The sequence below is a fragment of the Sprattus sprattus genome, assembly GCF_963457725.1.
Source record: "Sprattus sprattus genome assembly, chromosome: 7".
NCBI classification, from domain to species: Eukaryota; Metazoa; Chordata; class Actinopteri; order Clupeiformes; family Clupeidae; genus Sprattus; species Sprattus sprattus.
The window spans coordinates 21,313,860-21,385,948 of record NC_137926.1 but is presented as its reverse complement, the minus strand read 5'-3'; the positions used below and the strand labels follow the sequence as shown (position 1 = coordinate 21,385,948).

General features: G+C 40.8%; 1 protein-coding gene across 1 annotated transcript; it reads right to left on the bottom strand.

The window, feature by feature from the left end:
* Positions 1–43,863: 43,863 nt before the first annotated feature.
* On the bottom strand, positions 43,864–50,936 carry nr2f2 (nuclear receptor subfamily 2, group F, member 2). The gene is made up of 3 exons (XM_080842470.1): positions 50,016–50,936; positions 48,444–48,971; positions 43,864–46,343 (listed from the first exon to the last, which is right to left on the bottom strand). The coding sequence occupies exons 1-3, from the start codon at positions 50,467–50,469 to the stop codon at positions 46,069–46,071; spliced, it is 1,257 nt and encodes a 418-aa protein (XP_080698596.1). The 5' UTR covers positions 50,470–50,936; the 3' UTR covers positions 43,864–46,068.
* Between the last annotated feature and the right edge of the window lie 21,153 nt (positions 50,937–72,089).

Genomic DNA, 72,089 nt, shown 5'->3' with positions numbered 1-72,089 from the left:
ATCAGGTGTCCAGCTACTGAAGCTGAAAGGTTCAAAACAACCAGAGGGAACATTGCATCTTTTCTCCAGTGCTGCACATTGCTGAGGGTTTCTGGCACATTAGTTGCCTGGGTAAATCACTTCATCCCAGCTTAGCTTCTTGAAAGTCACACTATTTCAGTGTAGCAGAACAGGGGCCGGGGGAAAGGGAGAGAGAGAGATAGAAAGAGAGAAGGAAAGAGAGAGAGAGAGAGGCAGTGGTTCGGTAAGTGAGATGCCCTGGGCTATGGTTGGAGGAGAGCCTGATAAGCTTTTACGAGGCACCCATGGTGATCCATTTCTAACGGATGATTGAGGAACATTACACTAAAGTCCTTGCAAGACACACTGGGCTAGGGAGATTTAGTTTTTATGTTTATTTGGCAGCGGAAACCGTGTTGTGGTTGTTTTTTTGTCTCTCTCTCTCTCTCTCTCTCTCTCTATTAAAGTCCTGTGTCTGCTGGGGAGCGGGTGTGGATGGATTGTGGTACGGAAGGGCAGCCTGGTCTCTTGCATGCTCTGCCTTCTTTTGTTGCCACCGGAGGGGATGGCTAACGTGACTGGTGCATATGTCACACCAGATAGCAGCAACATCTGCCACAGACAATGATTTATCTCAGGTCTGAACCTGATTAGGGAGTGCAAAGGCATTTGTTATCCAGTCTTTTTGCACCAGAGGCTATGTGGCCCTTATGTGGGAGTTAGGATCCACAGATAGGAATAACAATTCCATTATTTCATTGGAGAATACCTAAAGGTTGTTTTTATCAAGGCAGGGCAACAACACAGTTTGATGAAAAGCAAACTACAAATGCTAATATGAAACCAGCTATGAGCCAGAACATTTACAGATGTATACTGAAGTGGGTCTTTGATTGCCATTGTTTTCATTGTTTGGCTTTTTTTTATTTTTTAAAGTTCACAGTGTTGCTGAAACATCTGGCAGCATTAGAAAAGTAAGTCTTCTTCTGTAGCGGGAACATTTTCACCTTCAGATTTTGAGAGCAGAAGACTTTGCATCCCATTGTAGAAGGCAGGCGAAAAGCGGATCACTGTTTAAGTCTTGAATTCACAGGAAAGACTTTAGATAAAGTATCACATTAGCAAGAAACTCTGATAGATAAAAAGCAGAAGAAAAATTCCCCAAAGACTCTTAAGCCTTGCAAGTGCTTCTCCACACTCTGTCTTCTCGAGAAGTAGTGTGTGTTAGCCATTTCTCCATCGATAGATATGTGTGCCCAAGTTTGTGTGCATTAACCTGGACCCTGGCTTTCATTTGCGGTTTGATCTGCTGGGCTATTAATGAGCTTTAGCTACCCTCCTGCAAGCGATACTCTGGTTTCTCCATCAGCTCCGGGCATGAAGCCTGTTAAAATAGACAGTCAGGGATATCCAGACGGCATCTGTTCGGCATTAAAAAGCAATTGCGGCTCTAAGGACTGAGATGGTAATCGAAAAAACAAGAGTCGTGGAGGCAAGAGGCTGGCATCAGCTGACAGGAGTTGTCCTGATGGGAATGTTTTTTTTTTTTTAAAGGGTTTTGTAGTGTCAGAATATGGTTGGTTGATGGGTTTCTTTGCTTCTCTTGGGCATCTCATTGAAATAATAAATCATCTGATACTTTTTTTCGAGGTTCCTTCATTTTTTATGCAGTCATTAAAAAAGTTGCATGTCCACTTCACATATTGTACTACATCCACAGCTTCTCTTGTCAGTTATTTTCTCCTGTGATGTTGTCTGTTTCTCTAGCTCATCTTTCCCCTCAAATCGCTATTTCTTAAGTATCTGTGCCAGGGTGATATTTGTTTAGGTAAATCCATTATATTAAATCTCTGATATTATTTGGTGATAAAAACCCATGGCTTGTGATAATTTATTCAGTAATATGGAGATGTGTTCAGCGGCAGGGAGGCGAGTCAGAAGGCCATCTCTTTCATGCCCCCCCCCCCCCCCCCCTTGCCGGTTAATAAGGCAGTTCTACAGGCCTCTACTGTAATATATTTTACCAATAAAGCAGCTCCAAAGCCAGGCTGGCCTTTTGACCGGCACGGAGCACTTGGAAAGCAGCAGGCAGTCCCCTGCTAACTAGGCCTTCTCCTCTCTAATATTAGCTACCTGTCCCCCTGGTCTTGCCGAGAGAGAGGGGCTTAGCTGGGTTGATATTTTCATCTGGGCCTGCCAAGATGCGACACCCCTTCTTTAATCTTGTGTTGTGACGTTAAGCACAGTGTTCATGAAAGGCCTGGCTGAACTTCAACCCCGGGGTGGTGCTGTCACAGAGACGTGATGGCGCTGGGGTGTGGCACTGCCTGCTCTCTCCTTGACCTTTCCTATTGGGCAGCCAAAGCCTTTCCCCTGGCCTTCTTTAACCGGGCCGCTCGCTGACAGGCGGGATCTGAGATCTTCTGACACAAAGAGCCAGCGTTTGTCTGACTCGAACATAATTGTGCTGGCACCAAAATTCGTGGGAAAATATTTTTGGGGATATGTGAAATGGTAATTGTTTATTATGGCCAAAATGCCCATTGCCAAAAACATCATTAATTGCTTATGAAGTGAATTCCTTGTGATTAATTTGAAATGGCACTATTAATTGTATCTGATATGTCATCCAGCCTAGTGTGTGATATTCTCTTTTCTTTTGTGATATTTATTGTCTTTCTTTTGTGTCTTTTGTAATCTCAACATATGGCTTACCGATTATTGAAAACGATCAATAGTTGAATGATTGAGACCTCAACTGTCACCCCGCCTCCTCACACACACACACACTAACACACACACTCCCACACAGCAAAAATGTATGCAAAAGGCTGACATGAATGTTATGCTGTCAGAGAGCGCCCTGCTAAAGAGTTACTCCACCACACACAATGATGGCCCATCACTCTGATAGCTTCAGGCACCCACAGGCTGATATTACTGTGTTCTAATCCTGTCACTTACACTGATGGTGTTTGAAAAAAACATCTCATTCACTTCCCCCTCATCATTTAGCTCTGTCTCTTTGCCCAGCTGATTGATGCCGGAAAACCAATTGCTCACCATAGCATCCATGTCAGTCTATTACCCGCACTCTCTGGTAATGATAAGCTGTCCCTGAACTGCAGATTGCAATGGCGTGTCTCAAAGCCATAGAGAGAATACCCCCTTCTCCGCCCCATTCTGTTGCTTGTGTATACTGTCTCATTTAAGTAAGTAAACAGAAATCCTTTCACTGATGAGGCTGTCATTTCAGTCAATCCCTCATTATTACCGAAAATCCCAAAGTAATTAACTATTGATCCAAGTGTATGTTGAGAGAGGTGTTCATTAAAGAACATCACTGTGACACTTGAAAACAAATGAAAAAAGCAGTGACCATATATTTTTATATATTTTGATGCGAACAATTTCTTTTAAAGTATTATTTTACAATATAAGAACTGCAAATGTAGCTCTGAACAGTGATGACTGAGCCAAGCAGCGCAATAGCACCTGCGACACCCGGTACCGTCAGGAAACTAATGATTTGACCATTGACTCTGTGTTTCATTTTGAGTCCTTGGAAGCTGTAAAGAACACGCATGTTTAGTCTCATACCAAAACAATATTATTATGGAGTTCCTGTTACTTCCTGTTCCCTGTAGACTGCATAATTCACTGCAAATACTCATTTCATTGGCTTATTACACAGTTATGCAAGCACTTAAAAAATATCACAGCCTGCCATAAACCTCCACTGGACATATTTTATAAAAAGACAATAACAACTTTAGTTGCTTGATGGTCTTTGGTGCCTTGGCCAAAGAATAAATACAGCCGATTGAGAATATCTCTGTTGAAGAATCAGTATGCTTCTGATGTTAAATATCTTTCTGTTCCTCATTTCCATCTGAAATGATTTGCGTCAGCTGGCCATTTCATTCCAGTGCCTTGAAAGACAGGACTAATCATGTGTCACAATATGACCACACAGAGGCCATTACAGGACCTGGCGTCAGTCCTATTTGACTTAAGAGATGTTGGAGCTTTTGTAGATGTTCTCCAGGAGGGTAATTTCCCATTTCAGGCATGAGTGGCAATGCACTGGTGACAAACCTGTTGGCCCTGCATCATTATGTGGGTGAGGGGTCTTTTTCAAAGAGACTACTTTCAATTGCCTCCTCTCTTTTATTTACTGTTGCACCGCTATTGATTGTAATAGCAGTGAGTTCGCTGATGTTATCTCCATGCTGACCAACCATCAAAGCGCCAAAATGGCAGCCGCATTTAGGAGTGAACTTGCATACGACCACGAGATAAAGCATATTGCTATGACCCTCATCTTACACGACAAGCATACCGCCGCTCAAGTCTTTTGATCATGTCTCCACTCTCAGATGAAAACAGCATCCTCAGTATCATAAAGTGTTCCTCTGAACTGACTAATTGAAAAGAGTTGGCAAATATACTAATCATGAAGTAATGCAACCGGCATATTTCCGCAGGTTGACCTTAATCAGTAGAAGGTGTTGTTTATTTAATTACATATGGTAAAATTTGATTATGGGAAAATATGAAGGATATCAAGTGAAGTTCTGCCATGTCTTATATTGTTGCCTATACTTTGAGCTTTAAAAAAAAAAAAACAAGATAGCTCAAGAGTTTTGTGAAAACAAAAGCCACTAGTTTCTAATAAGACTTGTTAGTTATGCTAATGTATGTAAATGCTATTAATTACAGACACCTATGTTTCATTTAAGCCATTTGGCAGAGAAGCAATTAGAAACAATAATGAGAATCCTGTCAGTGGAAAAGCAAACATGATGAAAGGAGCCAGGGAAGGCATGAGAAAGTCACTTATCCTGGACTAGGCCTAGCCGTGGGCAACAGGGTCTCATTAGAGGCTGGGACTCTTTGTTGATCACCAATTAACCTGATTTGTTTCCGTTCTGATAAAGCCCTCTCACAGCAGTTGCTTCCCCTTTTTCCCTCTGATCGACAGGGTTTACAGACAATATGTGTCTCTGTCGCACACAAGAAAAAAGCAACATGAAGCAGCCCATCTAATCAGTTACTTATGGCACAAAACCCCTTTCTTTGTCAAGGTAGTGAAGCAAACTTGATTTGGAAAGGGGGGGACAAAGCCATGCGGATCTTTGTAGAAGGCAGGACAGTCTTTTGAACCCAGTGAGGAGGAGAACCCATGGCATGTATCATGTGACCTGTGGCAAAGGCTCAGAAACAGATAGGGGGAGATCAATCGCCCTCTCTCCTTTCTCGGCCCTCAGGATATTGACCTATCCACCATGAAAACCCTTCCATTTTAAACAGCATGCTGCTGATAAGAGAAAGTGAGGCGATCTCTTTAGTACCTGCAGCTGTAATTCCATGAAGCCCTCAGTGGTGAGCTATACAACTATTAAACTGGCATGTCTGCCCGGGTCGAACACACACTGACATGACTGATGCGACCAACAGGACAAGCTGTTAGAAGTGGTATCACTGGGATTTTTTCAGTTTCGGAATTTGTCTCCTTCATACGTATAATTCAAAATTAAAGTATGTGAAATCAACAGATCGTTGACATTTAGCTATTTAGTTTGCTATAGTGCTTAAATAGCTCTCTATATCTCTCAAACGTACACAAACTCTTTTGCGTTCACATGGTATTATCACCCATCCTTTGAAGACAACTTTTTTTTCTTCGTTTTATAGCAGTTTAATTTCTTTGCACCTGTAAGAATACCTGCAAATGAAGTCTTGTCAAAGCCAAACCCAAAGTCAATAAAGTCTACTTTTTTGGGACCATTCTTCCCTTTTCAACTCTTGTTTTGTTCTTCTAAACCCATCTGACTATTTTTTTCTTTGTTACATATAATTACACTGTAGATTGCTGTTAATCACTGTTCTTCCCAAATAATAAGGAGAGATCTGACAGACATGTGTGGCGAATCTTGGGAATACAATACAGTAAATTAAACATGAAATGAATGGGAGACACCTTTCTGGCCCCTTTGCTCAAGGCTGTAATTTGTGGTATTTAATGGGGAAAATCATCATCATTTGGTGCAGGAATGAGGTAAAGAGGTAAAAATTAGACCTAACTTCTGTTTTTAAACCGAATACTGAACTAATTACAGATCATTGTCTTATTTCAACAGGTTGACCGTTTAATCAAAGGCTTGATTTTACCACATGTGTTCCATATGTGTATTATGTCCTGCTGGGAGATCCAATCAAAATATCCAGATTTAATTTCATCATCTGTTAAAGATAACTGGTGACATTGAATTACTTAAATATTACTCTCACTCCAAATGTACCCGAGTGTATCCCCTTAGTTGAGCCCATTTTCATATAAAATGTGTTGTAAGCTATCTCTCTTGCTTTGGGTCATCTAAGGTTATTTGGTTTCTGCATCACCAAAAGGTCTTTTAGTAATCATAGTCTGGAAAATGTGATATACCAACACCTGTGTGTGTTATTTTTAACCAGAGAGTCCAAGACAAGATAGTCCATTTAAGTCTTGCATTGGAACACACATTCACCTTTCTGTTGCATGAGCTCATTTGATTGGGGACCCTTCAGTGGGTCTAACCACTCTCAGAAGACAAATGTGTCTATTAACCAGATAACGCACCCTTTTAAAAGCGTAAATATCTTATAATGCATACGTTGATGCTTTTGCCTTTATTTTGTTGAACATATACTGTGATTGGTGACTGAAGCTTGGTTTAAGATACATTAGAGAATGATACAATAATTTAGAGTTAATTGTTAAAGTCTTAATGCATACTCCTTTGTTTGATATGTCGACCATTTGAGGCACATTCACGTCCAAGAATCAATGTAAAGCTATATAGAATGTTGCCATAAATGAGAGAGTTTATGCTGAAGTATAACAATACAAGTATTCCATATCTACGTATATCCAAGATCTCAAAAATGTGCAAACCAGGCTTGAAAACTAGCACATTTGTGTTACCTAGCATTTTCACTTGTGGGAAAAGAATTTTCCATAATAAATTGATTTGAATTCGGGTTCAGCATGGTAAGCATTCTCAACAGCTTTCATCTTTCATTGAGCAGGTTTTTCCCCCCCAGTTGCTGGTATTAGCCGGTCAACACTGGCTCCACCCAAAAGTTAACAGAGATGTCATGCTGACAGCTTGTTCAAAAACATGCAATACTATCCTTCAACTGATGAGTGACAGCTCTATTCACCAAACATGCCACCTCCATTCACTAATAAGCTGATAACTCACGGCCTTCCATAAATTATGTTGGTGGCAGATGGCTTTTAGTATTTTTTTCTTTTACTTTTTAAACCAATTTGCGGAAGCATCCAATAGAATAGTGGAATGTTAAAAGCTTCCTGCTATCCCCAAAATAGAGATGCGAAAAAAACACAAAAAGATGGAAATTGCTTTAGATCATATTCCGCCCCTTGTGTTAACTTTCATTTCTCTTTTCAATTGAAAATATACCTATTATATGTGTGCATCTGGCACATTTTGAATAGGTTTATAACATCTAAAACTCAACAGTGTTACATCAGGAAGAACAGAAAAAAACAGGCAATTTGAATAGAAAATGCAAATGTTGAGGTCTATATTTAAAACTAGAAACGAAACGTTGCCTTGGAAGGTTATCCACCCAACGCAGCTCGAGGAGGAACCGGCTCTGGATCGATAAGGGTTTGACTGCATTTCCAGTTCATTTTCCCCAGCTTAGAGAGCCAAACTCCTATCTTCCTATTGATCGCACTGTTAATCCATAACCCGGCTCGTCCTCTTGCTATGTAACAAACAGGAAAATAAAACTGATAACAGGGAGGAACTCTTGACTTCATAAATAAGAGGATGAGAGATGTGAAGGATTAGGTCTCTCTCTTGTCTGAAATAGACTTCCCCAGTCTGAACTCTACTCCCCTTGTTGTGGTCAGCGTGACTGGCCATGTTACATGGCATGATTTACTCACAGTCATGTGGGCATTGGTGGAATTCAATCAAAGTCAGTGGATTGGACCAAAGCTGGTTTATGTCTTGACTGTCTTGTGTCTCGTGACAGAGAGTTGTCTATTTAATAATATTATGACTCATGAACACTACTGGTACATTATAGAAGAAGCAGCATTGATTTTTTTAAGGTGATAGATGTGTAAATGTAAATGTGTGTGTATAGGTGTGTGTGTGTGTGTGTGTGTGTGTGTGTGTGTGTGTGTGTGTGTGTGTGTGTCTGTCTGTAGATGTGTGTGTGTCTGTCTGTAGATGTGTGTGTGTGTGTGAGTGTAGGATGTTTCCACATGGCAGCGGGAAGTCTCATGAGCTCCCTCCCCATCACCGTCCAGCTCCCCAGCCTTCTTGTTTCGTCTCTGTGTTTTTCTTTTCCAGCTGAGTGACCTTCTCCCTCTGTGTAATTTAGGCATGACTTCTGACCCCTGGGGTCCAGCATTTGTCTCCAGTCCAGTAACCAGCAACAGCTTCCCAATCGCTGGAAATGTCAGCGCTGTGGAGCACCTTCCTTCTCCCCTTTGACCCACCGAGCCGCTCTCAACCTTCACAAATGGACCACTTTCATGGCCGCCCTGTCATCAACCCAGCCCTGATATTCTCTCAGTTTTCCCTCTCTTTCCCTTGCTTTTAAAGACAGGGTTTGCAGACAATTGCCTACTTGTGGAAGTCACAAGGACAAGGTGATTCGCTTGAGCTGGTGATAATTTTGGATGTGACACACAAAATGGTAGAGACAGATTGTTAATTCTTATCTTGAAATATTGTTAGAGTAATTAAAAATCTTTTTTATTCAAAACATGATGAATAAAAACACAACAACAGCATACACTCGCTTTAAAAAAGCTTACATTTTTAACAGAAAACAAAGAAATAAACTTCCCACCAACAGTCTCCTGCCAACTGTTGAGATTGATCCCTGCAAATGACCCAGTCCCAAATGGTGGAGACGCTGATGATTGCAACCGAGGCCGACTCTATTGTGGTGTAGCGTTTCATTTTCTTTAGGAACCGGACCTTAATGAGGCCTGTTCAGAAGGGCCCCTGTCCTCCTATCTCCTGTTTAGGCCTCCAGGGGCTCAGGCCCTGCGTTGCGACTCTATTGTTGTCTATGTGGGGGGGATAATGTCCTTATTAATTGTACCTCTTTGTAAGGTGTCAGCTGCGTGGCTCCGATGGAGACGGATGGATTCCGTGGAGTCTACTCCCCGACCCTCCTTTTGTCAGCCACCCAGAGAGCCGGACGGGTCTGGCACGGAGCCGGCTCAGATGAGGGCCAGATGCGCTACAGAGTCGGCTTCCATCTGGCGTCTTTTTTTTTTTTTTTTTTTGCTATGCCACACAGGTGCACCATTTCTCATCCTGCAGCAAGGCAGTAGGCCTGAAGAACATGCTTAAATATGACTCAAAGTGAGACGTAAGACAAAGCAAAGGAGCCACAAATTAAAGCACACATTTCACTGACTTTAGGGTGAATGGTTTGTGAACAAATGCAAGTGTCCTTGTGGAATTGTTTAATTATTTTGACAATAAAAGAATACTTTTTTTTATCAATGCCATTCATTGATCAATATCTTTTGTCGCTTTTCAAATACAATAAAGATGACAGAAAAATACAAAGTATATCTGTGAAAATAGTCATCTGTTGTGAATAATTTGCAATATCTTAATTTAGCTGTATGCGGCACATGTAAAGTGTTTTATGTTAGCAGATGCTGTACATAGGCAAAAGCCGGCCAAGCCATGAACATTCTTTTTGCGACAACCATTTGTGCTCTGATGTACTGAACTAATGTTTGCCTCTAAAGCTATGTTTCGTTCAGCGGTATATCTTCCCAGCCTTTGAATCCATTGCCTTGGCTTGTTAATGAGTGAAATTAGAAGGGTGAAGAGAATTAGCAACAACTAATATGCCTCCATGCTCATCAGCATCGGTTTTTCTCCTTGCAATTAGCACCGGTTGCTTTCATTCTAGTTGACTTTGACGGGGAAATCAAAGCGAAGTTTGTTTGCAATCGACCTCGGACCACTTTGAACAAGTGGAACGGTGACTGTGTGTTAGTGCAAGCACTCAGATGTGCAATAAGCCTTCACATCTGTCAAAGCAGATCAGCGAAGGGGAGAACGTGAACTGTGATCCATAATAACTTCCAAATGACCCAGCTATGAAAAACATCAACGTGGATGTTAAATTAGTCAACATGACCTAAGGACATCTAGTCTTCTCAGGATATGACTGCGGGGGAAACTAACACAGAGATGAAGTTATATTAGGCTGGGTTGGAAACTCCATTTAGCAGATGACTCGAAGACGGATGAGGCCCAGATAGATGACCGGCGCTGGCCCAGATGCATTCTAGTCAGCTGCTTGTCTGGGACATTTTAAGGCATCACATGGTGTTTCTGAACGACGAATCTCTCTTTACAATAAAATAAAAAACACAAGAATTTCGCCTGTTTTACAAGAACATAATTGCACATAAAAATGTCAGAATGTCCTGAAGGGCCATAACTTATGAGTCATAATGCGCCCCCCGTCTCTCAAAGAGCGAATCGTGTGTTGAGTGATAGTCACATCTGTTTTAAGAATATCTGAGTGACCCAGTGTCCAGCTATGCAGAATGCCTCCAGAAATCCTGCTGGACATTGAAGTCCCAGGCTCCTTTGTTGTATTTGAAACAGGATGGAAAGATGTTGGGTGGCATTGGATAGTCTGACTGAGATTATTTGTTTTACTGGACAATGGAGCCATTCCATGCGTCTCAAGTTTGCTTAAATGAGAGGCTGTGGCACGTGAGAAATGCGTTGAATTGGCAAGCGGCAGCAACAACCAGGAATCTTTCATGAACATCACCTATTGCCATGTTCTGCTAATTGTTATAGTAGCTACCAATGATGTTGCAAATGTCATGACATCCTTTGCTGAGACACGAATATTATAATGAACTGAAGATTAAATCCAGTGCGAGACTGAGACTATTTACTAGCTGTGCGTTATTTGAAGGACAACAACAAGCCGAAGGCATATACGTATGGATATGCAACAGGTCAGGGTTCACATCCATTTGAGAGTCAGCAAATATCTGGGAAACTGAAAAGGAAAACATCTGGAAAAGAATCCAGTTCACATAGGATGCAAATCTGGAAAATAATCCAGTTCACATAGGATGCAAATCTGGAAGAAGAAAAAAACAGTTCACATTGGATACAAATCTGGAAAAGTTCACATAGGATGCAAGGGACTTTAGTCCAAGCTACTGACCTGCTGAGGAGATGCAATGGTGATCACTTGATGAAACGATAATGATAACGATTTTGCCAAATGTGTGAATGAATTATGTACATACTGTACATACTGCACATACTGTACATACGTGTATTCTTATTTATCCTGTATTTACTCTTCAACTTAATCTCTGTATATTCATATTCATAAACTTTATGAAAGTCAGATTAAAGGTAAATATAGTCTATTATACATTATCAGTGCGACACTACCTATAAGCACAGTGAAGATCATATTTTACTTATATAAAACTGTCAACTGCTCTTTAGAAGTGAACAAAAAGCTTTCTGTTTATAAAGTTCTGGAATACCTCCACTCCGATGTCACCATTAAATTAGATGTATCAAATAATAATTGTTCATATGATCATGAATGTTTCTAATATTATTTGGAAGTATGACATCCAAATCTACAATTTAATTATATGTCACTGATATAAGTGTGGGCTAGCTATTCTCCATTGATGAATGAGTAACAAATAGAAGTTTTTCCACTAAGTTTGGAAATTCTGCTCTTAATTTACGAAGGCTGCCCATTGTAAACCTTCAGCTCACAGCAATTAACAAAGTAAGGATAACTGTAATATCTTGCCAACAGCCAGCTGATATGACACAGTTTGATATCCTTGGTGTAATCTGAAAACCCAAAGGCATCTGGATAGCTCCCTTGACTTTGTTGTATCTTGTACTGTGGGATATGTGTAGTTCATATGGTGTAACATTTTAGTTCATTCACACCTAAATTCTCCAGGTCAGTCAAATACTCACTGTGTTCAGTGCTCGGATCGTGTATCCTGTACTGCACTCTTTGGTGAAGGGTGTTTTGGGAAAGAGAGGACGTTAACACATTAGATCCATTGATTCCTCTGACATTTTGGAATAGGTTACATAAGGTCTATGCTGTACCTCGACTAATTTGAAAACAGCGAGGTGACCAAATATGGCATAAAGGTCAGTTTCGGTCCAAAACTGTTTGATGAGTTACCGGCCTATTGACAGAAAGTGATTTTTTTTCTTGCCTTTTCAGGAGACTACTCATTAGATAAATACAACATTCTCCCCTGGAGTCCCTTTCACTCACAATTAGTCCTGATTGCATTTTGTTACAAGATGTTCAATCACCCATTGTCATTGTACTTCTTCAGTATGTGTGTGTGTGTGTGTGTGTGTGTATATATATATATTACCATTTTTTTTAAACTGGAGAGAGCACCCAACAAAAAATTGAATATGGGGAGAAACTTTTTTCTCCTCACAGCTCAAAATGAGGAGTCAAAGGTTAATTTTCTGTTTCGAGTAATTGGCCTCCTTGTGATCAGGAAGCTATTTTCTCACCAAGTACAAAAGGTCAATGACAAATTCCATACATAGATGATGGTGAGTAGCCTATGTTTCCACAAGGCAGGGAGACTTGGTAGGATGAAGAGACTCCAACACTTATTTCTCCTCAATTACTGGACTGCTCTTTCTTTAAAAAAAAAAAGCATATTATTTTAATTACTTCTGGCTTTTGGGCCTTTACTAATAGCTAGTAGTAATGAAATATCTTTCTCATTGATTATTTTAGTTTGTTGAGAAAACACAGTTAATTAAGTGGATTGAAGCCTCCATGAGATCACCAGCATTAACATCAAATCCTTTTCTCCTCATTAAAGGAAACACAGTCAATTTAATTAATGCATATTAATCCCCACCAATGCTCATTTTAGCTTTCAAAAAAGAGAGAGAGACCTAAAAAAATGGAGCAGGGCTTGCCTGACTTCAAAATCATTCCATTTCAAACATGCAAGTTTGATCGTTGCCTGAATTTTGTGGGCACCACACACAGGGGCCTCTCTCTGAAACACTCGGCAACCTTTTGTGTGATCTTTCCCTCAGCTAATTAAAAAAAGAGGATTAATCAAGGCTTCCTCTCGCAGACATCACCAGCCATGATCCTGAGAGCGATGGGATTCCTAGCTAAAGCTGGGGTGTCTGTGTCTTCCGAGCAAAGGCTCTAATGCCAACTCTGTTGCTGGAGACACCCTTAAAAAATAACTTCTTTAGATCCTTCTCCTTGTGTGCTCATGGTCTTTTTTAGCTATGTAAACACAGGGTTCTAGAATGCACCATGGATATTCTCCCCATGCCCTTAGGAGTCATCTGAACTGAGACCTTGTGTGTGTCTCCATTTTCTTCACCAGCCCGGTAGAGCACACGTCGAGTTCTGTGGAATGGCGCTGTTAACCTCGCAAATATTTACACCTTTTTCGAGCAGGTTGACTTGCCAAGGCTTTCCCTCTCCTTGGATGTTGTGACTGTCTGGTGCCAGAGGTTATCCACTGTGCCCTTGGTCCGTGTTTTGAGACCGAAGCCCTTTCCCTCCTGCCAACACATTACCCTCGCTGCTGATAGACGAGAGCAAATAATCCACTGCCAGAGGCAAATATGACCAGGGCCGACTCTCAAGAACATTGATATGCGGCAACCTGGCCCAACGAGCCTGATTTAGTTCTCTCTCCTGTTTTTTTTATATGGACTCTGTGAATGATCAACGAACTATCGAGACACAGGTGTGGGAGTCAAACTGAACCGGTGGCTCACTCACTGTGCACTGCGGCAGAGTTCTGCAACCAGGATAAGGTTGTGCTCTATCTGCTGGCCATTTTGCTGAACGAAGGTTTAGTTAAACAGTAAACACTGGTTGCTCTGTGGGTCATGATAAGGTTGTTGGAAGTGCAGCAGAAGGGGTCATTGCTATAGTTTCATTGTTTTGCTTCATTCCTGCGAGCTTTATTTCATCTTTAAAGTAGGTAAAAAACACTGATAAAGGCATATGCATCACTTTTATTCAAGAGTCTTTTGTCATTACACTGGTGTTTTTTCCCCTGGAAAGTTGTTTGTTGGTTTGTTGTTTATTGATGTTGTTTATCTTTGGTGCTCTGGAGAGAACATTCCATACCTGTTTTGTAATCTATGGAACAGTTTGCAACTCTTTTATCCAAGTCTTTCTTAGTCTTTGGTATTCTATGGAACAGTTAGCTTATCTATAGATACCTATATTTAACAGATATTTATAGCACAGTTAGCGCTCCCTCTTACTATGAAACCTAATCAGGTTTTAGCCTTTCAAAGTTGTTAGAAATAGAGTCTCTATTTTTCATCAATCAGAAATGGTCAGATGATTTGCTGTGACAACTCATTCATGGTGGTTTGCACAAATATAGCAGATATACCTTAGCAGGTGTAATTATCACCACAGGTATTAGATGATTGGAGAATTACTCCCTCACAACCACTTTTAACATCTCAAGTAATGCTGACGTGTTCACAATCCAACCGTAACAATTTGATGCCATCTTGTATATCTGCCTGTGCGTCTGTCTCGTCTAAGATTGGAGAAAGGTTTGTTTAGTTCCCTTGCTGCCCTTTGACACAATCATATAATTCGTGAGACACACTAACTAGCTGACTAGCCGACATCTCTTAATTTCACAAGAGTACATAAAAATAGCCCAAAAAGGGCATTTGAAGACCAATAACCATTTGCTTGCCATTCCCACAGACATCTCATAGATCAGTATGTACGGAAGCCTCTGCGATGACAGAATGGGGATAAACCATAAAGCGTGAGGAGAGAAATAGGGGAACCAACCCCTTTCAGATTCCATTAAAGGAGGCTCTGCTCGTGTTTTAGGTGTCAATTGTTTTCGGTCCCTTGAAGTGTAGATGGAATGTTTGAATTCCTGTATTAAGCGTAGAACCTGCTGAGTTAAATTATGGTCTGTGGGTTGTGAGGTGGGAGTAATCAATAGGGATACACAGGCCAGTGTGTAATGTGTCTGATCCTAGCAGCAGGGGGACTGCCCCCTGCCTGCACTGCCCCCTCAGCAGGTTAAATAAATATGATACTGAAACTGGGCACACTGGATTATTCAATATCAATGTAGAATCAGGAAAGTGCTATTACACTCCTCTGCCTACTGTGAGCACTATTGACAGATGTGGCTTTGAACATGACTATGGTGGATAGAGTCCATGACACTCCCCCCACCCCTCTCTTTCATTTCCTCTCGCTCCCTCTCTCTGTCTCACTCTTTTTCTCTATCTTCCTCTCTCTATTTCTCTCTCTCTCTCTCTCTCTCTCTCTCTCTCTCTCTCTCTCTCTCTCTCTCTCTCTCTCTCTCTCTCTGTCTTACTCCCTCACTCTTACACAATGTTCTCAGTGGTGTAAATTTGCTCAGTGACACCATTGGTACACAAAATAAATCTTTCTACGTAAAAGCCAATTCATGGTAAAAAAAAAAATACAACCTTGACAAATGGAGGGACTATTGATGTCTTGTTTGGTAATATTTGCAACTATATTTTACTTCATTCAGAGGCATATTTGTGCTTTCGTTGCCATGAAAAACACGCTATACGTTATGCCTAGCCTTTATGTGTCTATAAATACAATGAAAGCAAATCAACAAAACATAGCAAGAAATCATGAAATGATAAACAATCAAATTGTATCATTGCAATTTCATGGCTCATTCAAATTCAACATTTTATAATCATGGTGTGACTACTTTTGATAAATATCCCACAATACTGTCAGGATATCATTGAGGCACATCAAGAAAGTATGAGTTCATTTCAGTCATTTGCTGTAGAAAATGAATATGCTTTACCGAGAAACGTTGTTATGGATACAAATCTGAAAATATGCATTGACCTTGTAATCCCAAATCTGACAAAGGAAACAATTTCCTGATATAATTAGGATTTCCTAACAATAATTTCATTTATATGATTATTCCATGTTGTGCTGACAATAATGTGAATGATTCTCTGCATGCACATTACATGGCATTCTCAAAGCTGACCTCTTCAACGAAAGGTCAGATTAGGCAAACTTTCTGTTCTTGAATATTTGTGTGACTGTGAAATGAAGAGTCTGTCTACCGCTTTTGGAATCCATGTGCTTTGTTTTCATACACGTGCCTTATAATCATACTTGCTGTCAAAATAATAACCTGTTACAAATGTAAAAAAAAAAACAAAAAAAAAAAGTTGCTCCAAGAAACGATCCTTGATATAATCTTTGATTATATGCCTTCATGCAAGTTACAGAGTTACAATATGCCATTGAATTGTTACTGTTAGAAACCCCTAATTCAACACTTTAATTGCCATAAATCTCCAAATGATGATTTCTTTGTATATTGCTCCTCACCACCCATCATCTGCAGAACATGTGCATGCTTATGTAATTCAGTGAGATCCTCTAAGTCTAAGGACACTTATTTTCTCCCATGTTCTAGGCAGTGCCTAACAAGATGTTAAAAAGCCACAGGGTGGATGGCAGCTGTATGAAAATGGTGCTCTGACACAAATAGGTTGATAAATGGATGCTCTATTTTCAGGTTGACCCTGCAAAGTGACAAACCTTAATTAGGCAGTTTGGTGCTCTTGGCCGGCCACCGTCAAACTGGCCATACAGTAACCCCATAGCGTTGATCCACTTGTGGTATTGATTAAGTCACTCTCTCAGCCAGTGAAAGGGATCAAACGAGGCATGTGTGAAAGGCTTTATCAGACAGCACTCCAGATAACCTGATCCAACCCGATACAGCCTTCTCCAGAGGCTGTAACCTCAGCAGCCCCTCCGGCCCTCATTAATTAGCATTCTCTCTGTACTTCTCTTTTCACTTTCAGTCTCTCCCACCCTCTTTCTCCTTTGTTTCTTCCTTGCTTTCTGGCTCTCTATCCTCTTGTCTCTCTGTTTGTGGATTTTATCCCCCTCCCTCTCTCTCTCTCTATCTCCTTCTCTCTCCCCACCCTTCTCTCTCTTTCTCTTCCATCCTTCATTTTCCTCTCTCTCTTCCTCCTTTGTTGTCTTTACAGTCCATAACAACTCATCTTAATTCTATTGTGGAGAAGTGCAGATGGGGAGTTTAACCCTGTCCTGATTTTCATTCATTTTCTTTTTTTCATGCTTTTTTTTGTAAGGAATTCCTCTGTGGCTCTTCTTCCACACTCTCTCAGCCCAGCCGTTCTCTGCCTGCCTGCCTGCCTGCCCGTCGTCGTCTCTGGGGTCTTGTTCAAAAAGAGCAGAGCAGGGGGCGCAGGCCAGGTAGGTGGCCTGCGTCTTGTTTGCGTGGTCAGGGGAACGTTTGTCATGAGCGACCCTCGTGAACCCGGAGAGACACAGAGCTCAGGCCAGCGTGGCGCAGACGATCGGCGTAAAGAGCAGCGGAGACCGCAGGGGAAATGGCAGAGGCGATTCGTGGCCCTGTGGCTGACACATGTGCTAACCGGTGTTGTTGTCTGAGCGGAGCACCACTGCTCTCTCATCCACACCAAACCCCTCTCTGAGCATGTGTGAGCTTTCAGTGCATTTCCTATCTGCAGGGTTTGTGAATGTGAAGAAAAAAAACTCACAAACACAAGCAGTAATACCTTGGCTGTATTGCTGAGAGCAGCAGCACTGTTTATGTGTGGAGTGTGGAGCATATCAACTGTTCCCTGCATTGCCCTCCGACTAACATGTGAACAGCCGTATTGTTTTTAAAGGACTTTTGAACAATCCAGTATGAAGTATATCCCTGTGTTCACTAAGGGCTCTCTGTGTTTGAGAGTGTAATATCAGAGCCTTTTTACATCACTGATTGTTTTTTTAATACAGATTTTTTTTTTTTCATTATGGCAGTCTCTGTAGGAGTAATTTCTTTTCACTTATTTTATTTACTGGTTTTTTAAATTATGCTTTGTACCATCAAAGCAGTGTGACAACAAGCAGTGGTTAGTGCATAAAATGTATAGAATATCTGCCCATTTCCAATTTCATGCTATTTCCTCTTCCAATGTGTGGTTGGGTTTAATTTAGCTAAAACAAGTGGAAATGGCATGCATGCTTTAGGAATTGATTACAGTGACTTGTTTAATGGTGACTCTCTATGGCCATGCCACATAATGGATTCAGCATTCAATGAGAGGCACAAGGCATTGGCAGCGGTGCTGCAGTTTGCACAAGGGTAATTAAGTGAATGAATACTTTGAATACTCTGTTTCACTGAGCTGATATGATCTAATAACATGCCACAAATTATTGCATGCCTCCCTTAGCTGAGCACATGTCTGATTGCTTGGTTGCATTAATGTGCCTTCATACAGCTTTTAGAGGTTTTGAAGAGATGCAATTTAGGAATGTCATTTGGGGGCGGCAGCTTTTAGCATCAAAAACGTCACTCAGTGGCGGTATGGGCAGCTGACATTTCTGTTGGTGTGCCTACATTTGTTGGTATAAAAAGAATTCCTTCCTCCGCATGTTGTAATGAATGCATGTTTTCCGTCATGTATTTGTATAATGCGTTGGTCCTGAAACGATACCTCATTCTTAGATTGAAATGCCTATGCCGTATCAGAGAACCATTTCATTGTGGCGTGGCGTCCTTGCTACAAGGTCCATCTTTTTTCTTTTTTTTGTCCTTTGATTCCTGTTCCTCTTTTCTCGGTCCTGGAGAATGGCCTGAATTTGAAAAAAGAAAGGCTTGGTGCCAGGTATTGCTGACACAGTGAGCGGAATTTTCTTCCCTCCCACAAAAGATTTGGGAGAACCACATTTGCATAAGGTCAGAGCCCAGCTCCTGATGGAAGTTGCACAGCATCTCTGTCTCTTAGCAACACTCTTGCTCTCTTGGTCCTTGCGTTAAATTGACTGGTCCTTTCCTTTCTTCCTTTTCACCGCGGCGCTCACAATAAAATGCCACCCTCCAACCTATGTCTGTCACCCAAAAGGTCATCCCTCTCTTTTTCTCCTTTTCTCTTTACCATTGCTTTCAATTCCAATTAAAAGATGAGTGTATTATTTATCTCATCTCTGTTTTTTTCTTCTTCTTGTCGTTCTCTCTTTAATATAGCTAAAATTGTGATGAATATTAATATTTCCTCTTTTTCATTCTTTCTTTGTCTCTTTCTTGCTTTCTTTTCTGCCTTTCTTTCTTTATTTTCCTTTCAGATCCTGTGCTTCTCTCTGTGTGTTTGTGTCTGTGTGTGTGTCTGTGTCTGTGTGTGTGTGTGTGTGTGTGTGTGTGTGTGTGTGTGTGTGTGTGTGTGTGTGTGTGTGTGTGTGTGTGTGCGCGCGCGTGTGTGTGTGTGTGTATGTGTGTGTGTGTGTGCGCGCGTGTGTCTGAATGTGTATGTGTGGGTGGGTGGGTGGGTGGGTGGATATATTAACATGGCAATATTGAGGCTCTTCCAGTACTGGAGATAAAGAGCAAATTGGAGGCACCTGCAAGACAAAAGGGCCACTGGAGAGCTACTAATGTGGCAGGAGATGGAGGAAGAGAGTGGGCCCTGAGTCGCCTTCTTCATCCAGTTAGTGGTGGCTGGGTTGTGCTCAAAAAGGGGGAGATAGAAAAGAAAAGACATTTTTTTTAAAAAAAAATTTACGTTGGTGTGTTCAGAAAATGAGTTGCCCCAGCAGCCTTGGCGGTGTGGGAATGGGTGACAGACTCCAGATGCTGGAAAGCGATGTTAATAGAGGGTCAAATTTGGACAATAGTATCCATCGCTGCTTTCAGGGATCTCTCTGCCATCCAAGTCATTTCTGACCGCTCTATCCAGCCGAATTGGAGAGATGATTCAATTATTATCTTCTTCTCTTTTTTGAAATGGCGGCTGTACACAATAATGTCATCTTTGCTACCGTTCATGGCATTTTAATCACCCTTCCCTTCATCATGGCCGCTTTCTGGGGTGATGATAAACCTCCAATAAAATGTAAGCTACGCTGATATCTAGAATGGTGCATCAGTCATGTGCTGCTGAATTGGTACTGACGAGATTCTAAAATGTGGTCAATAAAGAGTTAATTAAATGAAATGAGTTTGGAGAGGTAATCTTTGACAACAAATTAAAACCATTTGGGTTGGTGATTGTAATTATGCTAATTATACCGATTCTAACAGTGGTGGAGATGATGAAAATGGTGACAATAATGATGACAACAAGGACAGCTAGGATGAAGATAATGCCGATGACGATGACGGTAGTGGTGGTGGGGTAGTTCATATCAATCATAGATCGAAAGGACAGAAGGACTGCCAATCGCTGTTTACCATCATTATCTAAGCAAGTTTATTTTCCCTACGTTTCAGACAGCATATTTCTGACTGTTATTTGCGATTATATTAGGCTTCTTATTTAAGTTCTGCTCTCCAAATATTGTACAGTATCAAATAACCAAACGCTGGACACTTGAAGAGATATAATCAAAAGCTAGGCACTGATTAATTTGTCATGACCGTCAAGACAAATATTCCCGAAGCATGGAGTCTCAGTACTGAAATAAGTGAAGACCTGATCCTGCCTCTTGCCTTCCCGTCAACAGAAAACCAGAAGAAAATGTAAAAGTATATGCCGGCCCTACATCTGATTTGACTTCTGTTCTAATATGTACACCTAAACAACAATATTTGAATTCAATATTTAAATATTGTGTGCTTGTCTGATATAATGCTAAACCAGAAAAAGGCTGTATTGCTGAGAGCAGCAGCACTGTTTATGTGTGGAGTGTTGAGCATATCAACTGCTCAAACCATATCTTAAGAGTTCCCCTGGGGAAAAAAAACCCTGCATGGCCTGTAATGCAGGCTGAATCTATGTTTCTGGCACCCATTATTGTCATTCACGTAAGTTTGAGCATGCGTGAGCCATGATGGGCATGACTCGGATTGGAGCGCAGGATATAATTTTGTATATATTTAAAAGTTCCCAAATAAGGACGCTATAGTCTAGATGTTAATCATAGTTTGTATTCGGAAGGGATACAAAAAATATGAATTGCTAATTAAGTCATACCGATGTTTTTTTTTCCTTTTATCTAATGAAGAACAAAATGTAATGCAACACATATCTTGATATTAGTCAGTATATATGTCCAAACATATCTCATATATCTCTAAAACGTTTGTTGTATCTGAAGCCTGTGTTAAGGTATAGCTAAGAGTAGCCCTGACCAACCTTACGAAAGTTTCTATCACAGAAGGTATAGTCTATTTTGCTAAGCAGAGTGCCCTTTGTTGCTTAAGGTATAGGTGGTATTAAACAATGGGAACTAATTTCGCTGTCAATACAATTCATGTTAAATACAAAAACTCTATTAGGTCAAAATATGATATAAATGTTTTTGTTCACAACACAATATCACCTATGTTGACATATTCCCAAAAAAAACAATTACACGTTTGGCCCAAACAAAACGTTGTTTTTATTCGACATTTTAAAAAGGCATCTAGTGTAGTCTGAAACGCGTGAGTGCCTCAAGGTTCCGATGCGCGCGTGCGCGCGTGTGTGTGTGTGTGGAGGAAGGTAGCAGCCCAGCAGGTCAGGCATGCGGTGACAGAGGTTGCCATGAGGCTGAAATGTTGCCAGTGAAGGGGGGGGCATCATCCATGCTCCTTTCTTGTTCTTTAAGGTGGTTTAAGGGTCCCCGGCCAGCTGTTTGCCACAGCATTACACCTGTGAAGTCCGCTAATGCGATAGCTGCTGGATAGAAAGCAGCCCGAAGTCAGAACAGTGACCCCTTCAGATTTTAATTAACTGCGAGCAGATGCACTGAAGACGAAGGTTCAATAAAGGAGAAATTTGGGATCACGAGGAAATGAGAGAGGAAGGTAAAGAGAGACGTAGTCATTCTGATGGCTAGGCTATCCCTTTTAAACAAGGACTGTCGGCCTAAAAACCTATAAAGTAAACAAACACTGACATTTTGCAATCCGCTGACAAAGATTTAATTTCTGGTAACATTCCCTGAAAGACTTGTTTATGTGTGGAGACGTGTGGGCGTAGGCTGTTGTTCCTAGATGGCATAGCCTATCTATAGGCTTGAAATAACAAATTGAAACAGATTCCGTTCACACACACACAAATCCACTTGCACACCACATCCACCCGAAATTAATTTATTTAATGATAATGACAAAGATAAATTCTAAAATAAACATAACAGCAGAGTACTTGGGTGACATGCACATTTTATTGAATTGACTGTTGCATTAGACCTGAGAAGAAAAAATAACAATCATAAAAACTCTGAATTAATACTTCGAAATACTACTGAATATTATACTGTACTGGAAGTATTAGGTTGGCGCTAATCCATGAGAAGACGACGAATTTAGAAATATTCAGCTGGGAAAAAATATATAAATAATTTTAGAAATATTTGTAGACTGTGTGTTTGAATGCTTTGTCTTTATGCGCGGTGTCATGGACATTATGTGAAATACCAGATGCCCACAGATTGTGTTGTTCGGTCTTGAAAAATAGCTAAATACACCCAGTAAAAGTGAAACGAGAAACCCTTGCATAATTCACGCAGGCATGACATCCTAGGATCAAAGGGCGTTGGAAGGGCAAAACCAAACTACTAATTGCTACTCGGTAATGGTAAATTAATTGGCTCTCTTAGGCTTCTTGGTCCCACTCGAAATAAACCAACAGAGAAGTCTCAGGTTAAAGACCTTTGGTATAACCTATTGATTTTAGCGTTGTAATCGTATTGGCAAAGATATGAGCCAGTGTAATGCAGATTTGAGCGATGACTTATTGCGGTAACAAATAGCCCTGATATCTGAGCAACGGTGAGAATGGTCCCAGACTTCAAATACTCTGTCGGGATATCTCAATTTGATCGATATGAAGAGGAGGATGATGGGCAGCGGGTTCGAATTGAGTTGCTAAATGCGATATTGGCATCGCGTCTCCCCCCAATCTGCAGCGCGGGATAGTAGTGATGGAACGCCCTCGGACTAAGAGTGCTGATTACATCAAACAATCCCACGCTTATAGCTATCATCTGGAGTAATCTCTCGTCTTCTTTGGTCTCACTTCTAAACATCCACATCATCATGTCTGTTCCACTTGGCATTCTCCCCGTGATCCCTGTGTCTTCCGTCAGCCCATCATAACCTATAATAAAATGTCCATGCTTCATACGGAGCTGGAGACCAGAGGGCATCAGATTTATTTCCAAATGACAGAAGAAGGGGATGAGGAACAACCTTTCTGCTCAGGTCGCACTTTTGTTCTGTCTGTCTGTCTCTCTCTCTCTCACACACACACACACACACACACACACACACATATACACACGTATATATACACACACAAACGTTTGATCGAGCATATCTGCTTTATTTTTAAAATGCATCTCACATTTATTTCACCACGTATGTGATGTGCCAATGCATAGCACGCTGTTGTCTGCTTCATGTTAATATCTCCCCATTTTATAGTTCCCCTCCTCTTGACATATTTTGCCCCTATCCTGCAGAGATTTGGAGAGCTGCAAACTCCTCCCAATGAATCCCCTAGAAGACGCTGCCACTGGGAGATGCAGTGGCTCCATGGAGAGGAATATATCCCACACACTTAAGGAAGAAACAATGTCATCATTACTGTAAGACCCCCCGCTAGTTTCCCCCCACTGATAGGAGAATGAGCAGCTTCTTCTGCCTAAGCCTTTCTTTTCTGTTGAGCCTTCTTTCTTGCATTGCATTGCATCCTTTCCTTTTTTAAATTTTATTTCCTTCTTTCTTTCTTTTGTTTGTTCTTTATTTCTTTCTTTCTTTCTCTAGTCCCCCTCTTTATTTGTACTCCATATTTAATATGTATTTTTATCCCTTTACTTCAGATTAATGGTAAAAGGGATACACAGTAGTGAATTATTCAAGTTTGGTGAATAGTTCCATATGATTGCATATGATGGAAATGTGCAGTAATGTTGTCATTGGCTCAGAATGGCTTGTTGATGTAAGTGCTTGCTGTTATTTTTGTTTTGTTTTCGGAAACTGAAGCAAAAGTCAGGGAACACAAACAATGACCCAGTGCCTGAATGGCAAAGAATTCCAGCAAAGGCTGGCATTTACCTCCCTCTCTCTCTCTCTCTCTCTCTCTCTCTCTCTCTCTCTCTCTCTCTCTCTCTCTCCCTCTCTCTCTTCCTCCCTCCATGTGAGTGTTGTGATGTGTCTGCATCAGAGGACTGAAAAACATCTGTGCCTGTGCTTGTGCGTGGGAAGGCCCCCCACCCACTGCCTGTGACCCGCAGTGATAGCTCCTGGACCCGCGCCACACACAGGCTGGCTCGGGCTTTTACAAATGCCTGTTCTGTCACATCGTTTGCCTTTTTTTTTCTCTCTCTCTCTCTATTTCCATCTCTTTCTTTCTCTCTATCTTCCACCCCTTCTCTCTCGCACTCACTGTCTTCCCTTCTCTCTGTGGTCGGCAGCCTCTGACATAACCACATCTCTTCCTCTGGTTCAAAGTGAGGCATTTTTGCACGGTACAGAGACCTCCTCCCACTGACACACCTGACCGGTCTCTCCCCCCACCACTATCCAGATAATATCACTCCGCTGACTGCGAAACAATTCCCAGACCGGCCAGCACACCGCTCCACCATATAACATTTCCCCACAAAAGCCTACCGGAATGCAAACACCCAAAATATTTGTCCCTCGTTGTTTTGAAAGAGGGTCAAGCCGCTTGTGAGCATGATAGTTCAGGTTGTGTCCTTTAATTAAGTATTTATGAGGCAGAGATGGCAGCGAGGTGTGCGTTTACATAACACTGATCGCTCCACCCAGCTGCCCTGCCCCCTCTCTCACCCCTGGGCCCCTCCTGGGTAATGCTCCCCTTTCCCCCACAGGCTGGCAGGCCATCATTCCTTGTGTGTACTTCCAGCAATGATATCAAAAAGGTTTTTTGGTCAAGCCAAAGCGAGGTCATTCTAATAATACCCAAGGTCAGTGGTGGGAGCCAGCGAGTCTCCCAGTCATTTTTCATTTGTTCACAGAGTTAATGACAGTTGCAGGGGAAACAGGAACTTGGAGCCGGCAGGCATGTGATGTCACCAACACATGCCAGGGGATTATAAGGGCAGGCAAGGGACAAGGACTGTGGATTACAGCAAGAGAGAGAGAGAGAGAAGAGAGAGACAGAGAGTGAAAGAGAAGAGAAAGAGATATTTACATTTCATCATCATTTATATTGATGCTGTCCATCTTTACTTCAACACATACATACATACTTATCTAACACAAAATAACAATAACATTAACCAATTAAATGGATTTCTGTACCAGTCCAAAGTCTGCTTTCTTACCTTTTCACTTTAAGGTCACTTTAAATGGCAATGGTTTGGAATGAAAACTTAACTAGCATAACATTTCAACAGATCATGTCATTACTAAGTGTACAGAAAAGTAAAACTATAATGCACTGTCCAAAATGATGACAACTACATTTTGACTGTGCTGTTGCGTAAGTACAGACCGACAGCCCTGTCTGCAGAGTATGCATATAGCATAGGTTGTCCTGCACAAAGACCTCTGTATTTGGATTTACTGGGATTACTCCCACCAGTCTTAACACACAGGATACTGTATGCCTGTTGTCGTGACATTATGTCCACCCAGGGCAGATATGGTTCTTTTATTTGTGCCCAGATTGTTGCCGTGTTTCATTTTGCATCATTTTCACTCTATTCTATAATGAAATGATTGAAGTCTGAAATGTATATGGGATCATAATCGTATACGGGATCGCAATTGACCACATATGCGTGACAATTTGTATCATGATAATAACCTGGTCAAAAACCTTTTTCAGGGAAATGGACGACATTTAAGTTTAGAATTAAGAGGTTAATACAGGCATAGTAAAATGCATCTCCCAGTATTATAGAATCTGTTTTTGTAAATTCCCACACTTGTAAAACCAGGAGACACAGAGAATCTTAATTTTGCACCCAGGACCACAATTTCCTCTTGTTGTTATTCTATGATGTGCACCTCACGAGTGCACCAGTTAATTGGGGTGAACAGAGGGGACACTGGGATTGCTGCGGTTTTTAATCGTCCGGAAGCAACACAACACAAAAATTCTCAAGGAAAAATAAAACATAAGCCACAATTCTTCCAGGCAGCAAGGTAGCTGTAGCAACATTCTAATGCTCGGTGCCCCAGTGCAGAAACAGGAGACTAATTTGGATGACACTGAACTGTAAGAGAGCCTTGACATTTCATCGAGCTGGTAGGTCAGGACAAGAGGAATGCTTGCATCACCCTTTTGGGTGAACCTCGTTTGTATATTGGCTCAAACAAGATCTGTGATGGTAATTATAAGAATTATGGCTTCAGCTGTTGGGCAGAAGTAAAACTGGGGGACCAATAACATGTGTAAGGTCAACTGTGCTTTATCACTGTTATAGAACAACATAACCTACTGTGCACATGTGGAGTGAATTAATGGATCCACTTCATGCACGGATACATACACATTAACTGATGCATGCATTCCAACGCATGTAACCCACACACACACACACACACACACACACACACACACCCACACACACACACACACACAGACACACACACACATACACACACACACACACACACACACACACACACACATTACACATGTAAACAGCACACAGCACAAAGGCAGATTGGGACTCTGCCCTTCCTATTCTCACCCTGCTGTTTGATGCCACAAACCATATGAGTAGATTTTGCCTGAGCACATCCCCAACGCAGTCCCTGGTGCCTCTGCGTTCACACTACAGTTTGTCAAACTCTTTTGTTGCCTGCGCAATGACAGCAATGACCTAATTGTTGGCGGAGCCTAACGCATCAGGAGCAGTCTGGCCCATGCTGTCTTCCCTCTGCTTGAGCCTAGTGAACGAGAACGAGGACTTGGAATGAGGATAAAGGGGGACATTTTTGACAAATTCCTTCTGAAGAGTGATCCTCTGCTCTCTCTGTCCTCTACCCCTATCGCCTTGGTAGCCAACTTGGTCGAGAGCTGCTCTCGTTTGAGCACAAGGTCACAGAGTATAAATATGAATTGCATTTTGCATTACTTCCAGATGAGTGAAGCTGTCAGACCAATAATACCAGCTTTCAGTTCCCTGTTCTGCCACTTCTCCCCCATTTTTTGGCCAAGAGGTCATGTGCAAATTGAAAGTGACAGGCCGGCCTGCATGTCCAACAGACTAATATTGTTAGAGCAGTCTGTCATGCCATAGATCAGAGCACTCCAACACCAACTGTCTGTGAGGGGTCTCCGTGTTTGGGGCTGCTGGGATGACATACGACTAAGAAGGAGGCAAAGATGAAGAGAAGGGAAGAAAAGAAGTATTTTTCTCTCATTCTAGCCTTAAGGTATTCGCTAGGTCTTGGGTTATCTGAATCGCAGATGCTATGCAATTTATCTCTCTGGCAGTGGCGGTTCTAGCTTGTGTGGCGCCCTGGGCGAAACCCCCCACCCCCCAACCAAAAAAAAGCACCATCCTGTAACAGTAATGTTTATTAAGAAATCTGGAACTACACAAATAAATGATCGTAAAAGTTACCACCTCAAAAATATAAAAATGTACACAAACGTAAGACAGTAATGGCGGAAAGAAGTAACAAAAACAAATGGGAACTAATTCCTTCGTTGTAATCGTTTTGCTGCAGGCTAGACATTATCATGATGAAACCGTGTGAAATGACATCCAATGTTATGTAAGCTAGCTATGCTGTCGCCCGGTGTGTACGCAACAGCCCAATAAGGTGGCCCAATAAGTTTGCTAATAAGTGTTATGCTAGACTATTTATGACATAGCTGCATACCTTTTAAGCGTTTCTCCTCTTCTTCTTTCTTCTTTTTCTTTCATCTTCCTAAACTGGGCATAGACATTTTCTTACCCGTTTGGGTTTGCTGATTCGGCACTCGATCATCCATACATTACCCATCCTCCACTTGTCAAACAAGAGTCAACACAAAACCTATTCACCTTGGACCTTGTTTAATATTATTTTTAACGATTTCACACAAACCAAAATTAAAACAAACAATGGTGCTGTGAAACTAGATATCCACAGTATCATGAATTGATTTGGGTTTATTTGGTAGCATTTCGTATCAGTGTGACTGCTAATTGCTTTACAGTACAATATAAGAGGTGCACAATTTGATAGATTCCCCGTTCCCCTGCCTCAGGCTTCCAGTGGCTTCCACTGCCTAGCTCACAAGCTAGAATCAGGGCGCACACTACGATAAGGTTAATTGACCCACGCGGTGACATGATATCATTGACGTGACGTGCAAATGAGCGATAGAAACCCGATCGCGCAAATGTCACCATTACGATTTATTTTTTTGTGTCTGTGGGCGCCCCGTGCCGCCCCCGGCAAGATGCCTCCCTGGGCGGCTGCCTATGTCGCCCATACCTAGAACCGGCACTTCTTTCTCGAACAGGTGGATAACAAGCAGGCAGGTTGACAATCTCTAACTTATCTTGTCGTGAAGCCTGCAGCCCCTTCCCCACGCAAACATTCACATGTACACACACACACACACACAATTAAATGCATAAATATATCTACATACTATATTTTTTTTATTCATTTATGGTGCTTAATATCATGCACTCTTTTGGCCAGTCAATATGGCAATACTCAATACCATATTCATTTTGCAATTCATGCAATCTTTTGGAACACTTGTGTTTCTGCTAAATCATGGAAACGTTCAAATGAGACAGTTCAAGCACAAGTCTTTATTCCTCATGTGTAAAATAAATGACAGCAAACAGAAGCAGGAGGTGTGAGCCAGAGTGTCATCGGCAGGGAATCCATGAGCCCTGTTGCCCTGTCCCCTTTCTGACAGGGCCCTGCTCACTGACATCTGAAGTGTGCTCCTGTAACTGGGATGAGGCTGGCTCTGAGCAGATGGAATATATCACATATCAGTTCCTAATGCTATTCTCCCTGTCTCACTTCAGGTGTTTTGATGGGAGAAGAAAGTTGTCACTTCAAAGTGTTTCTTACTTTTTTTCTTCCCTCACACAAATATGATATCTTGTCATTTCTTCATATATGTGTCTTATTGTTGACTCCGAATTCTGTCAGGACTGAACAGGTCTCCATCATCTTGTTTTGGTTGAGATGATAATGTCACTACTGTTATTTCAAGTATACTTTGAATTAACAGGGAAAGAAAAGTGCCTTTGTCATGTTGAAAAATAACACCTACTGCCAATGCTGTCTGCCTGGAGTCCTTCAAATCATATAGTATTGCAGCAATGTGAAGACATCTGGAGTTAATAATGATTATAAATCACATGGACTGTCTGTTACTTTCTCTGCAAAGTAGGTAAAAACATGCAAATCATTGGAAGCAATGAGCCCTGTCACTGACTTAATGGGAGATTTATTGAAAAGATTTCACGAAATAGGAAAAATGGCTGATTTCTTTCTGGCACCTAGGCATATTGGTGTAGTTTTCAGATATAAAAATCAAACATGCCATTTTTCTGCGTTATTCAAATATTATTTACATTTATATGACGTTAAAGAACAGATGAACGACAGTACATATGCAAAAGACAGGCAACACAGCGAAATGCTGTAAGGCTTCCAGTGTCATTTCTTTCAGGCTTGTGCAAGATGCTATCAAAACATCAGAAGTAAGGCGCGCACAACAGGGTTGACAGGGGTCAGGGTCTACGTCTACGTCTTCACGTGTGTCGGGATAGGTCTGGCCAGAAGACCCGTGGTGTAAATGGGCCTCTACGCCTGTCATCCCCCTAATAGACTTGTCAAAGCTATGCCACCGCCTCCAGGAGCCAAGCTGGTGCTGCATTGTGCTCGGATCATATGACATATTATGAATTCACCGTGGGAAGAAAACATGAGGATATGTAAGAAGTTAGGTTAGATTTTGAAAAATCGATGTTTATATTTTATAATAAGCCAATGATATAAAAGACCGGCTGTCTAGTGAGTGCGCGTGTAGAATTATAAGCACATTGACTAGTCTATAGCCTATGTCTTAAGTCTTTTCAAGACCTTTATATTTCTGCTTTCTGATATATTAAAATAAAAAAGTGAGTAGACAAAACACGCTTTAAACCACAACATAATTAAGGTTTGTTAAGGGATGGTAAGATACTTGTTTGTCAAACACAAATTAGAGGTGGTCAACTCAATGTGTTGAGGGAAAAATTAAGCTGATAGGCCAAATAGCGTGTTCATCAAATATGTCTATGTTTTGTATAAGTTCAATGAAAGGAATAGCACTTTCAACGATGTATCATGTGACAATGACTAAGTTTGGTGATTGTAGTTTTCAAGCCACAATTTGCACAAATTAACCGATTCTGCATTGCACCCCGCCACCTATCATCGCAAAGATTTACTGGTCCCTTGCCTGAAATGTATCCAAAGTTACTGACGAGGTTTTGAAGAAGGGTGGGTGAGCTGACCATAACAAAGTTTGAGCCTTTATCACAACTGTGGCTGAGACTAGATAACCATTGGACCATGAGGATGCAAAATATAGCCAGTCCATTTAAACCCGTGACCACACCGAAATATACATATTACAATATAAAGCGAATGAACATTATCAATTTATAACATGGATGCTGTGAACTTTAAAGTGGTCAAGTGATGGCTTTATGAGCTGATCCATTGGGTATTGGGCCTCACTAAAGCTGGATTGTATTGGGTTTTATTGACAATGTCTAGATAGAGGTGCCAAAAAGAGTTCCCAATGTACGCTTTTCTCTCTTTTAAGCAAACTTGTAAAAAATCTTCAATGCGAAAATGTTTTTGTTAATGTAGCTCGTATTTTATTTACATTAAGTGTTCTGCAAACTGATAGGCACCGTAAAACGTGATATATTGCACCTGTGTTCATCTCAGTGGAAGGAAGTGAAGTCCAACCTCCTTTGAACCAGCCATATCAAAGCTCTCCATGGGATAGGTTCGACCCAGCCTGCTGCGGTAAAACACGGGTGGCATAAACCATTGGCCACGACTTTGTGAGTGGGTTTATTCCATAGATAACACAAATAAATGTAGCGAAACCGTAATGTTAATGTCAGGACCAGAAACTGGCTATAAATCAAACGAGGAGCTTTTAATTTGTTTCTTTTGGGTCCTTTAATCTTACTTCACTATTGTCAACTGATCCTGCCCAAAGGTATTGGTTCCCAAACTATTCTGCAGTTTATTGTTTCATTTTACAACATTCACTGGCATTCTGCTCGCTTTCTACTTAAATCATAGGAAAGAACAATGGTCCCATTATTGTATGAATAACAGATGATTTTCTCCTTTGTGACGGATATACAGGGAATGATCAATCCCTGTGTACAGAATATGCTTACTTCTGTCTTACTTGAGCCTTTCAAAAGACGAGCTGTCTTCACTTCATCCAGCCCATTGGTGTATCTCTAATGAGAAAGGAACATTTGATTTTCATACCACTTCAGTATATGGTTTCTCCTGTGAGACACATCCTGCCTTTCCATCAGGTGCAGCTAATTAATTAATTAATTTGTTAGTGCTCCACCCTTTTGACATCTTTCAGCACCTACCCAGACTCACTGAAATAGAACTTAATTAAAGACAGTGTTTCTTTTTTCCATTGAGCTGTATATATTTTTATACACGAACAACTGTACATGACATGAAAACAGTGAAATAAAACTGCTCCATACACCGACAAGAAATCAGGACTTGTCTTGCCTCCCAAAAATCATCCTCTGGCCTGTCCATACATCAGAATTCTTCAGCTCTGTTTTTTAATCACCCCCCCCCCCCCCCCCCCCAACTCCATTCTCCCCTCCCTTCTTCCCCCCATCTCTCTCTTTCTCTCTCTCTCTCTTTCTCTTTCTCACTCTCTCTCTCACACTCTCTCTCTCTCTCTTTTTGATTCCACTGATCTGAGCTTGAAATGCGAAGGCAGCACAGCGCTAAGCCTTCAAACGTGTGATTTTTTCAAAAGATCTCTGGAAGCAATCTCAGCCCGGCTGACCCCTGGCAGCTGCAGATCTCTTTATTTCTCTCTCTGCCGGCACTTCATTTGGTAGAAAAGCTCTCAGATTCACACCTCTGTCGGTCAGCACAAGTGTTTATTATGTGCATACACACAAAATATCCCATAGTGCTCCAGCCCTGAGCAGAAAAAAGAAGAAGCAGGCAGTCTGTCCCTAAATCTTCTGTCATGTAGCTAGTTCTTCATGTTTTAACTGTACACACGTCCATTTGATTTGGCTTGTTTTTTTCTTTTTGGATGATCATATAAGAACACTTTTCTCTTTGCTGTTGTCCCAGAGCCCAAATCATCTAGATTTAAGAGAGAAAAGGTATGGGTGAGATTAGGAAGTCTTGTCTTCTCCAAAGTAGGAGACAGGGCCAGAAGAAAATGTGTCTTTCATCAAACACAAAATATTGTCCCGTTTTCCCCCCTCTTTTACACATCCATTCACCTGTTTTCATCACTGTTGTGCTGTTTTTCCTCCACAATGTCTTTGTTTGATGAACAACACTCAACACAGTTTATGAATCTAGCTTTAATGCACCTGTCACAGTGAACCAGTTGGCGGCCATTTCCAGAAGGTACATGAACTAAGTTGATTGAAGGATGTTGTTGCTGATCCGTGTTGATGCACTGTGGTGTGGTGTGGTGGATGTCTGCACGCAATTACCACAGAACACACATTCACAGGCTAAATCAAAAAGTTGTGGACAATGCTGTGCATGTTTATTTGCAGTTGGTCTTGAATTTATTTGAATGTTACTCTCCCCTCCCTCTTTCCATGAGTGTATATTCTGCAGGTCCCTCCCTCTTTTGAAATGAGACTGCAGGCTCTGTCATTAGATCGGATGGCAAGTCTTTATACAAAGTGTTTTGCATAATTACATACCAAAGCCAGAATAGCCACCCTCAAATTTTATGGGTCACAAAGCATCCACAATTGCCACATTATTGTCCACCAAAGTCCAACCCCAGCAATGAGAAGGAATGAAAAAAATCTCATCTGCCTAATCTTGGTTTGGGAGATTGAATTTTCATTCCAATAAAAAAGTAAAGAAGATTATTTCCAAACTGACAACTTGTTTACATATAGTTGTAAAGTTCAGAGAACTGCCTGGGACTTCAACGGACATGATTAAAGGCTGCACACTCAGTTCACCATGATAATAAGGGACTGCTCCAAAAGGGCTGGGTTTAAGGCCTCTTTTCCAGCCCAAAGGTCCCTTTCCTTGCTTTGTTTGTAGGTAATTAAGATATTCTCCAATGACAGCTTGACAGATGATGGAGTTTCAAATAGTTCCTCACTGCTTAAAAGCATACATAGCATATTTCTCATTATATATTTAGATGAATGTATATATACACACACACACACACACACATATATATATATTAGCAATAAGTACATATATATAGTATATATATATATATATATATATATATATATATATATATATATATATATATATATATATATACTATATATATGTACTTATTGCTAATATTGAATGTTGATAAACTTTACTTACTTACTTACCTTGTGACGAAAAACTATGCAAAAAGTAGATGAAATAAATGTGCAACTCTTAGGTGTCACTTTACCTACCTACATACTCACACAGACACAAGTATAATCTGCCTTTCTCTCCTTCTATGTGAGTTTTGAGTTTGACAGCCCACTAACATTCTTACTAACATACTGGAGAAAAAAGTGTCAATATAGGAAGGCAAGGACACAGAAGAATACTTAATTATAAATATCCAATAATTTGCCAAGCAATTGGCAGCACATTGATTAAAAGAAAAGAAAGAACATTGTTTTAATATCTGAACTGATGATATGTCAATAAAGAATAATAGCCTACATCTCACATTTATGTTCAGAAGTAGGTGTATTCTCTCAATTCAAATGCATTTAACCATGTCTGATTATTGTTGTTGTTGTTGACAGGCTTTAATCTGAACATTAAAACTAGATGGATGAAAAACGTATAATGCCTCTGTGTATTGTGGCAACTTCTGGCTACTGCTAATTAAAATCACGACATGTGCATGTGGAGATGTAGGCTACTTTTATGGGATAAGATGGCATCAATTTAAGGTCATTTTTCATGTGTGAAGTAACTGCCAGACGTTAGAACATATCGTCATGATTGCTGTGGTGAAGAAGATTTTGTGAAGAATGTTTTCTATCTCCAATCTGTGTCTAGGTCGTTATCAATTTCCACGTCATTTCAAATGTTTTAGTTTTTTCATAGCACTTAAACGTCTATTTACAATTTCGATACTTATGAGCGCCTCCATTTAACAAACTTGTATCCGTCCTATTTGTTTCGTAATGTATATTCGTAAATTTGTAATACTGTGTCAACAGTGAAATATTTTAATTGTATTTCATTTAAAATATTAACCACTCAAAAACACAGATAATTGTTGATAACAGTGATTTAATTAAAATTTAGATTCAATGCTGTAAAGTCTTTGAAAGGTTATTGAAATGTTGGAGAAATAGGCATGCATGACCATCTATAATTAGAAAAACTAAAAACGTAATGATTCCAACATGTAATAAGTTAAAATGTCCATGTTTTAATAATTAAATAAATAAATGTGACAGGATAGTGTCAGTGACTGTTATTTTGTTTTAATTTCTGTAGAGGTCTTAGCACGTGAATCCAGCGATATCCATTTTTGAGTAGTATCCATTTTTTGGGGGAAAAGGTTAGCATAATGGTGTCACAAATAGCCTATCCAACATGCCTTTGCGATCACCGCCATCCTTGTGTCATAGTAACATGCCCTCTTCGTTTAATGTGACAGGTTAAAACTAAAACTAAAAAGAAAGATTATGTAGAACTAAGGTTTTACATACAGATAGAGACAATCCTCTTTTAACAAAATAAATAATAAAATATTAAGATCTAAATAACAAACAACAGCAACATAATAGTATATGATATGCTATAATAATACCACTACTAGAAGCAGTAATACTAATAGTTATAAGAGGAGCATTAACAGCTTATCAGTCAGAAAATTAGTGAGAGATTATTTTTGTTTGTTAGTTAGTTGATTTGTTTTTTATGAAAAACATCAGCGTAAAACTCAAACATATAAAAGGCAGCAGTTGTCGTGGAAGAGTAGGTGTTTAAAACAAATAGCATTTGCTGATTATTGTGGAAACAATGGCTGGTAAATGCAAGTGTACACGGACACAACATAGATTCACGTATGTAATTTCTGAATATATATAAGTTGGGAAATAAACAAAAGCGTTTCTGATTAAATATAGCTGACCATTTCTGAAGAGAGATCTCTGTCACACAACACTACAATAAATTACATATTTTAACTCAGATGTAACATTTTCCAAGTTTTTTCTTGGGAAAAGTGTATTCATAAAATACATACCCACATTTTTATTGAATTAAACCGACATAGTATAGCCTACTTTACATTTGGTTGTTAGAAGTTGTAGCCTACGTCGTGCATTATCTAGCGAACAACTGTGAGCAAAAGTGACGTCCACGGGAGCTCGAACAACTGACACACAAAACAGCGCCATCTCCCTCTGAAAGAGTGAAGTTCACCCTGTGGCTGCTTCCCTTTGTGAAATGACTAAAAAGCACTGGGACAAATCGTCCAAGGGATATGAGAATTCTTCTGAAACAAACTCATAGACAAAATGAGTAGCGGAAGAAGCTTTAATTCCGTAAATAGGCTAGTACAAATTTCAAATATTTTAGACCTGTTGAAACCCAGGATAGGAATGTACAAACACAAAATAATAAATAGATCGATTAAGCCTGGTCACATTATCAAACGGACTACAGAGGTAGATAGACAGGTTAAGGTAGATAGATAGATAGATAGATTGAGAGAGAGAAAAAAAGAGAGAGAGCGCGCGCGAGATATAGGCTATTATTGTTTTGTAATGAAATATTCTAAGACACCATCTCTGTGTGAAACTTCTCCAGGTTTTGAAGCACATACGGCTGTAGGCAGTGGAGGTCTGCTTTTGTAGTACAATCGTGTCTGAGCGTTCCAGTCATGCAAAACATGTAGCTGGAGGGGGCTGCTAATGATATGAGCGGCAGAAAAGAGAAAAGCCTGAATTGACAGTTGCATCCCTCGCTATCATTAAAGCAATGGCGAAGGTGTGGCTTTTCAAAGTGCGCCATCAGACAGGCTGTAGTGCATATTCAGGTACACCACTGGAGATATTAGCCCATCGCCCGCAGTCGGGTGCTGCCCTTTTATCACAGAGGCGGGCTGAGATGCGACTCCAGGACTAGGTCCAAGGGTTAGGGTTCTAACACTGTTCCATTTTCGTTTGAGAGATCCACTAACGGTACAACTGGTTGACAGTGATGATAGCAAATGCAGGGATATTACTGTGTATATTTAGAGGTTTGTGCAGAAGATGGATAGATACATAGATAGATAGATAGATAGATAGATAGGTAGATAGATAGAGGGATGGATGGATAGATAGATAGATAGATAGATAGAAAGTAATTACATTCAAAGTTAAAAGCACGTATGTGAACACATGTGAAAATGTGACAGCCTAAAGAATACAGCCAAGTCGCATAAATGGGCACTCGCATTTGTGGCGCGGCTCAAGGAGGGGCCAGAATCGGCTCGTGAGAGGAGAAAACAACAATTGGGTCGTCAGCAGATGGGGACAAAGATCCTGGAGTAGCCCGTTGAGTGACGTTTTAAAAGTAGGGGGTAACATGGCAGTACGGAGTGGTGGCTTAGATGGGTTGGTGGTGGAGAGTGTTGGGGGGGGGGGGGGGGGGGGTGGTCAGGTTCAACTCTAAAGTTCATCATGCTATGGAAGATGTAGGTAGTTAACGCTATACAAAGCAAGTCTCTGTCTCTCTCTCTCTCTTCTATGCGCGTGTGTGTGCGTGTGCGTGTGTGTGTGTGTGTGGGGGGGGGCCGTGTCTGAGTGTGGCCGTGTGTCTGAGAATAAATGATGGACAAACATTTAATATAGTTTAGTAAAAAACCAAGTCACAGAATAAACGTATAAATAACAAGTAACATTTAACCTCATATTAAACTTTATTTAAGCTAGGCGGCTGCACTTGAGTGAGCCCTATCATTCGTAGCTGTTCGTAACAAGTTCACATTTCCATCGCTTGATGACTGCTTTCTGTGTCGGATGTCTAATGTGCTGTTGCTTTGTTAGAGTCTCAACTGATTTAGACCTATTTACCCTATGTGTTGTTCTGCGTAAGGAGGGGGAAGAGGGTTGGGCAAACACAAAGGTTTCATGCATTCCAAGCCAACACCAGTTCAACTGATGATAATATTAATAATAATATTAATAATGTCGAATCAGTACTCTCCTTTACTATTGGCGATGTAGACCTAATGTAAACAAATGTGATCGCGTCTGAATTAGGCTATACGATTTAGGAGATTCATATATTGCAAGAAAAAAAAAAGATTAATTCAGGCTCTCTTCTTTCAGTTCAAGTTCATCAGCTCTTGATGTCACCATGTAACACTTCCGGCCATTCCAAGATGATGGCCACGTGACACTAAAATAATAATAAATACATCGTTGGCTATAATAGTCCCTGTTGATGGTACAAACGCTCATGTAGTTTGCATAGATTAGCCTATCTGTTCTACAATGTCCTAAGAATGAAACTGCTCCACCATAACTTTATCCAAGGCTGTTCTTCATTAAAAAAATAACAGTCTGAACAAACTGTGATGAAGATGATAATGAAAATAATAATAGTAGGCTAATATTATTATTAATAATAATGTCGAATCAGTACCATCTTTACTATTGGCAATGCAGGCCTAATGTAAACAAAGGGGATTGCATCTGAATTAAACGACTGAGGAGATTCATATATTGCAAGAAAGAAAAATTGGTTAATTCAGGCTGTCTTGTTTTTGTTCAAGTTCATGAGCTCTTGATGTCACCATATAACACTTCCGGCATTCTAAGATGTTGGTCACGTGACTCTAGATTTTTGGCTTATATAGCCCCTGTTGGTGGTCCAAATGCACAGATTTACATAGATCAAGCATTAGCCTTGTCCTAAGGATGAAACTGTTCCACCATTACTGTATCCATGGCTGTTCTTCATTTAAAATAGTACATTGGTCACAATAACAGCATCCAAGGATATACAGTATAACATATTTAATAAAACTAGGCCTATACATAATTATAATATATTCAGTGGTCACCATAGCAACTCTTCAAACTAAAAGACATTAATTTCCCCATGTTGTTTCAAAAGAGCTCCCACCGTATTGGCACTGACTTCTTTTTTTCTCAGCTGGCATCATTTATTCCATTCATACTATTATCATCTCCAGTATACGTGCCACATACATTGGCATAAGCCATTACACATTTAACTGGTAAAGACCCATAATTCCGAGCTTACAGTCAAAAAGCAGTCTCTTCAGTCTCTCTTCACGTAACCGTTCATTCATATATATGTACAATATACAGCAGGCCTACCGACAAACCCTCCATAAAAGCATGACCGGCGATGGAAATGTATTGGGCAGAAAATGAAAAGGTTTATTTTATTCTTGGGGTTAGCAGAGTTGCCCACAGCCATGACAAGAATTGCCAAGAGTCTGTGCCTTGTCAGCATAGTATCAGTTCAAAGAAAATCTTTAAAAAACACTCGTAAATAGTTCTACTACACCAAACACACTCTCACACTCTTACCTCGACTGACGTTGTCTTTTCTTTTCCCTCCTTTCTACTTCTACAAAGCCCTGTTCCGCTTTGTGAGACTGAGCAGATTTTTTTTACCCGATTGCCCCCCATCTTCACCATTTGGGAAGCAAATGCACAGCTAATGGATAAAATACAGGCGACGTGAAGCAATAATACTAATTAAAAAAATAACAGTATCATCGCACGTTAGAACAACAGAAGGCTAGTTATTTATCCATGCTCAGGATGAGAGCGTTTTTGAAATGTGGTTAGCAGCATCGTTACAAGACAAATTCACTTTTGTCGCAAGTTCACATTTTGGTATTGACTGTGCTTAAAACACGCAGGAGTCGCATTCACTCCGGATATTTGTCAGCGTTGCCCATAACCTTGAAAAAGCAGAGAACCCTATTGATGGACAATATTCAGCCTTTGTGTGTGGGGTGAGGAAGGACTTGGCAGATGTCTGCGAAGAATAGCCTACGTGCAAAAGGTACGCTAATAACCGCGAATTAACCCCTCTGTTTAGAAGCGCACTGGAGATCAATGTCTGACCTGGAAAAGCTGGCGATCTTCCACGAAATTAAACTAAGACAGTATAATCGCAAACCAGGGGCAACTGTAAACCCAACATGACAGCCTCTTCGGCTTGACCACCAAGGTCTGTGTAGGTCACTGACTGGTTTTGAAGGAGGGAGTCGAACGTCGAGGGAAAACTTTTTTAATATAGCCTACCAGTCACATATTTATTCAGTCGGTTGTAGCCTACTAGTCCTTTAAGAACGTGACAAGGAATGATATGAATTGGCCACCTTGATATAGTAAGTTCTCAAACGTCCTCAGACACCATTCAGCACCACACCAATAACGACTAAGGATGGTCTTAGTCCCATTTGCCGATAATCAAATCTATGAATTGCACAAGTTTACACAGAAAAAAAATCACCGCAGAGGAACTTAATTCATCTTCAATGTCGTGTTAGTAGCCTACTGATGATAGCCTATATCTGAAGTAGGCCTCAAAGCTATAGTTTTTCTTCTTTAGTGGCCAAAAAGTATCTAGCGGGTAGATTAAATTGTATAGCCTAGATTGCTAAATTGATTAGCAAATTGCAGGCTTATATTATTTTTGACATTAAAATAAATATAAACTAGCCTACATAATATTTTGAGAATACTGACACTAGCCTTACTTATAACAAGTTCCAATTTTGACGATGTACTGTAAAAACTATGCTATAGGCCTAGGCCGAGCAATAATGGCCAACAATAAATTAGGCTACAGTACACATTTCCAGCACTGTTTGGTGAACTCCGGCTCACCTTTGGGTCCGCTCAACTACGAGCAGTTTGAATGCGCCTGGCTGGTCCTCGAAGTGAATTAGAATGAGGTTAAACAATTCCAAATTATTTATTATTTTTATGTTATTTTGTCCGAAATCGGGCAAGGTCTTCACCAAAGTACCTCAAAAACACTCTCAGTCTGCCTTTGTGTTAACGTTGGCTTATGGTCTCAGGAGGTCCTCAGTGTGACAGTTCTTTGAATAGCGGGTAGATGGCACAATTTTCTAACATTTAGACTGAGGAACCGACCAAGCCGGGAGCAGCAAGTCCATTTAAAGTCACTTTATTCAAAATAACAAAGATAGCTGACAGACAGTCCAAATGCACATACATCTCAATGAAGTTATTTTGCGAGTATTGCAGACACCGGGTAGCCATGTTGCCATGAGAAAGTGATTTTGTGGGCGGAGAACACACACACAAAAAGGGATCGCTCGGGACACAAAGCAAATTATGCAGATGGAGAGCGGTATTGAAGGCTGTATTAGTAACCTATTAGGCTACGACTTATTATTATTAGTAGTAGTAGGCTATTAGGAGTAGTAGTCTTCTACTAGTAGTAGTATTATGCTATTATATCCAGTTTTCAGTTAATATCAGGTCTATAGACAGGTCCTTTGTTTGCATGGTCGTTCATAGACGAACAAGGGGAAGTTAAGGTCTATAAAATGTTTAATTTGACAGTGCAATCGAGACTGTGCGGCAGTTATTTAAAGGAAAGGACAGGCAAAGTAACCACGTCATGCCACTGGCACTTCAGCTGACCCCATTGCGCGGTCGGGTCAGGTTAAGGAATGGTTAAGCATGCCTTCAGATTTTGAGCATTCTGAAATATGGTATGGCTGCAGTTTAAACACACCATACAAAACTTTCCATATCCCCCTCTTTTAAAAAAACGGTCCATTATCTGCTCTCTTAGTGGGTCGCTATGGAAACCAGTTGCTTATGATCCGGCTCATCTGCTTATCTGAGGGATAGCCTAACGTGTGATGGCCTAGGCCTCAAATTTGTAGGTCTATGCTGTGGTCCTTCGAGTCCCACCACCAATGATAGGTAGGTGTGAAGACGTTTATTTTTGATATTCTGAGAAACCACAGCATATTGCGAGCACGTGATTCACTCAATGACTCTGGCGTCTTCGTAGCCAACCTCCTCATATAGCCCAGCCTATACCATCAGTAAACAGTAATAGAGATTCCTCATGAAAACCCTCGACCGCATATAGCTCTAGTCATGATCATGAACTACAAAAACTGCAGTTAATAATGATGCAGTTAATGCAGCAAAACCACCAACACACGTTTGCTTATTAAAAACTTCCACACATGTAGGACTTTTTTTAATCTAGCCTACGTAAATTCTCAACCCCACGAAGAGTGATGCTTTAATTCATGTCTTTACATTAAATAGTTGCCTACAGTAGCCAAGACGCACATTTGAAATATTTCTGTATAATCAATGCATGGCTGATTAGTTTATGGTGCTCAGCCATATCCCAAGTTGTTGTTTTTTTTTTACAAGAAATAAATAAAAGTGGCATTCTGCTGAAGGAGACCTCATTAGTTCGTTGTCCAACGCTAATAAAAGAACAGAAGTGCAAATTATAGAGTTCAGCCTCAACACACGCTCTGTCAACTAAAATCAAGCCGGTGAAGCCGTGATCCAAATTACTACTAACTTACTCCAGCAGGTTTAACAAAGCATAGCTTCTAGATAGAGAAGTAAAAGCGATTACGTTTCCCCTTTTGTCGATTTTTGGACCAAATATTGAACGTATGCGATAGTTTATAAGCTAAACACATGTCGTATCTAGGCCTTCCTTATCGTGAACACAATGCAATAATAGGCCAACACTCAATACATCCCCTTGCTAACACACATTGTCATAGCACTGTGAATTGCACTGTTGTGCAGAGCTTTGTGTACGATCATAATTCTATCCTCACTATTCTATATCAGCAGAGAGAAATTTAGCCTTCATTGACTTAGTAGCCATATATCATCGCAGACATCATCTAGACAGAGCAAAAATGACAAACACAAACACCTTTAAATGACTATATAATTAGATTCTGATGACTTTCACTATTAATTAGACAGAAGCATAACTGGACGCCTCTGAACTGTAAGTGATACAGTAAAGTCAGGGATATGGGATTCACAACAATGATAAATATCTCAGTGGCATCTACCCTTTCCCCGTCTAAAACAATACTATCAGTCTTAGCCTACTAGTTTACTTGTAGGCTAGCCTGCAACAACAACTACAACCATAAACAATCATCGTAATTCATCTTTCAAATGGTAGACATGGCAATTACAGATAGGCCTACTGAATTACAACTGCCCATAGGTTAAGTGAGGTGTAAGATAATACACATATATGTTGAAATGTAAAATTAGCAAAAGGCTAAGAATCCTCAAAATTAGTGTCATTGAAAATGATAAAGGGTAAAACTAGATCAAATGAGAACCATTCTGATTTAGTTTCTATCCAACCAACAGAAAACAGTTAAGATTGAAACACTGCTTCTCAATAAAACACCGGTTCCTTCATTCTTACATTTTTTTTCTTGAGACAATACTGCTAGTTCCTTTCGTGAATAGTTTTATAGAAGGTTCAGAGTCTCAACAGAGGGGTCTCTTTCTTCAGCAATGTGGTTTCTATTACGAACCACCGCTTTGCTCCGGGGAGCCGTAGCTTGCGTTGGATTGCAAGACGCCATATTGACTCAACTAATAGGACACCAAGTTAGAGGCGCGCTTTAAGGCACGGTTTCACACGCTTGATCTCCCATTACAGACAACACGAAATTCAACATATAAAACAGCACTTTGGTGCCTGAATTAAACAGAGGGCTGTAGCTGCAGAACAAAGGGAACGGTCCTTTTCATTTCCTGTTTCGCACTGGAAACAAGGGAATTCTAGCATTCACTTTGTCATGTATTATAGTGTCCAGTGTAGCGTTTCATTGCGATTCCAATTCAGTCGTGTCGCTACCTGCACAGCAGACTATAGGCAAAGTGACGGTTCTACACTTTCAATAGTAATCCGATATCCAAATAGCTCAGTTACCACGCTCTAACTACGCAGGATTTTGAAGTAATTTGATTGTTTGGAGAAGAGAGAGAGTAGATACTGTTTAATCAGCTCCTGCGTTGCAATACCGTTGCATGAGTTTCCAACACAAAACATTAATTTCTCTCACGGAACACATAGCCTACAATGTTTAATGTAAGTTGATGTACCGCACCAAACTTCATACCATGTCCCCACCGCTGACGGGAAAATCTATCTCTCTCTCGCTCTCGCACTCTCCCTTTGACAGACAGACACACACACACACACACACACACACACACACACACACACACACACACACACACACACACACACACACACACACACACACACACACACACACACACACACGAGCCATCTCTCTCTCTCTCTCTCTCTCTCTCTCTTACACTCTTATTCAATTACACAACAAAACACCAGTATGCAGGCAGTTCCCGTTCAAAAGGATATGCACATGACAGATGATAAATGAGAAAACAGGGAATACTTTTTGATTTCAAATTCATAAATTATAATTTAATACCAAGAACAAATGTACAGCAGAATGCTTGTTTACAATAAGCTAACACAAACAAACAAGAATTGTTTCAACTATAAACTTCCACACACACTCACGAATATCACTTGCAATTAATAATCATAATAATAATAAAAAAAAGTATCTATACGTTATCAATACCCTGCAGTAATATATTTTATATATTTTTATAAAAACGTGGGTCAGTTTAAACTGTTCATAATTACAATCATGTATCATTCTCTGGTCCATATGTGGCATGTGAACAGCCCAGGATAACTGTTCAATCAACTACACAATATGATCCCTTTTTATCCAACCACAACATGGTGTCTTGTGTGTTGAAGAAAAGCCTCAAAACAAGTACGAAATTGCAAGCTCACGCACGCACGCACGCGACACACACACACACACACACACACACACACACACACACACACACACACACACACACACACACACACAAACACACACACACACGCACGCACGCACGCACGCACACACAAGGCATCTGTTACATACCAAAAAGGAGCAGAACACTAAATCAAAATAGCTACCCCTCTCCAAACCAGCTCACCCTGTTAAGTCTTAGCCTATTATTGAACGATTTTGTTTCTTCTTTTAAATACAAGGGCTAATGTACTGAATGCACAGATTATATCTATACAGTCAAAAACATTTACATTTATATATATCAAAGGTAAAATAGGTTAGCGACCTGTGGCCATGCATTCACAGTCTAAATGAAAAAAAAGAAAAAAAAAACATTTTGTCGTAATATGTATATACATTACAAACAGAACTTTCAGTGCTACTAGCTAATTCTGCCACTCAATTTGAAGACATTTGTATTACCGAAAAAAAATGGCAACCACAGTTTTTTCTTAATCACATATACTTTGTATAAAGAAAACTGAAATGAATTGACCTATATTTACAACAATACTGCTTCTAATTGTTGTGTTTCAAGTGAAATACACAATCTTAAGACTGACTTTACCACCCTAACCGTGTTCCCGATGTTGTCTCTACTTAAATATCTCTCAATAACAAATGAGTCGTTTTTGCGCTTGACAGGCACTTTAATGCTTTAAGTGTAGAGGGGAACATTTCAGGGACGTTGTAATAATACTGTTCTTCAAAATATTCCAGACTCAGAATGTATAGACGTGATGACCCTTGACCTTCGTCCTGTTTGTCTTAATCCTAAATAGTCATTTGTTTCGATGATGTGTAGTCATATCGGTTCTACATGTCTCAAGCCTGATATTAGCAGGTGTAATCTGACATTAACGTGTAAGGCCAAAGTATGCAACAGTGCTGCTACCATAATGGCCTTGATGGATCGACAGTTGGTAGAATAATTTGTTCTATTATGATTGGTCACCAAGGTAGATTACAGTAATACTTTTGGATCGACCAGTTGTCTGCAGCGTAAAACTGTCGGACGACTGTTGGGCGACTGCTGTAAAAATCCAGGTCTCATTAAAGTTTCAGGCGGTAGGCTATGTGTTTCGGGTGTCCAAGAACCACGACAATGATATGAACAGGTACACCCAGCTGCATTAAGACAACCGTCTCAATTAGAAAGAGAACATATTCATTTGGTGGATCAGAAAGTTAACCTGAATCCCAATTTCAAAAAACCCTGCCAGTCTTAATTGTGGACCATCAAACGAGTAAGTGCGCTTGCAGCATTAAGCATAACCTTTTCTCCTATATTGCTGTGGATTACGTTTTAATTCTTGAAGAACGTTTTTACATTACTTAACTGTTTCATAGGAAGTCATGGTAATTAGAGAATAAAACAACTGCATACTACAGAATCACATAGGCCGGTTTGGAACCATAAAGGAGAAAGAAAAGAAAAGTACAAAACAGCTATAGATACATGGACACAGGACAATATAGTTGTTTGGAAAAGAGAAAACCCTTTCTTTTCCGCTAAATTTTTCCAAATTCATGTTTTAAATGCACTTTCGAGTTGCGTTTTCCCAAAGGATTATCAAAATCCAACTCATTTGTGTTTCCTTTTTATTCTTTTCTTCTCTTTTTTTTCCTTTTTTTCATTTTTTATACCAAAAAAAGGAAGGGAACAAGTTGTTCAGAATGACACTGGAGCTTTTGTCTGGATTTTTGAAAGTTCGCAGAATGTCTCATTTCTAAAATTCACAGTCATTTATGAAAATGTCTTTCTTCTTGAGAGTAAACTCGTGTAACAGCCGTTTCCTTCTACAAAAGAAGCGCTAACTAGTGTAGTCTCAGCCCCTTTGATCATTCCTTCTGCTTACTGAATGGACATGTAAGGCCAGTTAAAACTGCTCCCCGAAAGCAACATATCCCTGATGAGGGTTTCAATGGGGGTTTTACCTACCAATCGGACGAAAAATAATTGCTCTATGACCGAAGAAGAGACTGTGCGCAGCGAAGGCAAGCGAAGTAGTAACTTCCCAAATCGAGTTGGCTGGTTGGGGTACTGGCTCCGAACGTACTCCTCCAGGGCACACTGAGACTTCTCTTGCAAACTTTCTACATGCGCCACATCTGACAGGCCGCAAGCATCTGGAAGAGAAGGAGAACAAATGTTTAGCATTTCAAACGTATGTACCTACATCACATACACATTAATCACAATGCAATCAAAAACACCAAACTCTGGAGTAATCTTGTCATTGCAATTCAAGCACTGGGGGATATATGCATCAATATTGAAAGCTTGATTATTGTAGCCTATGTCATGTTTCTTTTTTTTTCATCTCAATTAAGCCACATCATGGTTAAATAGAGCACTATGCGGGTTTTTTTTTACAAACATAATAGGGACCTCTTACGCTATGGTCAAATTATTCATATAAAGCGGGTCAATTATTAGGCCTTCATCCTCGACGCGTAAAAATGTATTCATATTTTACTGGGTGTAACATTTTAAGCTGCGTGTGTTGCACTAATTATTACACTGTGTGGTCAAATGAACCATTTTGGTGGGTTGGGAAACATTCATTGTTAACACGCAAACAACAACAAAATATTTATCCAAAATCACATAATAAACAGTTAATGAAGACAAACGATTGCTTCATCGGCAAAAGGTGTTGACAGAAAAGTATATTGTGTACCACTTCATGCACAATGCACCACGTATACTGTGTGTGTGTGTGTGTGTGTGTGTGTGTGTGTGTGTGTGTGTGTGTGTGTGTGTGTGTGTGTGTGAGAGAGAGAGGTCTGACCTGACCTCTGTACTGCTTTTTGATTTCGCTTTAAGAACGACTACAACCCGAAGGGCAACCCCCTTCGAGGGGCAGACTGCGTTCAGTTGCGCCATGGCAAACACTACAGTAAATATGGCCGTCGCAGCCATGTAGCACAAAAGCTATGCATTGTTCTTTGATTAAGAGACACATCAGGCACGCTAATTTCGGATTAACAAACTCCTTAAAAATAAATACAAGGGGTTACTTCGAAGGCAGCAGTGTTGTTTTGACAGTGCTGTGACCCGATCATAATAAGTCATAAATACATGTTTTCATATGATTTCATGTGTATGTCAGTAATGGTTCACATGCAGTGACATATTCAGTATGCTTCGATGTATCGCCTACTGCGGGTAAGCATTTAGCATTTTTGTTGAGGGAAATAGGGATCCAACCATACTTGTAGCGTTGCTTAGGTTGTAAAGTGTTGTATTTGAAAAGCAGGTTATTTTCCACTGCAAGTCTGCAATATAAAAATAAAGAAAGGAAGCTTGGGTCACGACCCAGTTCTGGAACAAGTCCAGAAAATGTCTTGAATCCCTAGATCACCCTAACATAACAAGGAAGAACTGTGAGCCCCTCCACTTGGAATGAATCTCCTGCTTCTACACACACAAATCGGCTACTATGGTAGTTAAGAGATCTACATTAATTTGAAAGAAATACAAATGATAAAATAGTCTAGTACTGAGACCACCTGAGAGGAAATAGTCGGAAAGTTGCGCGGAAATGTGTGTAAATGGAACATTAGGCCTCTCTTCCCTTCCTCCTATGCGTCTCCCCTCCCCCTCCAAGCGTGACATCATTTATATCTGTCATTCCACATGAATACAAGTAACTGATTGTATACAAACAACACATCGTTTAGCACGACCACGTTATTATTTTAAATGTAATATTCAGGTTAATTTATTACTTGGCATGATTTTTTTAATCAATTTGAACAATTTCTGTTGTGTGTTGTGCATTTTAAGCTATACTGTAATGAACCAAAGTTGTGTGAACTGCACAGCCAATTCCGTTCACCTGCACTAATAGGAACAATCTATTAATTTTACAATTACAATGTCTGAATTACACACACACTTGCGAGTACTGAATACCGCAATAGAATTCGGGTTGGATTGGATTCTTTTAACATAAAACAATTTAATTTAATTATTTTCTATTGTTTATTTGTTTAGATGTCTTCCTGACTTTGAATAAATGATTACTAGACTGGTGCAACTTCATAGAAGCTGAAACTTAGACTAAAGCCTACGATAGACCTAACTTAACCTTTTTTCCCAAAATGGAAATACATTTAAGTTGTGTTTTGTGACCTCTGTGAAAAATACCTGGCAGACATCGATAAAATATGAGTTTTAAGAGGTAATTTGGTACGAGATTTCCGCAGTAATTTCAAACTTACCCGTGGTGAATAACACGATGGCCTTTAAGCAACTGTATTCAGCAGAGTCAACGTGTAAAGCTTTAAGCTTTTCCACTTGTTCTTGGAAGATCCTAATGTGGTCCATGAAGGCGACCACTCTGTCCGCAGACATAGGAGAGGCGTGAAGGCCAGCCGCCGCCAGAAGTGGAGCCACATGGAGCGGCATGGAGCACTGCGCAGCATTGAGCACAAACAACTCACTCCAGGTCAACCTCAGAAGGGCAACCTGGTCTGTAATCTGAAGGTCTGGGAAGAAAGGGATATTCCTGGCCCACTCCACCGCGCTGAAGAGCATCCTGGCCGCCAATTCACAAATGTTCTCGATGCCCATGATGTTGTTGGGTTGCATGCACTGACTACCATACCGGGACGTTGGGTAGGGTTCCGCTCGCAGCAGAAGAGAGATATATCCGGATAAGTAGGAATGGCAGTGCAGAGGGTCCCCATTTGTCAAGGCGAACTGACCATGGTGAGGCTGTGTGGGTGGCATCCGTCCCCTTTGCACAGCTGCGGTAAAAAGAGAAACTGCATATATTTAAACTCGAATTCTAAGGAAAATACAGTATGAGCTAATCCCAGAACATTTCATGACACTGTTGACCGTTTTTTGCACATCAGACTAACCTACCATGTAGTCAATGCCACACTTGTTTTGTTTCCTGATTTGAGTTTGTATAGTGATAGACTAACACACATTAACACGACAACAGAAATAATATTGTCGGTGGCTCATAGGGAGAGATCCCTTTAATAATTACAAAACAGTCTAGTGGTGCGCGAAACAATCCAACAATTGAACATGTGACAATGTTACCATGTTAACAAAGTGACTGCACGGGAAAGGGTCGTTGTATCATCTATAATACAGAATTATCGGAAATGGATATAAGTGTTAGTCCTCTTTCAAATGTGTGTAGGCTACAACATTACGTGGTATGGCAACATGAGCTTATTGAATACATGCACAAAGAAAGGCAGTCCTTTGATGCTAACCCTTAACCTACTTAGCTAGCTATTCAGTCGGGCATATACTTCAAATAACTATATTTGCGGATTATTGTATGAGTATGATTCAATAAAAAACCCCAACGTCTATATACATGTTACAATATCTTCGTTCGACTCTGGCTGAGAGCGGAGGGCTAGATACAGTCGATGTCGAGACCGTGTGTGTGTGTATCTAACACGCCGTATCCTCACACTCCCCTCGCCATTAAAAGCTCGGCATATCTGCATTTGTAGGCTACTATTCAAATCCATATGCATACAGTTTTAATAACAATCAATACAACCTTTTGCAATAAAACGTCTGTATTTTAACGTGTACACGTATGGCTGACTGATAAAACACTTAAGTCGAGAGATACAGCGGGGGTAGGCGATATCTACGCTCCGTCTAGAGCATTAATAAAGGCGGTTCCTTCGCATGCTCCGGTCGGGCAGCCTGAGGAAGAGGAGTCGGGAGAAGATGGGGGACGATAGCATATATTATTCATTCAATGCATAATACACAGACACAAGACTTCAAAAGGAAATATAAAATCCGAATACCTTCCCGTCTCATGCCAACTTTCAGGCATTTTTTGAGGCGGCAGTACTGACACTGATTGCGATGGTGCTGGTCAATGGGACAAGTCCTGTTGGCACGGCAAGTGTAAGTGAGGTTCCTCCGTACGCTCCGTTTAAAGAAGCTTTTGCACCCCTCGCAAGTGAACTGGCCATAGTGTTTACCGCTCGATTTGTCCCCGCAAACCACGCATTCTATGTGCTGTGGTTGTTGCTTCTCCGGTTGACTTTGCGTCTGGTTAGTCGGCGTAGATTGCGCCGTGTTGTTCGGAGGTCCTTGAACGGGTGTGTGAGGGGTCGGAGGGGCAATCTGAGAGGCCGTTAGATTCAACTGGCCTGGTTGAGTGTTCGGAAGAGATAGTCCTCCTTGGCCTTGCGAGAGAGTGCCCTGGGTGTCAGCCACATCGTCCTGGGAGCCTCTCCACACTACCATTGCCATATCTATCAGTCAACGTTAAAAAACTTTTTGTCTTCCGTTTTTGGTTTCGTGATGATGCGCCTCTGAAGAATGTCTCACGATATTTTTCGGTATGGGCGAAAATGAATTATTCACTGTCGGCAATGTGAAGTCGGATTGTCCTTAGAAACTTGCGCAAAAATGACAGTGCAGCCTATTTCTTTGTTTTCAGAACGTTGCCGAACATATGGTCAAAACTGATGCGAAGACGAGCCGAATAACAGCCTTGCTTTTGAAGGCCAAGTCCAGGGGCGCTTGCACTCATCCATCCAGGAAACCCATGAAGGAAAAAGGAAAAATAATTGCGCTGACAAAATGCTATGTTAAAGAAACAGACCAGAGACTTCGAGAAACGCGGTGAGGCGAAGCACAAAATCGCACAGCTGGCGTATGCAGAGAGCGAGCGACACTAAGTTCCAGCGTGAGTCTTGAAGAAAACCAACAACTGGCAAAATTATTGCAGCTTCTTCCTTTTCTTCAATTGAGGTTGCGCTTGCAGCAGCGCGCAGCTGAAGCCCGTGCTTGAGTCAAATATGAAGTCAGCTCTCCGGCAAGCAAGAGTGATAATAAAACAAAAAGAGCACAACCTATAGAACCTCCTTCATGCGCGTAAAATAAGGAGAAGATGAACAGAGAATCAAAGTGATCAAATATGTTAAAAAGGGGGAGGTTAGGAAGTGATTGCGATTTGCAGGCGCTGGGCTGGCAGAATGCTTTCTCTCTGATCAGCTCACTGAGCTCTCTATATAGTGAACTTTGACACGACTGCTGCAACTTAGAACACGTTACCATGGAGATGAGTTGCCATATATGGAAAGTGACTGTGTTTGACTGGTCAGAGCTCATGGACCTCCCCCTGAACCCCATTGGCTAGTCGGCACTTGTGCTACTTGGTGCTTTGCCAAAGCGAGGAATGGAGGTCGAGATACCGTGCGGTCCTAAAGGGAGTGTAGTTAATTTTTTCTGGGGAAAATCCTTATCAATCCTACAATTTTTCCACAAATGAAATGTAAAATATTAGAACAGCCTGAAAGGTATTTTTGAACGGTTGGTCTATGCATCATTCACTTTTATAAATAATTGTGCCTATACGACCGAGTATCACATTGACAATCTCCAGAGCAATGTGTCAATAAAATGGACTGAAAATTAACACACATCCCCAACAGTGTCTGTCATTAACACGCACATGAGACACAGAACTTATGATATCAGACTACTGTGAAGGGAAAATATTGCCACGAAGTAGTGAAAATGTTTACCGAGAGTTTTGCACCACTAGGAAAGACACTTAAACTCCACACTACTAGCTGGATACAAATAGTCAAACAGATCTCGCTCTAGGCTATGTAATGAATACATTCTTGGATAAAGGTAAATCACGAATGACGAGATTCAGTGTGATGAGTGCTGTTAATCAATATATTTCATTTTGTACTAATATGGCCAAAAAGGACATCACATATTGCATATCACTCAACGCAGCCTTTACGACGAGGTCTGTATGACATATTTTAAATCAGAATGACTCCTGAATTCAGTATTATATTGTTTAATGTGTACTAGGCCTGTTTCATTGTTTTATGCACACACAATGACAGACACAACTACTGATTAGGAAAACTGATACCCACATGACATTTAAATAGTTATATATGTACTTTCGTGAACATCTGAGCGTGCCAAGCTATTATGCCCGCTGTGAGTCAAAACATAGGAAATAATTTAGCTATTGCTCCTTGTATAGATTTATTTGAAGGTCTTGCGCTATCTCCACAATTTGTCAGCAACTGCTTTTTTAGAAGCCTACTATCAAGACTGGACATCCACACCTGCGAAAGCAAATGATGCTTTAACCGCACTGACAGCGCACCATGAGCTGAAACACATTATTGACCGAGGAAAACATTTGGAAAGGCACAATTTGGTTTCCGGTGAAACATAGCCATCAGTAAGTTTTATTATAGAATAGGGATACACTTGCAAAACAGTATATGAAAACCGGAATGCATCTTATGGGATTTAAATTGCCTACTAAAACCTTGCCTCTTTAAAAATATAGATTGAAGGCCTTTGAGAAATATAAAAAAGAACGACCCTATGGTAGCCCCTGATCAACCCTCTAGTAGCTGGTGTTTTATTTTTCCTTGAAGCAGGCAATTTGGAGTTTGTATTTCAATATTCTATCTGTACTTTACAGCACAGAAAGTACTGATTTCCCAAGTCGCCAAAAAAAGACAAGCAAGACTAGGATTTTGCATAGCAATGCAAACAATGGCGTCCCAATAGATAAAGACCGGGATCCGCGTATAGTGATTCCCTCTGCACCCTAAAGGTTGTAGGTCGGGGCATTTGTGAAGCACTTGCTAGTGGTACTTTTAGAATCACCAGTGGCTGTCAAAGTTAGGTCCACTGAAATTTGTACAGTGGTAAATCAGAGCATATGCTACCAGCGAGGGGAAAAGCCGAAGTCAGGATCTATTACAGTATCTGGGTGCCCCCTAGCGTATGGATGATTTCTGCCTGAAATCGCGCTATAATGTGGTAGAGCCATCTTAAATGGAAACGGCTTCGGTTGCTCGCCTCTCACATACACCAAACTAACATGCGCCCATTTTAATCTGATTAATGCTTTTGAGATTTCCTTCTAATTGACTTGGACGTAGCTGGGATACGTGAGTAGGTCTCCGGTTTATATTTCATTGTGTATGTTGTGTTTGAGCAGGGGCGATTTTTCTTAGTTGCCTTTTGTGTTTAAACAATATTTGCAAAATTCAGCCTGAGCGCAGCGCTTCTCCCATCCAATCGCTCCGGGTCATTAATTTACGTTAATCTGGTATTCACAGCCATTTATTCTTTCGATTAAAATACCACCATATGCAGGATTTTCTCGGCACTTCAGTGGTGAGTAATGACATTTTTCACCATCGATAAATATAGAGATACGTATCATTGCCGTTTGTAGTTCGGCATAGAGCGATCGTAGATATGTGCAGCACACTTTTACTGCAATACAGGACATACAATGTTATTAATCAGTACCCTACTAAAAGCAAAGCTAATTTCCTCGTAATTCAAAACCTTTCGGAGCATCTATGATAGAGATTCTGCAAAGTGCCGGGAAACAGCGCAGTGGTGGTAACGCACAAGCTTAATTGTTTAGCTACAAATGTTTGCGCTATATAGATTACAGTTAATTATCAACCAATGAGTTAGACTAGTAGTATGGTGGTTGGAGAGACAAATTGCAAACAGTTACAGTTATCTGCACTTGACTGTGTAGAATGATTGTGATGTTAAAGACTAACAACACGAACATACTCTCACAAACCTACCAAATGCATATGTTGCAGATTCGTCTTCCCCGGGATGCATCTTCGCTCTTACACAAATAGTGTAGCCTACGTAAGTCTTCTCGTTCTTTTCGTTTTTTGTTCAGTTGGGCAGGACAATCAGCGGTGTCTTTCCATCTGATGGTTTTACAGACAAAAATGCTTCTCTCAGTTTATTGAAGTGATTATGCAAAAAAAACTTTCGTGAGTCAAGAAAAAAATGAGTGCGACTGACGAAATTCGTTCAACTTTTGTTTAGAGGATAAACTTTGAATTTCTGTTCAGATGTAGGCTATATCTCCGTGGGAAGAAAAAGTGTGTGGCAGGTTGAAGAAACACGAATAATATAAGTTAAAAAAAAAGATGCCAGAAGATGCTCCTGTGCGTCTTTTTCTGTTCCACAGAAGGTACGACGCGCCTCAGCGCCACTGCTTTGTGTGGGCTGTCTGATATGTAGAGGGAGGGGGTGAAGTCCAGGGAGACACCTGTCTGTATGTAAAAAACAGGCGATGCTTTGTGTCTTTCTTACTGTTAAAGCCTTACATTGAAAAGTGAAAAATCATTGAAGATAATGTTGTTCATATATGAAATGAGTTTTGATCATGTTAGTGCACGTCAAAAACCGATGATTGAGCCAAGCGTTCTGTTTAATGTTATGCGACAATAGACGGACAAAACGTGTGCAAGGTCAGTTATTGCCTTGACTACATTAAGTTTATCCGATAGATTGTGTTGCTCAGAAGGCATGTAGTTTACACTAGGCCCAGCTAAATAGTTTACAGTAGGCAAAATACAGGTCACGAGAATTATGTATCTGCAAAACCTTATCAAAGGGTTCGGCATATAGCCTACATGTGCTATTTATGACACTGAAGAACTGCAACTGAACTACAATTAACGGCTTGCGGTGAAGTTTGTTATGTAATTTGTCCGCCGCCTTATTGGAAATGTTTTTTAAAACCATCCGGTTTCTGCTATGTTCTACATGGCACGGCGAACCTGTTTGTAAAAGGTACTCATATAAGGTCAAAATCTGGACTTCCACCAAGGGTTATCTTTTAAGTCAAGAGGGAACACCCTAGGGCAAGGCTCGGTAAAAACTTGGCCAACAACTTTATTCATATTTAATGTTGTTACCATTGCGCGTCCCCCCGCCCGGTCAAATAAAATGCTTTCTATTGTTCAACAACTCAATGTCTTCATATCTGCGAGAGAGAAAATACTATTTCAGCGAAAAAAGCATTTCAAACAAATTATCCGGTTGTCCGAGAGTGATGTTTTTCGTTGGCCTATCAGTCTAGACGCCCGTTGGCTAGTTGTACAGAAGTGATAGCCAACCTATGTTCTTTGGTCTACCAAAAGGAAATAACTGGTGGCAAAAATATTCTCCAGTAATGTTCACAACAATTAGGTAACATATTCACTTTCACACTGTTCATAAATGAGGAATGTTTGGTATAAGTAGGTCTTCGTTCTGTATGGATAAATAGAAAACATTATGAACAACTCAGGTAGACATGATTAAGTGAAGCGCACCTAGTAAGAGGCCATCTCTTAAGAAGCTCAGCAGGTGTCCCCACACAATAGCGCACCCCTATAGGGTCCTGCATCGATCAGGAGGAGACCTAGAGATGTCGCCACACTAAATATTTACTGATCACACACAAATAGCAGGGTCTGTAACGATTTCCCATGTCCACGGCGCGGAGAATGGGGCAAATCACTTTATTATTGTTTGTAAAGCAAAGAAAGCACTCTGGGACAGGGGGGTCTGGGATGTGCCCCGATCGGGATGAATGGAGTTACGTGAATCGATCGGACAGACACGCCAGACAACTGCAGGCAGCGTTCTCCAAAAGGGATACCGAGCTAGGTTTTAAAATGTTCATAAATGCCGAAACAAAACATGCAATAACGTTTATCTCAGAGGCTGTTTTTACTACGTCATTTGTCATAACAACTATGAAGCTTACCTGAAGCATAGATTTGTCCATATGTATGCTACTTGTGTGTGTGTGTGTGTGTGTGTGTGTGTGTGTGTGTGTGTGTGTGTGTGTGTGTGTGTGTGTGTGTGTGTGTGTGTGTGTTGCTGCAGAGGTGGCGTGCAGGTGAGACTTGGAGCAGGGGCGAGAGGGCAAGGAGGAAAGTTCACTTTAATCTTATCACTGTCTTCACCAAGTCCTTCAAGCAGGAGATAGAGGGACAGCGACCCGAGGGTCATTGAGATCTCGGCCTGATTAACCCTTCCAGACCCGAAAGAGAGCAAAGGTTAACCAGGCTAATCATCGAAAAACGGCTGATTTAGTTGGATGACGAGTAGTCAAGGAGAAAGACATCTCTCATTGTCTGATAAAATACACTATATAAAACGCGAAATCACGGAATTCTGACAGTCTCCTATATCATCCCCATCTATTAGATAAGATCAGATTGATTATTGTGATAAGAAGTGATAATATCTGACCCTGCCAATACGCGAGAAAGACGTTTTAATTATTTAAATGTGCACGTTTCCAATCGAATAAGTTATAATAAATTATCCAACACACATTATTATTATTGTCATTATTATTATTAGCAGTAGTTGTATTATTGTTTTTATTATTAGCCTACTAGCGGTGGCATTTTAAATGCAAATGAGAATATTAAATGGGGTGAATGAAGCAAGCCTTCATTTCTAGACACTTTACAATCAAATTGTCCCAACTTTTACAAAGTGAATTCCAATGTTGATCATGCTATTTAAAGTTATAGAGGATTATTTGTCTTGGCTAAATTACCTTTACTTAAAAGCCACTTGCTCCGAAAACTACGTTAGGCTGCATGACTGTGTCTCTTGTAGTCTGCTGAGATTTGACGGTCTGCTCGGTGCTCGACTGATTTGTCAGCAGCCGAGGCCCTGTAATACATGCTATCAGATCTCTTGACTCTGAGGTTCTAAGTCAACAGTCTCATTGCACTTGGTTGGTCATGGTGACCTGCATTCTCTTTATCTGAAACACACATAATTCTTAAGTGCCCTAAGGTGGTTTGGAGAGCCTGATTGCCTCATTGTGGAAAAAGGACTAATTTTGTGACACATCACTTAGGCAGTACACGCAGGTTTTATATGATCATGTCTTTGTGATTGCTTTATTGTATTGGCTCAGACCAGTGCTGATGACCCTATACGGCAGATGATCTGGACTAGGTCAGGTCCAGGTTTGCCATGGAGCTGCTGGCTCATCAGGGCCACATCCATCCCAGAGTCAACTGCCTGCTGGGTTACCGATAGCTATATGAAGCTACTGTGATGAGTTCTGTCTCAACAGAAAGACACAATCATGTTTGTAACAACAGCCATTCCTAAAAAGTGATTATATAAACTAATCTTACATATTGCATGTTACAAACATAATTTGTCATATGTGGTCCCATTTGTGAATGTCATGTCGTTTGAATATACAATAGGCTGATATAGTTGTGTTATCAAAAGTCTTATAAAACTCGTTACACATCCTAACCAGGCCGTTGCGTACTTGTTTTATTTTTGTGTACATCAAAACATTCCAATTTAGATGCAGCAATATTCTCTGTACTTTTTTTTTCCATCTGATGAAAATGTTCTGCTAGTGTTAAAGCATATATACCATTTACATTTCATTCTAATAAAGAAATCATAATGGTATTTTGTTTGTAGATATTTAAATCCATATCTTTAATGTATAGCAAGCTAAGTCTCAAAGACTCACATTAGTGTCTATAGTATCAGTTACAAGCAAATTGAACAGGATTATAGTTTTATTTCCCCCTGAAATTGGGCTTCATGTCCGGATAGCGGTTCCCAGATATAGAAGCTTACTCCAGAAAGGATCTGGTCTTGGTCTGACGCAACAGGGTTAGGATCCTGCCTGCAGTCAGGTGCTCTTCAGCTTGTCATTTGATCAATCATTAACCATCAGTCTTAAAACACCATAAAGTCCCTGGAATTTCAAAAACCTGGTTCTTCTCCCTGCAGCGACCTCTTCTTATCCAACTCACTATTTCAAATCATTTAAAATTTTAAATGATTAAGTTTTCAATTAAAGATGTCTAGAAAGAGATTTGTTTGATGTGAAAATGTGTACAGACTGACATGGTCTGTCTTGCAGTCAGCAAATTGCATTAAACTGTATACTGCCTAAGCCAATACCCACAGGGACTGAACTTCTAAACTTTACTAACTACACTTGTGCACTGCTCCCACTGTTGCAGACACATGTTCAGAGTGATTGCACGCTAAACGATCATAATCATTACCCTGTAGAAGTAACCATACCAGCTGTATGTATTTACGATCTCCATCACATTTAAACGAGACACTATGGTGTTTAAGCCTAGTAGTTGCTATGGCAGGCCTGGTAACATTTGCAGAAGGATCGGAGGCAGTAATGCTGACAGCGAACACTTATAATAACAAACCCCTTCAAACGTCCTGAGTGACATAAACAAGTGATGCGCTGTTTTATTCAATGCAGATATTCATCAGCAACCATAATCACAAGCATGAATCAGACTCATTCCACCTGGCCATCTATATGGACTGAAACCCCTATGTGTGCGGCTGGATATGTTCCACAATGCTGATAAGGCTGCCTAGTTTCCCTGGTAGTCGTGGCTCTGTAGTGAGGTCGTGGGATGCCAGGGAACCTAATGGAGTGTGAAGTGAAGTGCACATACAAAGTGCTCTTTTTGCTCATCATGTGCCACATCGCCTGATGGAACCTGCAACCTGTAAGCTGAAAAATACACGGTTCCCTATCAGCTCCATCAGAAACTGTTCTCACTTGAGTGGTGACCTCCTGGCCCTGTCTACATTTCAGTCTACCGTCAGATTACTGTAATACAGTTGAATACGGGCGAGCAAATGATGCATATAATGTCCCTGATAATCAGCGTGGTGCTACTACACAGGCCATCGGTTCAGACGGAGAACTGTATGTGACAGAGGCAGTTGCCTCCTAAAGCACAGCCCCAAACACAACAGCAAATCAAGGGAAGCAGTTTAGCAGCTAAATGCTATTGGGTTTAGCAAAAAAAAAAATGCACTTGATTGAATTTGATTCTCTCATTTAGTCATGCTGCATAAAGTGGCCATTACAGAAGTATAATTATAATCGCATAACCATCAGCTCACTCAATATTATTTAGTATTATTGAATTGTCAGATCAGAGGCTTTCTCATATGTTTTCCTCACTAGTTGCATAGGCATTCTAGAAGTATCTGAATAGCAGAGTCTAACAGCTTTTAACCTTTAAACAATGCCTGCAGACTCGGTCTTCCTCGAATGTCTAAATGTTGTGATATCCTGATCCAGAGAATAGATAAGGGCCAGAACCATTCTAGTCATCTAATTACCTTAACATTCAACTTGTAGCGGTGGGATACAACGGCGAATTTGGGTTTGTATCACGTCACTAGCCTTGCTTGTCACCTACACTAACCCAGGGCCACACTGCAGCCCTGTACGTCAGTGCTGTTGGTATTCCAATGTCAGGCCTATCAGATCCTTAACCTAATTTGGGTTCACAGTCCTGTCCTGTCCTGTCCACCACTCTGCTTGCACTGTGCTTTCTCTGTGTATTTCTACAAGGGCTCTACACGAGTTGTTCACTTGTGTTGAATCCATCTTTCTGTATTTCATTATTAACTTTTAAGTGAGATAACTCAGTTTTAGTGTTTAGCACTTCTAGGGATAAGCATTTCCTTGATTGTTGTTTCTAGATTTACTTCCTTAAAAGCAACACTATGCACCAATTCGCTCCTTTTTGAGGTATGTTTTCATAGGCAACTAGTTTTGGTATCATCCTCAATTTCTTTTATGATATATGGTCATGTGAAGGACAGATAAACACAACTGTTGTTCCCACCAGCCTTCCAGGCTATATACACTATATAGTTTTGTGTTATGGGAAGGAACACCTTGTGAAAATGTAAGAACAACTTTCACAGCAAGACATGGCTAATTATATCACCAAAAGACACCAGTAAGCATGTTAGCAAGCTTGTATGTGTGACAACTAGGTCGTTATGGTGTTTGCAAGGAGTTTGCCTGCCTTTCAGGTAGTTATCTTGCCAGTTTTAAACAAACCCCTTCTTACTGCTGCTTTAAAGTCTTGCTATTGTATTTGATCAGTAAAAACTGAGCTCCTTTAACAGCTGTGCACTTAGATCTATCTCACATGTAATGAGGTTTACTGTTACTTGTATATCATTGTCTGGAGTTTGGGGTAGTGAGGTCGATTACACAATACAATGCCATAATAATAATAATAATAATAAACACCACAACATTGATTTGAAACACTGAATTTCCTCTGAGATCAGACCCAATCACATGATACCAATGCTTCATATTAAAGTATTCTGTTAATGGTATGCCGTGGTAAAGTAAAACTGTTTCATGAAATGATCTCATCCAAGAATGTGCAGAAGAAATGCTGAGGGCAGAGCGTGTAGATTACACAGCTTACTTTATGTCTTTGCATATAAAGATAAATGAGAAATTAAAATGCTATTGATATTCTTATAACTCACTTTGATATATTTTCTTTGTTGTGTGAATGCTGCATTGATTGCTCTGTTATAGTGTGGAATTCAGACATGCAAAATGAATGACCAATTTATTGTATAAAACAAAAACAAAACAAAAATTTAAATAATGTGCTCAATTCTGACATTGTTGACATTTCAGATCTCCTGAAATCCAATGCATTTGTTTATGATTATAATTAACACGAAATGCCATATACATATATATTCCCACCATTTCTACAGTGATCAGATGGCGTATCAATGTGAATAGTTAATTAAGCAGACGCTGAATGTGTGTACTTTCATAAGGCTCTTTGTGTGTTTATGGCAATGGCACATCTACACAAACAGTCCTCAGCATGACTGATCCGCTATATCAGAGAATTAAAGTGTTGTTTACTACAATGAATAAATTGTTGATACTTGGATCTCCATTTCAATATCAGTGTTTAAGGAGAAGTCTGTGTAATATTTACTCATCTCAAATAAGTGTATAGAGTGAATCAAACAAGAGATGTCTGATTGTTTTGTTATTTATTCAAGATGGGTTGGAACATAGCAACATAAAGCAGTCCACAGTGACTGACCTTGGTTGCAAACTGTGTCTGATACTATGAGCATATTTCAGTTTTTCGGTACTTAATCCAGGCTTAGTTATCCTAGGATCACCTACCTTTGGTTAGATGACTGATTTCATTGCAGGTGAGATTGGGTATAAAGCTCAAAAGAGACTATGCACCGGCTATAGCATATAGCTAACAGCTAATGTCACCCATATGTCATAAAACCACACTACATGGTGACATGTTATGTATTTGATTTTATATAAGCTATTGTTTATTTTTTAAACTACTCTACTGAAATCATAAGGCATTCAAATATGCAGGTCTTGTACTAATGTCTTTAGTAATCTTGAGATAGCACTTAGTATTCACGCATAGAGACAGAATTAACCATTAACGCTAACGCTCCTAACGCTATAGGAAGAAGAGAAAATGGTGATAGGTGTATTAAAGAGGAGCATGTTGGCTTTGTGAAAAGACAATTATTTATGTTAAGTTTTTTTAAATCTCTATATGCATTTCTGTCTTTGTATGAGTGTGTGCAATGCATGTGTGAATGTGTGTGTGTGTGTGTGTGTGTGTGTGTGTGTGTCATATATCCATGTCCATGCATATGTGTGTGTGTATGTGTGTGTGTGTGTGTGTGTCCACATCCATGCATATATGTGTGTGTGTGTGTGTGTGTGTGTGTGTGTGTGTGTGTGTGTGTGTGTGTGTGTGTGTGTGTGTGTGTGTGTGTGTGTGCGCGTCTATAGTTCACTCAGCAGGGTGGGTTACCAACTACTCCTGTGTGCCCTGAGGGCCAATCTAAGCAGGCAGCAGATTTAAGATAGCTCACCGAGTTCGATTCACCAATGATGGATTACTGTGTCCATTTAAACAGCAAAGGATTAATTTGTTTCAATAATCTCTCCTTTAAACTGAGGGCCAGGCTGCCTCACTGTCGTCAGTCCTGTGCATGTTTTCTTTTTTTGTGTGGATACAGAGCCAGTCTGAGAATGCTGCTAATGGGGAAGCTAGCGTACAAATGAATGTTCTCCTGTTTTATGCTAATAGATGTACTTACTTTTGTCCACCATCCCTTTAATTACCCCCTCTCAACCTATTAGAAGAAACAGCAGCAGAAACAGTGGTATTAATATTATTATTATTATTAGTAGTAGTAGCAGAAGTAGTAAAAATGGTAGTAGTGATAGTTAAAATGACTGCTTTCCAATATGGCATTACATGTCATTGAAAATATTGTAACACATCTCCAAGATTTAGTGTGAAAGAAAATGGAATCTTAGCATTCTTTTTTTCAACTCACACAAAAAAAAGGTGTAAAGCCAAGTGTGTGTCTGTGGAAAACCGTATTTTCAGCCAAACACAAGCAGCCATGGTCCTCCGTGGGGACTGGGGGTTTATTTCTCCCCAGTCTCCGTGCTAATGAAGTTTGTTATTTTTGAGGTCAGAAAGCGGTACTGTGGGAGACGAGCGTCAAGTTCATGGGAATGCAACTACAAGACACCACCAGCCAGCCGACTCCGGAACACTTCTGGCATGGCTGTGGGCCAGATCTGGGCCAGTGTTACTCTGATGAGATTAACGGACCCAGGGTGAGCAGAATGAGTCAGGCATATAAGAGCAGGCGTGTGAGAGTGGGTCATGGTCACCAGGCTGAAGGTGATGATAAGTTCAATCCTTTTCTTAGAAGCAGTAACTACTAACAACTCACCCATCACTTTAAATACTATAAGCCTCCAAGATCAAGTAGGCCCTCAGAATAGTTAAACAGCATCCCTCCACCAATATGGTGATTTGCCTTGATGATTTCTGCAAATCCTGTGATAAATGTTACACCACAGTGCATAACACTAAGTTCAAGAGGCCTCTGAGGCACCGGGGCAGCATCAAACATGATGTGTGGAGACATCAAACAGTCAGTACTTCCGTAGCAACATGCATACATTGCTGTAGCACGCCAGCCAGAGCTACTGCAGACACAGATCTCTTCTCAGCTTTCCTAGGTGTCATCCAGTTGAGACATTAGGCGTCACATGGCGCGGATGAAGCCTGGCTATTAAAATGTGACTGAAGAAGATTAATAGGACTTGTCAGTATTGAGGAAAGGGGTGCTTTCGTGTAAATCTACACTGAGCCAGGAGAGATGAATTACTGTCACATTTTGTAGTTTGGGAGCCTATGGGGGAGATTAAGGTCCGTCTCTGACTGAAATGAATATTGAAATCAATGTTTTAAAACCTTTTTAAAGCACAAGAGTGACTGAATAAGTGACAAATACTACAGCGGTGTGTTCAAATGTTAAACCCTTGTTAGAGACTGTGAGAAACCTGTGGTGATGCCTCTTGGAAGGCACAACTTAATAAAACATCATTTAAAGAACATGTGTCTTACGTCGTCATTAATGCTTCATGTGAATTAATGTAATGCCAACAAATATTTTCCCCCCAGTTTTGCAGAAATGTCATCAAAATGGGACAACTTACAAAAACAATGAGGTATTGTTTTCACCTTTCTTCACCGTCTTGTTACGAAAACTAGTATACTTTATCATAAATGCAGACCTATGGAATAAAATCACAAATTCATCACAAAAAGTCAGAGCTGGTCCTCACAAAGCACTAAATCTGTATTTATTACAGTGCTGAAACTGACATTTTTATAGCACAAAATTGCTAGGTTTCCATTTCTCAGCAGCTATGAAAAAAAAAGATATTATTTTCCATATGCAGTCCTTCTTCTGAATCTCAGTCCCTGTCTGGATTTAATCACAGGACCACTGGCCTAAACTCAGGTTATTAGGAAATATAAATATTTTCAGAAGTAATCAAAGGGAGAGGGCAGGGGAGAGAGATTGATTCTGTATGTGGATTGGACCTAATTGGAAGCAGCTTATTTTGTAATGAGGACTACTGGGAGATATGGCCAGAGGTTTGGTTTGTCCTGCCCCTGGACACATTTGAGAGCTTATTATGTGCACTGCCTGTCTGTGCTGTGTCTCAAGCTGCCATTGGTGTGTTACAGAAGAAATCACACACAATAGAAACATGCAGGCTTGTGAGGTCGAGTCACAAGCTCCAATTACTTGCTTTGGTCACTTATTTTTGGTTACTTATTTAGCTTTTTTTTTTTTTACAGGGGAGAGGATGGTCAGCGGTGGCTAAAAGTAAAGGCTTTTCAAAAAACTTGCCCTACTTGCCTTTCGTAAGAAACTGTAATCTGATGCTCATAACCATTACATAACATTTTATCACAAACTGTACTGTACCGTTTAGAAGGTTATGTATAACACAAGCAGCCTTGTTTTGAGCAATATGAATCCACCCATTAACTGTGATGGAGGTATAAAACCAGGCCCAGACACATGGTATGGCTAGATGAATTGTTATTTATTGAATGTAGAACAATTACCTTAAGCAACAACCTAGTAATGTGTTTTCACAAAAGCATTCGGATCAAATCATATCATGAGGATCTGAAGAGGACTTGGCAGTCATGGGACTTGTGGAATGCTCTTCCTGTTGTCGGATATTGAAATATCCACGGGGGGTGAAGGGTCAGAGCTGACAGTGTTGGCTTTAGTCCTTGAGCCTATCATCCCCTCCCTGGAGCCCAGGACGCAGCCGTCACTGACACTGATCATCCACCAGTCTATATACGTCCACTTCTTACATTGCTTGCGGCAAATGTGTGTCTAGTTAGCATGAAGTGTTTGTATGTGTTGCCCTCACGTTCGTATACATTGTGTATAATGCGGTAACATTTCAAAGGTAATGTGACACAACTGAGGTCCCAGGAGCGTAGGATTGTAGTGTGAATTATAATGTAAAGTTGTGATCCTCAATGTTCACTCAGTGTCCACAATGTTTTCAGTTTTATACTTTGCTGTATATTTAAACAATACTCATATCAAATGAACTAGCAAGCAAACTAGCAAGTGAACATAGCATAACGTAACATAAACTCATTTAGGCAAAATAACAGATTAAAACATAATTCTTAGATTCCTGGAGTGTGTTCCTGGATAGTGTGTGTTTTTTGTTGTTGTTATTTTGTTGTTTTAGATAACTGAGATAGTATAAAGATGCAATTGCCATTTTGGGGAAATAGTGGGACTGTGTCCTGGGGGCAGAGACTGTAAGGGGTTTAATGACTTCTGGCCCTGCAGGTTGGACAGTCATGAGACGGTGAGCTGTTCCTGAGCCCACTGCAGGTCGGACAGTCATGAGACGGTGAGCTGTCCCTGGCCCCACGTCCCTCCTCTCCTGCTGACTCAGGCTCCTCTCCACATGCACACTTACTAATTCAATTTGGTCACTCCGTTCAAATTATCATGCAAATTTTTCTGACTGAACACATTTGCTGCTGCATATCATTTCCCCCCCCCAAAATGGCAGCCATTTCACAATCATTAAAAAAAAAAAAAAAAGAGGGAAAAAAGATCAAAGAATTCTCCAAGTACTCTCCTATTTATTCTCAGTGACATTAAAAGTGCTACATTGATCATTTGTATTTTAGTTTCTTCCTTTTCAAGGAGGGACCTAACCTTTTTCCCTCACAGGGGGACTTCAGTCATGCAGCGAGTGCCTTTAAAAGAAAAGGAAGAGGGTAAAAAAACACACAAATAGAGCAAGGAGGGAGAGGCAACCACGAACACTTGACATGAGATTTAATGAGTGCTGAGTTGTTGTGGTATTTGCAACGTGGCCAAAGAAGCCCAGCTATGCTTAGGAAGCATGTGAAGTGTCTGCAATGAAAAATTGTTGTCAAACAAGATTTGGGATCAATTACCCAGGCGGAGGGTGTAATGTTTACACGAGCTCTCCCGAAGCCAGAGCAGCTGAAGTCAACTTCAGCCGCGGGGGCTGCACCCCGTGTGACTAACGCCCTTCCCCGGCACAGGGGGGAGGACGTTACTTTTGTCCCTTCCAGTGGTTCCAGGTTGGTGGAGTGCCCTGAAGGCTGTGTTGCTCATATTGTTCATGCGTGCACGGTACTTAATGAAATCACCCGAAAGAAAAACAGTATTCTTTCCCCTCTGGAAGTTCAAGATATAAAAAGAAAAGCTATGAAAACCTATAAAAGTAAGTAAGTAAAGCAGACATCCATTTAGACAAAATATAAATATAAATGGTGGGTAAAAATTATGGCACTGTAGTTTGAGCAACATGGTAAATAACATTGTTCCTCACTCAGTAGTGTAGAAGTAATGATGATACGTTTTCATACAAATGACACTGATCACTATCCTGAGCTTGAGCTGAGATCGATGGTGGCCAGAGACCTGTGACCTAGTGACTGCTTGGGTTCCTCACCTTTGAGGCTAGAGGTGTCTGTGGTCACTAGTGTACAAGCTCTAAAGAAGAAGGAGGAGGATAAACACAGCTCTGCTAGTGCTGGTTACGCACATTGTGGTTTGACCTGGTGTGCCTGACAAATCCTTTGTGTAAAAGTGTTTGAAATATTCAAAGCCAAGAGAAAGGAGGAAAAAAATAATAATGTTAATGACAAACTTTGCAGCGTTTCCCTGCAGTAGACTTTGGATGATGTCCATAAAATCAGTCTGGACACTTCACTGCCTAATCTGCCTTTATCCAACTAAGGGGATTAATTATATCAGGCACAGAGTTTAACCTTGGTTTAAAGGGTCTTATTTTGGTGCTGTTACCCCCCCCCCCCCCCCTGTTTCCCAGAAGGCCATTTCATTTTTCCTCCTCCGCGTCCACCCAGCAGCGAACGTGAAGTCGATGTGAATGCAGAAGGGCAGAGTTTCCATTAGTCTTAGAGAGACTCGGGCCAGTGGTGAGCGTGGCTGCTGCTCCCCAGCCTTTCACCATATGGTATGCTGTAAACAAAACCACAGTCATTACATTCCTTTCAGTGGGAGTAACCAGAGTGGAAGTCAAAAAAGCGGGGCGCTGGGTCAACGGCTAGGACTTGCCCCGGACAATAAAAAAAAAAAGTCACGATGCACAGTGGTTTCTGTTTACACTGGCAAAAGCCATGCCTGTGCTTGATAAGCGTGCGATAACTTTTTGTACAGCAACACAAAACAGACTGTTTCATTAAGTAGTGTGCTTCATGAGCAACTTTTATTTGCATTTCACTGGACTCCTCAAAACAAGCTTAGTGCAAACATGATAGGTGGGTGGGTAGAGGAGGGAGGGGGGTGATACAATCTGCAAGGTTCACTGACACCACTTGAGTTTTATAATGCCATGCTCTCGGTGAGAGTCTCCTGACCACAAAACAGCCCAAAGTTATAAACGTGACACGTAATCACAAAGCAACACAAAGCTAATGACGCGTGTTCGAATGTGAGTGAGTAAGCCTGCTCGACTACACTGTCTCCATGCAAGAGCATGATCAAAGAATAGAGACAAGAGAGAGAGAGAGAGAGAAAGGGGGACTTTTAGGAAAGCGATGTCTAAGGGTGTGCGGCAATAAATTTAGTTTCAGACCAAGGGCTGCTCTCAAGGCAACAGTCATACCCTGTGGTGTATCATGCAATAAATTTGAGTTTGGTTACATTAAATTAGATATGTGGTGCACCGCGAAAAAGGGCCTTCACTGTTAGACAACTGAAGCGCCGTTTCTGGAGTTTAGTGTACTCCATAATACAATAATTCAGTGCATAATGCACCGCCTCTTTCCAGTCCAGCCAATAAATTACAGGCCAAATGAAGATTTACATGATTATGATGTAACCCTGATTCCTCACAGCTGACTTCAGTGAAATATAAGAGCATTGCTTTTGTAACATTGGGGATAAATCAGATGTAATAAACAGGCATATATTTTAGAGCTGTACTCTCTTTAATATTCTCTAACTGGATGCTTTTATTGTTGTTTCATCAGGGATAGATAGCAAGTCTGTAGTTGTTAAAGATGAATGATGTCAGTGTGTGTACAAATGCAGACTTTTGTTGCACACTTCACAAAGGACGAGGACACACCATGGAAGAGGACACACAACACAGCCATTCCAACACCTCGAGTCAAAAGAAGTCCTGCTCTCGAGGTTGAGGCCCAACCTTCCCGAATACGTACTGACCTTAACCTGCACAGGACCGCCTACGATTGAATCAGACGCATCCGTTACATCAAATTCACCAGAGACCATCAGACCCGAAATGATCAGTTCAGACAACAGAGCCTGACCTAAAAGAGTGAATGATCAAGACCCAGTCATTATTGCACAAACAATTCATCACATCAGGTCATGCGCTGGCTAATCCTTCACTTCAACATGCCATTCTTGTGCCGGGGTTTCTAAATGTGGGCGCCAAAGCACCCCTGGGTCAGGACCAGATTACATACCTTTTGTCAAAATTGTTTCGCTATTGTTCAAAAATAAATCCCTTATGTAATGTACGTCTGAGACATTTCGTTTTTTCTTTTAATTTTTTCTCATGTTGTCTTTTCACAAGACCAACGGACTATTCACGACTGTTAACTAACACCACCCTCTTGGCCCTGCATGGTCTAGACTTTCCTTTATGAATGAAACATAAGCAGAGCCAGGGAAAGAGAGAGATGAAGTCAGAGAGAGAGAGAGAGAGAGAAAGAGAGAGAGAGAAAGAAAGAGAGAGATGAAGTCACAGAGAGAGAGAAAGAGAGCGAGAGCGAGAGCGAGAGAGAGAGATGGGTGGGTCTGTACCATCTTGTCTGAAAGGAAGACAGGCCTGCTTGATGCATGTGTGCCAAGCTCTCAGGATACCTGAGCCCGGACCTCCTTACCCTTTACATATGCCTGTGTCAATTTGCAGATCACACAAAGTCAAACACAAAACTGCTGAGAAGATCACTACCCTCCTCCTTCACAGGCACACACACACACCAGACACCCACACCAGACACACACACACACACACACACACACACACACACACACACACACACACACATAACGTCCAAGTCCAATTACAAGTCAGGTTGATTTTAATGAAATCTCATTCTACATAATGAAGACCATAGATGTCAGCATTCTCATCAAAGGTAAACTGCTCAATGACCTTATTAGCAAGGGCTTGTTTGCATTTTTCTTGAATAATCTCCCATTTATACTTTGTCAGCCTTCTTCATTAATGAACTCAGGTGTCAATGACTAATGTAGTCTACGTTCGAGGAAGAAAATGTGACAGACAGATATCAGACTCACTCCTCATAGGTCGCCACGTTTCCTGAAAGAAAATACCACCAGTTATTATCACACCCTCCAACAGCACGGGTCAGACTCAGGGCAATAACTTAAGCCTATGAAGGTCTCACAGTTGATATATCTGTTGCCTTGTGCAACTACGTCCATTAACCTGCGAATTAAAAAAAAAAAAAACACTGCAAAGAATTCCTGCATAGTGAGTCACTGGCCTCTATGTAATTGTTTCCATATTAAAACCCCTCCCCCTTTCTTTCTGTTGCATGAAAGCAGATCTCCTTTGACATCCGAATGTATACTGCCCATGTGTTATCAATGGGCTTGTTTTACATTCACATTGCCATACTATTGTGGTTCACTGCACCTCTCCTGAAAGCAAACCTCATGTTAGACTTCTTCAAGCCCATGGATGTGTAATCAATTTGTGACACAAGATACGTGGGGGTGGCTCGGGAGCTCGTAGCAAAATAGCCCCTTTTCGTCTGGTAGTTTATCGTGTCATTTAAGTTCTTTCTTTTCGTTCTCAGGGGAGAGCAATAATAACAATACGCAATGTCACATTACACAACAGTCATAAATAATTTAGAAATCAGAGTCCTTTTGACACCAGGCCTGCATTCTCTGTTTTGTTTAGGCACATGACACACAGCACTGAACCCTGCTGAGGCAAAATATCATCGTTTCAACATTCGTCATTCGCCACTCATTTAAAGTGTGTCTGTTGGACCAGGATCAAATAGCCGAGAAACACACCCAAGAGCAGATTAAGGACAAATAAACGATTGCTTTAACGGAGTAGAAGAAAGGGGTTAAAAACAAACCCCTACACCTCTTCTGCTCCCCTCGGCCCCCGATCATAGCATTTAAATTCCTCACGGGCAACAAGAGAAGTGAGGTAGGTGAGAAGTTAAAGGAACATACCATGCCGCTAGCCAAGGCCCCTGGACAACTTCACCGTCATTTACTGTATGTGAGTTGCACAAAAAAGTTCTTTGTCACCTTGTCGCACTGGCAACACCAGCGCTCTTTCCAGCTCCACCTTCATCTCGTAATAGAGCCGGCTTTGTTCCTTGCGGTGCTTCAATTTGCGCCGCAGCTTTAGGCTGGAGCCGGCCAAGAGAGGCCTAATGCAGTCGGGGCGCGGGTGCTAAGCAGGACAATGCCCCCATAGACTGCAGTGCCACTTTCTGTGTCGCCCGCTCAAGGTGAAAATAATAGCGTAAACAATCAGACACTTTATTATAAAATCAGTTTACATATCCAGGACACAAGGAAGTAGGGGCCATTTCATCAAGCTAATTGCCTGTGTGTAAGAGGGAGCAAACTTTTTCTCCATCCGTCTATTATGGAGCCTTTTTTCTTAATCACAAATAGAGCCCTTGTATCCCAGAGGGACTTGCATTCTAATTTACAATTGAACCACAGACCAAAGCTATCAATCTTTCACAGACACATTTTTTCCTCCCTCCCCCCCCCCCTCTCTTTCTCTCTTTCTGTCTGTCTCTGTCTCTCTCCCCCTCCCCCCTACACTGTAATTGCACCGACATCACAACAAACAAGAAAGAGAGAGAAAGAGAGAGAAAGAGAGAGAGAGAGAGAGAGGGGGAGAGAGAGAGAGAGAGAGGCAGCTTTGACAGATCTGTAGAAAGGAAGACAGAACTGAATTTCCTCACCAAGCCACAATGTACAGTCAGTTCCCCAGTTTGATGGGGGTGGAATATCAATAACCAAGTGCAGAGAGTCAAGGCTTCTTTGCTACTTAGTATGAATAAAGGGCAAAGACTCTGGCCCTTATAAGCCCCCAGCAGCCACGGCTACTACCCAGCTAGAGGCCACGGAGCTTAAGAAATCCCTCTAGTGCACATGTGTCAAACGGATCAGCATTTTCCCAGGGGCTAAAGTGATAAACCATGCATTTGCTTGCTTGAGTGCATGTGTGTGAAACAAACACTGTGGAAAGAATGGTTATTTTTTGTTGTTTGTTTTTTAAAGACCCCCCCCCCCCCTTTTTTCACTTTTTGCACGCTCTATTTTTGGCCTATCTCAACATTTTTTAGTTGTGAGTAGTTGAATTCAATGAGTTCAGGTCATGTCAAAGTGTTGATAGGGGCGCAGGGGAAAAGCTCGGCACTCCTCCTGGTCGCTCGCATTCCGCACCACGTCACCGGTGCTGCCAACCACCGGCACCGCCATGGCCCTCGCCACACCCTTACCCCCCCCCCCCCCCCCCCCTTGATGCCTTCAGTGATGCGTCTTGTCGTTAATGAGTTAATGTGAAAACTCTCAATGTCATCGGTAAAGATAAGAGGGAAGAAAGCACCGCATTGTACGCCTAATGACAGGTTCGCCGTCTGCCCCCGAGATGTCACGGGTCAGCCATGTTAAGAATGTGTGTGCCCAATCATCTACTGATCTCTATCTGGCTGGCCTGCAGCTAACCAAGCTACAGGCTCAATCACAGAGGCTGATGAATGAACAATGGGGCCTATGGATCGTCTCGCCCACCGCATGACCGCAGCCATACCAACACATGATGACATTAGCAATCAATACACCAATTACCAAACAAGTTATTGGACTTGGTGCATGAAAACACAAGTTATGGGAGCATATTTTGTGGCTATTGATGTTAGAGACGTGACTATTGTTTTCACTGTGTGCGCGTGTGTATAAAAAATAAGACTTTGTGTGACCTCGGTGAACTATGTGAACTATCTACACCGGCGTGACCTGAAATGGCGTAGCTGATCAAGTCTGTCAGCATTCAGATGCCATTTAAGAATGCTGTGCATTCGGGTTCAAAAAGAGTCTAGAGGAACCCAAAGGAAAACAAATATGACATCAGCCTAAACCTGACCTAACCATGAGCACAGATTTAAGTACACCTGTTTATCCTGTAAAAAACCCCAACAACTTTAGTTCAACTTTGGGTATTAAATTATACTAAAACACAATATCCTCTTTGTTCACACTTTAGAGTCTTTGCATGTGTC

Bases quoted from the DNA above. Each gene is read 5' to 3' on its own strand.
- nr2f2 (XM_080842470.1), bottom strand. From the start codon at position 50,469: ATGGCAATGGTAGTGTGGAGAGGCTCCCAGGACGATGTGGCTGACACC. The intron at 48,972-50,015 runs GTATTCGGATTT...TTTTTACCGCAG, and splicing joins AGTTGGCATGAGACGGGAAG to CTGTGCAAAGGGGACGGATG. The intron at 46,344-48,443 runs GTAAGTTTGAAA...CTTCTCTTCCAG, and splicing joins CATCGTGTTATTCACCACGG to ATGCTTGCGGCCTGTCAGAT.